General features: G+C 31.7%; 1 protein-coding gene across 1 annotated transcript; it reads left to right on the forward strand.

The window, feature by feature from the left end:
* Positions 1–3,601: 3,601 nt before the first annotated feature.
* Positions 3,602–21,851, forward strand: LOC127699907 (uncharacterized). The gene is made up of 10 exons (XM_052203298.1): positions 3,602–3,756; positions 7,382–7,564; positions 9,032–9,129; positions 11,792–11,894; positions 12,223–12,351; positions 12,916–13,092; positions 14,528–14,653; positions 15,011–17,639; positions 18,229–18,304; positions 21,062–21,851. The coding sequence occupies exons 1-8, from the start codon at positions 3,696–3,698 to the stop codon at positions 15,163–15,165; spliced, it is 1,032 nt and encodes a 343-aa protein (XP_052059258.1). The 5' UTR covers positions 3,602–3,695; the 3' UTR covers positions 15,166–17,639; positions 18,229–18,304; positions 21,062–21,851.
* Positions 21,852–72,089: the final 50,238 nt, after the last annotated feature.

Raw genomic sequence — 72,089 nt, forward strand, 5'->3', positions numbered from 1 at the left:
GTCTCTTGTTTAAATTAATTAAGTCACGGACATTTGGTTTAAAAGTTGTTAATCAAATATTCCTATGTTATCTTCCGGCATGTACATTTGTGGTTTGTATAAACGACTGTTAACGTCATAATCGAACTACGTTTCTTACGTCTATACTTTCGCGGACCATCGGACTTTAGCGTATGGAGGCATCGCACTTTAGCGCAGACCATCGCACTTAAGCGTGACTATCGTACTTTAGCGTTCCTATCGCACTTTGGAGTCCCACGTATGTTTTCAGGTGGTGTCGTATATTGAAAGTTTTGTCAAATAATTAATGCATTTCAAGACAAATTTAATGGTTTCATTGACAGTGAGACAACTATCCGCATATGTTTGTCTGTTGAGCTTACGATACTGCAAATGTATATTCTGTGGTGTATGAACTATTTTTACAGAGTCGAATACTCATGATTACGAGAACACTAGCCGTGTAAACTTTTCAACGATAACATACGAGGACCTGGACGGCGCAAAACATAAAAGTGCAACAGCAACATCAACATCAAACCATACTCGTGACATTGATGAATCTATTGCACCAGTTCATGACGATTTACATGAAATTGAGAAACCGGGAAATACAAAATCGAAATAATATCCCTATTGATATCATCAACGGTTACTCATATATGTTTCCGTTGTCTGACTGAATGCAACCGAAATTAGCTCTTTTTTGTTGAAATGATATGTTATTTACTCAAAAAATTAAAATTATATTATATTTTACCAACATGTCGATACATGAAAAAATTAGATACCAGATTTTAAATAAAATCGAAAGTGTTCTATAAGTCAGACAACAGTTGGTCCAGGTTTATATAAAAATGCAATACGACACATGTACACAGCAGTTCACAAGACACCACTCGTATATGTGATTATTCAATGAAAAGCATATATGACATTATTATTTGATATGCTTATCATTATTACATATTTCAATGTTTTAATACCTACGAAACAAATAACCTTCCAACTGTACACATCACCTTGTGAGAATATATATATTTGCAGCGGTTAACTCGTGTTTATTTATCACGAAGAACAAACTCATCTCTATTGATTATAATGCTTATTCTTGCATGTTCCACATTTATCTATACACAACAAGGTGTATACGTAAATACACCGGACGCACGTTGCTTGTTATTTTTCATACGTTTTGCCTGAACCAAACCAGTCGGTCTGCCATCACATGTAATTATTTACTCATGAAAAATACAAGGGTTAACATTAAAATACGTCAGATGCGCATTCCTTCTAAACAAGTCATCAAACGCGCTCGCTTATGAGAGCCCTGCAAACACAAATAATAAAAGACATTCTAATCTGTCCAAAAAAATTATACCAGTTTAATTGTGTATTTTAATGTGTACGTTACCTTTGTTCATATTGTAATTTGTGAAAAAATACTTGTACAGATTTGTACGAAGTTTGACTAAAACATACTTATTATCTGTACAAAGGATAAATGATAACTTAACATGATAAAATCATGGTCTTTTGAATATTTTTAACAATATTACATTATAACTGCCCTTAGGATAACATATTTGTAATAATCATTTTTCAACTGCTTATTATGTTGGGGTCAATTATTTTAATAAGTTGCCAAAGATATATCTAAGGTATTTTGGTCATTTACTCATTGACAGTTGATCTATAGTTTAAACACAGCCAGCATTGCTGATCAACAGGATAATTGATTCCAGAAAGTTCTGTAGAAAGCAGAGAATTATACACATCAAAGCACAATCATATTTTCACATAGGACATGCATTAAGGGGTTATAGTTATAGTAAAGTTTACCAAAACAATTTTGAAGAAGCATGATCAAGATTGATACTAAATATGATGTTGTCGAAGTAGCTGTAATCGAAAAACTGGTATATTCGTATTTTGTGTATATATCAGCTGTTTTGTGAACGAAAGGTTCATCTTTTAAAATGAATGAGCTTTTGTAGACGTCTATTGGACAAGATCCCAGCCCCATTTTAGAACAGTATATGAATATACATTTAGTTTAATTACTTTTAAAAGAAACATAAATAAAATACTATAAAACTTTTGACTGCTATTTCTCTTAGCAAACTCATTATACATGTTGTAAGATACTCATTTGACATAATGTCATATTCCACACTGGCATCGTTTTTTTAACTTCAACAAGGCCAGTGATGAGGCTAGTGTGAATGTTTTTGTATATGTCCTATTTCTAATCTATATTAAAGAAAAGATAGTGGCCAGGGCTTTCTTTCGTAAGTTCTAAATGTTAATGTGAAAAGCAAAAGATGTGAAGTTATATCAAATGACAAGGCAAAACGCAATAACGGATTGCTACTCCTATTTATTTGACATCTATTTTCTAAACCGTCTGTCATTTAAATATTCCTACCATACAACATGTTCGAATGTACAATTTGAATCAAACAAATTCACGCGTTTTTCGTGACAGGGGAACGACAAGACTGTTAATGGTATAAACAACACATATATTGAATAAATTAAAAAGCACAAAGCATAACACTCACAATTAAAGCAATAGCAATACAAACCCCATTTGTTTTAAAAAACAGGGGCGATCCGATGTGCTTTGAAAAGATAAAAAGGTACTGCTCTACATCTGATGCCAGACGTTTTTTTTTCTAAAGGGAGTATAAACGTGGTGATTTGTCTACTAAGGTGATTTTAAATTCTAGGAAAAGATGACTGTATTTTTGGTGACGACATTTACATGTATTAGAACATATCGATTCTCGTTTGTGAAACAGATATCTCACAATGCTCAATACATGTTTGCGTCCGTTTCATATTTTTGATGGGATGATTTTAACTTCATCCTTTTTGTAATTGTAAGCAGCAATAGACATCATGCTAGGAATATTATATCAATTTGGAGATTAAACTCTATGCATGCGCTGCTGAAATATTGATTAATGGATACAATTTGGAAGCTAAAATCATCTCTTCTGATGTAAAGTTTTGTTATCCACTGAACCGACAATCGGAGGGTATTTTATACATGAAAAAAGCATTTGAAACTGACAAAAAGAAAACAGGTAAATCGTCCATACGTTTAAATTAACAAATGCAAATTTGGTACCATCGGTTCACCTTTCTTATGATTCTCACACACAAAATGTTATGCATACATAGTAGTAAAATATCTATTTAGTTCGTCGTTGATAAGATGTGTTTTGTTATTCTGATCTGCATGACCGATTGTTGCTTCTTACTTAAAAGCAAAGACTCTAAAATACGCAAAATCCGGTTTACAGGAAGATCATACTGCTCCGGAATGCATTTATATATATGATATATGAGTAAAGGTGTCTAGCAAGATTATGTAAGGTAGACGAATGATCGAAGTATTTTACAGTATACACTTATTAATATATCCACGTGATTGAAAAGGTAACTTTGTTTTGAGTAAACTGAAATGATATCATCGTTACCAATTGCAATTTAACAAGTAGATTTAGTTAAGAAAATATGTAGCATACCTGAGAAACCACTGTAAAGTTATTCAACTTCCTTATGTGTAATCCTTTGTAAACACGAAATCATGAACAATCGACTTGACCTGTTTGACTTTTATTTCATTTAACATGTTCAAGATATTCTTCCATGTTTTGTGGCTGTAAGTTATAAAGGAGATTATAATGATTGACAAATTCTGGATAGTTCTAATTGTGATAAATATAAAATGTGTGAATGGTAATGGTAAGTTAATAATATTTATTTATTATGAATTCAATATGATATTGTACAAAAAATGTTACCTTATCAAATATAACATGTATTATACCTTATCTTTCTTCATAATGCTAAGGATATATGTGAAATAATTATAAGAAATAGTTTACGAACATTTTTAAAGTATGTTTCGAAGTATTGCTCACTTTAGTGAAAATATTCAGGTTGATACTTGATTATAATTTTTTGATACTAGGTTTTTTTTTACTTGTTTTCAATAACTTACTGATAAATACATGAATATGTTTCTTTTATATGAAATGATTCTAAAAATGTCTATGTTTGTTTGAATAAGGATAAAGGATAACATAAAGGTTTTAATCACAATAATATCAGGGATAATACAAGGTGTATTCTAAATCAATGACAATATATACGGAAACATTATTTTCTATTATAATTATATGAACAATTGATAATAGATTGTAAGTCATGTTCATGAACTACAAAATGATTATAAATAAACTCATCATAGATACCAGAATTGAAACTTTTTATTTGCGCAAGACGCGCGTTTTGTCTATTAAAAGACGCATCAGTGACGCTCGATTCAAAAAAGTTAAAAAGCCCAAATAAAGTACGAAGTTGAAGAGCATTGAGGATAAAAAATTCCTAAAAGTATTGCCAAATAAAGCCAAGTTAATCAATTCCTGAGGTAGAAATGGTTAAGTATTTCAAAATTCAAAGTTTTGTAAACAGTTAAAGCCTGTACCAAGTCAGGAATATTGCTATTTGATTGGGGATTTTCCGTTTTGAATTTTCCTCGGAGTTCAGTATTTTTATGATTTTACTAAAATTTTTAATTCATAATTATGACCATATCAATGATATTTCATGACTGCTGGGTTGGTGATACACTCGGGGAATAAAAACTCCACCAGCAGTGGCTATCATTACTATCTTTAATCCTCATGACATCACATCATCGTTTGTTGCAATTAAGAATTGCTTTTCCTATAATTGATATGTTTATTACTACTTACTGATGCATGTATGTATTGCTACATCACCTTGATCACATATCATAAGGAATCAACTGCCCTCAATTAACCATGATTTAGGATTACTTATTTGTGTTTGTACTGTTAAAATATAAAAAAAATATCATAATAGTCTCAACAAGATTTGTACTAAGGATGACTCTTGGCGTACGCCACCAGTTTAAATAATTACACATACGTTAAAGATATAAATATGCCTAATTGGTTGTTTGGGTAAAGGATAAATGATAATATAAAGGTTTTTTATCCACAAAAAAAAACCAAAGGATAATACAAGGTGTATTCGAAATGATGATAATTATATACGGAAATGTTTCGTCCTTTTATAAATAACTGAACAATTGATAATTGTCTGTCATATTCTTGAACTACGAAAAAGAATATAAATCACTTATTTGAGTATTCGCTATATTTTGATTACATCATAAAATGATTTGTGGCAACAACGAATGGAATGTTTATTTCTTTTCCCTCATTTTCTGATGCATACCTGTATGGCTACATCATCTTGATCCCAGTTAATAAAAAAATCAACTGTCCTCAGTAACCAGATGTTATGATTACTTAAATGTGTATGCAATGATAAAATAAAGATCTTATATTAATTAACTACTCTGTAATTGGACTTAATATGATGAAAAATGTATATGCAATACAAAAGTGTCAACTTGGCCAATACAGAATAACTTGGCCAATATTGATTTTTTTTTGTATTGGCCGAGTTCTGATCCGGCCAATACAGGATTTCGGAACGTCTCGGATTTTTACATCGAAAGTCATGATAATAAACACAAACGTAGGGTAAACAGTCGTTTGGAGGACGCAGTTTCATTTACTCACCAGAAATATGCCGAAACGTTCAGTGTGTCATACATTTCAGGCTGGAGACGGTCACATTCATTTAACAAAGCATTTTGTAAGCAGACAATTAGCTTATTTCAGGTGTGGGTAAAGAGTAGATTATCACAACCTTGAAAGTTCATTTCTTGTCGACTTCAGGCTCAGGTACAAATCTATTTACAATTTACTTTCGCTTTTCGCGTATTGTTAAAAGTAGTGTGATTTATTTTTTAACCCGAACCAGTCATATGAATTGTTGATGGATGACCTGTAATTGTACAAGTGTTCGTTCTTCTGTCAGTTGGTTTATGGATAGTTGTATGATTTTTAACTCCGACTTTTATTATTTCTAAATAATCTTTTAGTTTCTGCATTGTTGTGCAATGGTAGTAACTTTCCAATTATTATGTATGTGTTACGTCGACATATGAACTCTTACACTTTATAGCAAGTGGAAAGGGTAAAATAATTAATCATAAAAAAATGTATAAGACCCATGGAAGCAGCACCATTCATTTGATATTGCTGCTAATAAAAGGGAACTCATATTTGGATAGTTCCACTTCAAGGTAACAAATGTAAATTTATTTTGAAATGAAATTAAAAAAGTTAACACTGTAGTTATTTAATAATATACTCCGTGTATACCTTACAACAAAATTATTCTTATTTACGTGTGTATGTTATTTCATTAGGCGGCATTTGTTCTAAGGTTATGGTTGTCTTTCTGATATTGTTTTACATCTTGCCCCCTTGTTTTATTAATTTTGATTTTAAATTTTGTCATAGATCAAATTATTCGTTCAGTTTATGTTCACTTGTGTTTTGTTAATATGTCTTGATTGATTTAAACCATTTCAGTTTATATTTTACAGTGTGTCTTTCTATGTTGTTATGTTACACTTTTGTTTATGTAAGGGTGAAGGTTGGTGCCTATTAAAATGTTTAAACCCGCTGCATTTGTTTGAACTTTTCCTCAGTCAGGACCCTGATGTTCAGTGGTTGTAATTTGTTGATGTGGTTTAGAGTTGTTTTTCGATTCTCCTTTTTTTATAGGCTCTGTGTTGAAGACCGCACTTTGACCTATAATAACTTACTTTTACAAATTGTGACCTGGATGAAAGAGTTGTCTCATTTGCACTCATACCACATCTTCTGATATCTATAGAACGTTGGTTTACCTGTTTGAATGGTTTAACACTATTCAACTTTGGCGCCCATTTTAGCTTGCTGTTCAGTGTGAATTAATGCTCCGTGTTGAAGGCCATTCTTTGACCTATAATTGTTTACTTTGATGGAGAGTTGTTTCATTGGCACTCAAAACACATCTTCTTCTATCTATTCAAGCTATTAGTTTATCCAGAAAATTTGTTGATCTATTATTTGAGAAGACTCACATCCAGAATTCTGTCTTCTTTCTATACCCCATACCGCAACGTAATCCAGTTCCATAATATTAACATTTCTTCGCGCATTTTAAAACATACTTTGAAAAAAAACATGAATTGGGCCAAATAGTTATTCAATAAAGACAATCATTACAGGATGCATTAAATCATTCACTCCCGATTCTTATGGTAAAGCAATGTGTTTACATGTATGTATTGAAATAGAGAAAACTTGAATACAAAATCTACATGTATTTCTAGTTAATGATAACTTAAAAAGTAAGAATAACAAAATGTATAAATAGTATCTTTTTTCATCATATTAAATGTATAACATTTAGATAAAGTATTTATTTATTCAAGCAAAATATGCTCAAGCTTATCACATAGAGAGAAAAACCTGGACAGCTGCATCTGATGAATGTGACAGTAAAGAAATAGAGTTTGACGAAAACGTGTTGATGAAAACTGACGTGCTGTGGGATAAGGAATTCTGGATTGGCATGGTCATTTACCGTGTTACTTCACCATGGATTGAAGTTCTTGGTACGTGAAAGAGTACATTTGATTGCAGATCTAAATGATAATGCATTATTTTTCAATTTATTAAATGCTACCTCCAAAGTTTAAGATGAAAAAAAAAAATTAGTAGGTTATCCGCCATCCAATGGCATCCGTCATATAAGGTCATGCGTTCAATAATAGAGAAAATAAAATTATGTTAGCAAATGATCTCGTTAAAACTGGTCATAAGGTATATAAATTATCAAAAATCAATTCAATTCTTTATTAGAATTTATTTCAACACTTGAAAAGCGATAGTTCCTTGTCATTTGATTTTTAATCAAACGAAGTATTAGCAGTACGTGATATAGTTCTTAAAAAGTAAAATCACAAAAATGCCGAACTCCGAGAAAAATTCAAGACCCTAAATATTAAGGCTTTTCTAAATCAGGAATAGATTGCCTTAGCTGTATTTTGCAAATCTTTATTGAATTTGTGGGCCTCAATGCTCTTCAACTTCGTACTTTATTTGGCCTTTTTTACTTTTATTATTCGAGCGTCACTGATGAGTATTTTGTAGACGAAACCCGCGTCTGACGCCAATACAAAATTGTAATCCTGGTATCTATGATAAATTTATTATCAAATGGCAAAATTAAAAACTCAAACGCAACAAACAAATGGATAACAAAGGTTTTGTTCCTGACTCGGTACAGACTTTTTATGTAGAAAATTGTGAATCAAACCTGGTTTTATAGCTAGCTAATCTTCTCACATGCATAACAAACGCATAGAATGCCTTTATATTGACAGCGATATGTGAAAAACACAAACCGACATAGTAGGAAAACATGTCAAATAGGGGTACAACAGTCAACATTGTGTTATACTCTTAAATAAACAAATATGTAGCAAAGAAACACAAAAGGGCATATAGACAAATCACATAAGCAAAACTGAAAGACAAATTACAAAATTTGACCATAGCACGATAACACAATGAAGGGATGTACAAGTACCGAGCCACGACAAACGGATATCACAAATAGTACACTAAACAGTAAAATTAATATTCAAAAAGACAAATAAAAGAATACTGCAACACGTTATTAAGATGTTATACAATGTCAGTACCCAGAATCTATACTGTAAGACCATCGTGTATTATTTGTGAAGTCAATACGGAATATTTATCAACAAGGTCTTGGTATCTTCCGATGACCTTTTTTCAGAAGAAGGACGAGTTATTCTTTGACATACCCCTGGTTCTTCAACTTTCTGCTCACACATTGGTGACGTTCTACACAGTCTTATTAGCAGCTGCAAGCTCTTGCATACCGAATAAGTTAAATAAATTAAAAGAGGTCGACAAGGAGAGGCGCTCAATTAAGACATGTCATAATAAAAATGCAATATCATATCATTAAATGCTTTGTTACAAGCATACACTTCTCGTGGTGTTCATGTTTTTTTAACGGAATTATCTTTGTTACGTTTTTTTGTAAACAGGTTGCTCTGCGGTGCCAGACGGAGAGGAAGTTAAAAAGAGCCCTTCAATTGTGTTATGCCAAAACCAATGTCAATCGTATCAGTTCTTTGGTTACAGTGTAAGTTTTTCTATAAATGTAATTTCTAGTTACTTATTTCATATTTGATTCCAATACTATCATACTATGTAACCGACCAAAAGAAATAAGACGAAGAATTGCAAAACAAACAAAAACGTATAAATACCTTTATGAAAAAATAAATAAAAAATTAAACAATTGCTTATTCATAATACCCTTTTGAACCTTGGTATTTGTGAGCTTTAAAGACATTTTACAAAAGGCAAGAAATTATTTCATCAGATTATTAGTCCCCAATCGACGAAGTCGAAGGGGACTTTAGGTTTGCACTCCGTCTGTCTGTTTGTCTGTCTGTCAGTTTTCAACACTTTTTCTCATCATGGTTGAAGATATCGATTTAATATTTGGTGTATTGTTTTATCATGACAAGTTACAGATCAAGTTCGAATGTTGTTCCGGTCTGATGATTTTGTGCAGAGTTATGATCCTTTCACTAAGAAAATTCACTAAAATAATTAGTTTTCCGCACTTTTTTTTTGTCATTCTTGAATATATCATGACAAGTTACAGTTCAAGTTTGAATTTAGTTTTGGTCTGATGATTTTGGTCCTTGGACTTACGAAATTCTCTTAAATAATCAGTTTTATTACTTTTTTTCGTCATATTTGAAGGTATTGACCTGTTATATAATTTACCATGTGTTTACACTATGACAAGTAATTTGATCCAATACAATTAATTTTTAACCGGTTGGGGACTAGTTTTTTTCATGCAATACTCACAGAATGCTTGTTCTATTTGAATCTCAGCCACTGCAAGTATTGGAAATTAAAGTAGTTTTATCTGTGATAATTACCGAATATTAACGCCTGCATTTTAAGTATCATATTTATCAAAAATAAATTTGTCTGCATTATTCAAAACTCCAAGTAATGAACTTTGCTATTTCATTTAATGTTTGGATGGCAGGATCTATTACACATCTGTTATGATTTATTTGAAAATCAATTGGTTGCCATTACAACCATGTTTGGTGGAATCCGGGTCATGACACATTCAGCTCTGACAATACTTTTTCTGATAAAAAAAACTCAATGTTCGAAGGATGGTTGTTTTGCAAAGAGCAAACATATGATTACTTTCGTTCTCGTGTGTTTCGGAAAGATTCAAAGATATTTGCCATGAGTAGGCTGACTTGTTCTTCAGATCATTTCAAAGACTGGAGCAAATCATCGAATGGTCGTGATGCATGCATAACAGAGAAACTCATACAACTGATGCATCCGGTCATCTTTCGGAGGTCGTTAAATTCCCTCAGATATTATTTGTTACCTTGATTTATCTCTTCTTGGTCCATTTACGCGACTTTAACATCGCCTTAATTCATCAGCTTGTAAAGATCCAAGAATTAGCTTTAGACAGTGATATTAAAGATAATCATACAATTTAATCACAACTAAATATGCCTTTTATGGTGCAACCCACGCCATAAAGTTGAATTCCTTCGGTTGTGCAGAAAGTGAAAATTTGCATTCTTCTTCTAAATCGGGATATTTAATCTGATGTCTCATGTGATATCCTTTTCTTCTAACTGCTGTATATTACACACGATTTTGAATCTAGATTTTCAAAAATTGTGTGTAAATTTTTGTCTTATGAAAACAGTTTGTCCTTTCGTCAACATGACCAGAAAATCATAATAGGAGTAGCTGATATACGGAGAGAGTATACACTAAACATAGTTTCACAAAAATCTAATCATAGACATAGACAACCTTCCAAGCCGGTATCGGAAGATTTAACTGAATCTCACTGCACTATAAGTTATTTTCTTTACGAAATTGTGTTTTGGTCATGTGCATCTCAAGTATATCCTTTTTCTAAAAGTAACCTTAATCTTAACAGGTAATTTTCAGTCATTTTACAAAATTACATGATTAGTTTAGCCATTTCATCTAACATGTATAAAGCCTATGAAGCTTAGAAATTCTACAAATATCCGGAAAAATTAGGTTATTTAATAAAATGAGAAAAAATGGAAAATGCATGTAGCAGATATATATGTCTTTGTATAAATAATACTACAATGAATGCAGTAAAAAAATAATAAACTCATGCAATACTGTCACATTCTGCATTTGCCTGTCTCAATATAAATGTCTGTAATCCAGAGTTTATTTTGTGAATGGGGACAGCTATATATTCTTTCTTTTATTTATCAGAAAACAGGCCGTTACTTTTCTATCTGAATTTTTGGACATTTTGTATACCCAGGCCTGTTTTTATCTTTCTATATACAATATGTTTTTCTCATTCTTGAGTGTTGTATATGACGTTTTGTAGTTGTTCAAATCTTTGTCTTTTAATATATGATGGATAGTGGTCTAATTGACAATAGCATTTGATCAAATCTCCTTATCCTTATCTTTTAATTCATAATCGTAACATTACTATGTTCTCACTTCCGTTGTAAGAAGAAACTTATGTCTTAGCAATTAAATATCTTTCAAAACTTAAAATGCTTTTTAATGACTAATAATATCGTAAAGATTTAGTAATTTATTTTTTTAAATTTCAAAATTTAATTTTAAAAACTTTAATCTGGAATTTCAATTTTAAATATTTAAGCTCAAGTATTTAGGCTCGAATGATTTTTCTGGGCCATCCAGCATTTTCAGTACGATATTTCATTTACTTACAGGAGTCAACAGGAAACTGTTTTTGTCAACATTATGAAAGTAGCTGGTTCAATATAAGTGGTTGCATAGACAATAATGAATCGAAATATTCCTTTATTTATAAAGGTAAGTACTTTTAATTGTCAGATACACATCTTAACATGTTCACATACACTATTTCAGGACAATACAATAATCGCATTACCTGTAAATAATGAGTGGATTACAAAATATATCTATGATTAACATTTTATTCCAAGGCAAATGCATCCAAGTACAGCCATGTTTTCACAATTTACTTTATTTGTTGGACTGTGTATCCTTTGTTCACGTTTATTCTTACTCATTTGATTCATATATATTTTACTTTTATCTTCTCAGTAGATACACTGTTTTAATATTGATTCTGCCCAAGAATGTGTACTTTAATTTTTAACATTTATTCCACATTTAGCATACACTGGGCATGTTTCTGATAATGGCGATGGGAAATGTACGACTTTATTCTGTAGTACAGGTGCCAATGGATTGAAATCAGCTAATTGTAATGATTCTACAGATTTTGCAAGGACTAGCAGATGTAGTAAATATTCTTTAATATGTGAATAATTTGATTTTGCCATCACTATATATAATTTGCACAATTGGAATTTTCAATATGTCGTGAAAGACACCTTCCCCATAACAACCTGTGAGTTACAAATTTGACATGGGCTTATTTTTAACATTGTACTGCAACTTTCTATATATGTCTATGATCTGTTATCACTGACTAATAAGGATATAAGCATCTAAGTAGAATTCATAATTTGGAATTACTATTTTGAGAGTTTCAAATTCCAAACCTTTTTTATTAACGTAGTGATTCCAAAAAAAATGTTTCAAAGGACGTTTGTATTTTCTTTCATTGTGATGAGGATCTGCATAACTTTAAAAAGTACAATTAGGCAATTAAAAAGATACTTATAATAAAAACAAAAATAAGACAAACGAAATACGAAATAACGAACATGAACGGCACAACCCTTAAGTAGCGAACAGATGTCCATAGAAACATTCTACTTCAAATTAAATCTGCAATAAAAACGGAAGTGACAGTTAACACTTGGCGGTAATTTTTTGATCATTTTGATTTAATCACTTCAAGATGATGGATCTGAAGGCCAGTGGGCTGACTCGTATTCAACCAGCAGAAAAAAGTGCCTTGCAAGATTTCAGCTTTTACTTTCACCTGGAATGTATTGCCAGACGAACAATGCAGTCGAAGGGATACGTTTCTGGACAAACGTTTTTCGAGCGGAAACCGAAGCTAAGTTCACAAAAGGTAAAACAATAAATAATGTTATATTTTAGTTCGTGGTTTTTTTTCCTGGACTATAACCTTAATTAAATATAAATACATTAAAAGTTACATAACAAGAAACTTGAAATGTTTACATATATTGGTTTTATAAGTTGACGAAAAAGCCGGAGGTGTTTTGCACATTGTTTAAGGTAAGGTCTGCATAACCGAGCTCTAATAAGTATTTCCTTTCTCAATTCAGGAAAGAACTTTATGATAAAAATTAAAACAATCACCTAAAGACAACTGTATGGCATCATCATGAAATAAACTTATAATACATACCAGGACATTTTGTGCGCCAGACGCGTGTTTAGTATAAAAAAGAATCATCAGTTGCTCTAAACAAAAGTTGAAATGGCTTAAAAAAGCACGAAATTGAGGACATTGTGAACTCAAAATTCACTAATGCATTCTATCCTTGGAAATTCCCTTTTTTTGGAAAAAATAAAAGTTTTGTGAAATGTAATTCATAATTATGACCCTGTCAATGGTAATTATCAACAATAAAATGAAATATGTTTCATACATTTTATACCAAATAAATGTTCAAATGTTTCATGAGAAAAAGCAGAATGGTTTAAAAAAAAAATAGGTCGCTGCATCGATCATGCATAATAACCATTAAAACTATAGTAAAGATGTGCCTGTGCATTTTAACGGAAGGCATCACACAGCAAAAATCACTCAAGTTTGTATTTAGAATAAAAATTATGGAATGTTGCAGGTTTTCTTAACCATGCTTAACAAAAACGTGTTTTTCAAGTGAAAAAAACACCACATTTTCATTGTCTTATTTAAGACATTTTAAATATTAGGATAAGATAGAAAATGGCAAGGGGAAATGTATAAATTAACTCTCCAAATGAGCAAATGGATCTTCAACGTAGCGGAAAAAAATCCACACCCAGATTCGGGCTTCAACTGACCCCTTAACAATAATGTATATTAGTCCAGCGAAAGGGAAGCCACACTGCACTCCGAATCATCCGAAAGAATCAAAATTAAAAAAGCACAAAATATCTGTATCCCTTATATGTATCACGAAACGAACGTTTGTTTACAATTAGAAAAACAGATATTTTGAAAGAAAAATAAATTGATTTAATTAAAACCGAATTTTTATGATTCATCAAATTTAACGTCTGATACCCATTCAAATGTACACGGCATGGGATATTGTAGTTTAATATATAATGTACACTTTCAATTTAATATAAATATTGACTGAGTATATATTTTTTGCTGACACATGTTTACCAGTATATGTGTATTGTTGGAGAGGATCCTATTTAGTTGTGTCCAATTCCCTTGTTACACTTTAAAAGGACAGGATACTTAATCTATATGTTGGTAATGTTACTACATTAATCCATACTAAATAGATAAAGCTGGAAAACCATTTAATTATTTCCAGCCGAAGCAGGTACCAAACAACCACTATACTGTCTAGCAGGCTCATTTACGGAACAGAATACAAAAAGAGTGCTTAATTTGACCAGAAGAGATTGTTCTGACAAGTTACATTTTGCGTGCAGAATTGGTATATATGAATAACGTATTAGCTAATTCAATTGTTGTTAATTAAAACAGATCTTTGAACACTGGTATGGGTAACAGGTGCATTTCAATTCAAGTAGGAAGTATTAGTTATATTTTCTTCATTCTTCTGTCTATATCGTAAACGTGGATACGTGCATGCATTATAGCTGTTGTCATATCTAAGACGTGTCTATATTATTTGAAGTACCATATGAAATTATTATTACAACAATTCAATGCACCATAAACATGATAAAGATCGCTTTATTATTAGGCTAAACAGTTACATTTAATAGTAATACAAACGAAAATATGGTAATTGTTCTACAAAAACCTATTAGATGCCACTGTATTCCAGATACCTCTTCAACAACAACCGCAAAGCACAGTTTAGTTTCTGTAGAGATACCAGAGAAAGTTGAAAGCACGAAACTCATGTCTGCGGTACAAGGTGTCAAGCCTGGTATCAATGATGAGTTTATTTTTCATTTAAGTACCACGTTTTGTTTTTGACTTGGTCTTGCTGTTGAAAACTTTTATTTATATGCAATATTCATTTCTATTCGTATATCGAGTAAACTATGTGTACCAGAAGAAATATTTAATACTCATTATCTAGCCAGTACCTTAACGATAGAAAAAGTAAAAAATTTCCTGGGTAACAATGCACACAGACAAAGTGTTGTTTTCAGTCGTTTTCCCTAAAACCCTCCCAGAGCAATACTTCATCTATATATCTGAGTGTCACATTAAAAAACTCGGAAAATTAGTTTCATTTTTGAATTATAAATATCAGAAGTCCTTTAATATATCTAAAACATGTTCATATTATATGTAGTTCTGAGTACCATATGAAATTATTATTTCCATGATATTATTTTCTTCATTATATATATTGTTAAGATCAAAAGTTCAGAGTTTACTGTAAAGTCTTCGGTGTATTTCTTGCTTGAATCAGAATGATTAATTCCTAAATACGTATTTCGGGATTACAAGCAAGACATTTGTTTCCATTATTATCATTATTTACGAGAAAAAAAACAATGTAAGCAGAAGATTATGTCGATCTGTCAATTTAGCAGTTGTAATATTCTTGTAGAGTGTATAAAATAAAATGTTTTGATATTATTGTATATTATTACATTGGTTGCAATGAATTACATTGATTTCCCAGTTAGATAAAAACCGAAAATTCCACATGTGAAATAAACGTGGTTATTTCACTCTCTGACGTCATACAACAATAGGCGTTGACAAGACGTCGATAACGTCGGATCGAAATAAATTGTGAATGCGTAGAAAAAATATAGTTCCTTACATTTTCTACACTAAATTCATAAAAAAGCCACTTGTCAATGTTATAAAAAGAATAACTAATCAAAGAATTAAAATATCGAAAAATATTCAACTCGTGACCGAACAACACTGATAATTAACTCATGCGCTACGCGCATTCGTGAATTAATGTGTTGTTTGGTCACTTGTTGAATATTTTTCTCTATTTTAATTCTTCGATTAGTTCTTCTATAATTATTGAATTATGATTTTGTGTAACGATTTTATAGAAGATCTTTCGACATGATAACAAACTACATCTTATCAAATCCACCGATTGTGTATACCTCATCACAATATTTTTTATACTATATCTGCAGCTGTAAAAAAAATTGTTCAACGAAATTATGGAAGAGGTTAAGATAAACTGATATATTAGTAGTCTGCGTATGTACTGTACTCTTAAACGATTTTTTTGCATTATGGTAACAAAAATAGATTCAGCACATGGTAATCATCCTTCTGGGTGTTAATACATAAGAAGAGACAGACGAATTTGTGATTTCATAAAAACAAAACAAAAACACCTTGTGATTCAGGTCAATGATGAAGAAAATATATACAGAGGCTAATTGATATTTTTACTGTGAATTCAAAGTTCTTTTGTAAAAATTTCGAAATACTAGTAATGATTTTGTATATCAAAACAATGATTGTAAATATATCAACATTAAACCATCAAAAGCTAAGAAATGGCATAACTCATACCTAATTATTTCAATATGGAATTAACTTATGCAACTGACTTAAGATAAGAACAAGGAACTTTCCCAATGGAATTTGAATTTTCTAAACATCCGGAATAAATTCATATTGGCTGCAGATCAGCGTTTGATATTTTTGTTTTAAACAGAATTTGGCGATTAAGGTTCCTGAGATAATCTATTTAATAAGATTTTTTCCCATTTTGAACATCTTGCAACCCCAAAAATATAGATCTGCAATACAACCGTCTTTCTTAAAATGTTGAGTGAATGCCATATGACACAAAACCAAGAAATTGCAGAATAAGGAAGACCCAAACAATCGTGTAATCCGTTTTTCATTTTGCGTTTTACTATTTCTTTTATGTATTTCCAATTTGAAGAAGATAATAGATGAGCACTAGATTCAAGGCAATTATCTGTCGATATAAAACATTCATTTAAGGAATGACTTTAATATTTTTTCTGTCTATGAAAAAATAACATCAAAAATGTGGTGCACACTGAATAACCCGTTTAATTACATTTTAAACCGGCGTAAATCATGAAAAAAACGTTGATGACGTCACGGTCATATGACAAAATTATGTCTATGAGATGATAAACAAAACACTGTCAGCCATTCAGAAGACACGTTACAACCAAAATTAAATTATTAACATATCAACACAGTACAATCAAGTTAGAAAATAAAACTGCAGCAATAACTGATAGAACACACCACTATGTAAACCAAAAGTAAAAACCCCTAATTTTATGAACACATTATTTTAAACAGAATAAAGCATGCGGTGTACATATTATAGTTGCATATGAAATGTTTTAAAAAATTATTGAATTGTATAACAATGTTTTTGATATTTTCTAAAGGTACAGACTCTTGTACAACTCAAATCATAATTGCCACACAGAAAATAAAGAAAGATTCCAGCGGTAGTTTTGATATAGGTACATGTTGTGTTTTTAAATCTGATTTTTTTCAGCTATTTAGCATGATTGTGTCCTTCATTTATCTCAGCTTTTTGTCTAAAATTAGATGTTATAACAGAAAGACGAAAAACTAAAGGAATAATCAAACTCAGAAGTCGAAAACGAAATGACAATGTCATGCAAAATCTAAAATCAAGCAAAACGACAAGCAGATGTGCACAAAACACAGCATAAAACATTGAATGCTGAGTAATACCCACCAAAACAGGTTGCTGTATACAAAAAGGACGATTGGTATATTATATTTAAGTGCTTATTACAGTTTATCACTAGCTATAGTACTCCGGTTTTATTTTCAACTCAACGAATAAAATCCATAACTACCAAATATCGTCCAGCATGACTTATTATTTTAGAAATACAAAATTTATCAATCCCTCTCTGAAGTGAGAATTACAGAGTTTATACTCCATAAGACGTTATACTATGATTGCCGATGACACAAAGTTTATAAGAACACTTTTTCGTCTAAATGTTGTATTTGTATCGGGTATAAGTAAAACATATTGTTCACATCTGTATCATATGTGTTGTCTGTATTCGTTAGGCCCAGTTATTGGTGGCATTGTAGCTGCAGTAATACTTGTAGCTGTTTTGCTTGTGGTGATTTCATGCAAAATAAGGTAAGAATAAATTTGTGCTCTGTGTTTGAAAGTTATTTAATTTTCGTGTGCATTTTGTATCACACCATAAATCGAAATTTTATATTGAGAAATGTATCCATTGCTTTTTCATTTGACGCTATGATAATTATAAGGAAATTAGCTTGATGGTCTTACACACATTTTAACTATCGACCTGCATACATTTTTTTTACCGCTGTAGACTTGCAGTACTGGTCCGGAATTCATTTACAAAAAGACTCCTGAAATAACCGGAGTTGACTTTCTACAAAACATTTTTAGATTTAATGAACAGTGTAGCAGTTCAATTTAATACTTTCCTTGAAGAAATTGACAAACTTTCTCGATCTTTTGTATAAATACTTTTGTGGCATTCTTCAATACTAGAGGCATAGATCATTTTTTTTTAGTAGCCAGTTAATGTATAAGTTAGTTATGATGCATACTCTTTTTAATGCTAATCATCCTTATTTTCAATGTATGTTACCATTTACTAAAAGGTGCAAACAAAGAGCTAGGATACATCATGTACCCTTGTATTCACGTATCAATATCCTAAAAATGTGCATCGTAGCAAAATCAATTATTCAGTTGATTTAACACTGCATGTTTACGTATTTCATAAATATATCTCTTGTTAATTCATCTCAAAACTAAACGTTAGACCTTAACAATTTAAAAAACAAATGTGCAGGCAAAAACCTCACAATACCAGAGGACGATAACACCAGCTGCCACACACCTTTATTTTGTGGGGACAATTGTTAAGCTGCACAGGCTTTAGTTTTCTTCGTAGTGTTTTTTGAACTTGTTTGCCTTTTCATTGTAGTATGTTTTTCTCATATTGCTTGCAGTTTTTTCTCGACTTATGAGTTTTGATTGTCCTCTTGGTATATGTTGCCTCCTTTTTAGAATGAAATAATGCTGTCAATTATAAGTTTTAGAATAATTGCTGTACAACCAGTATCCAATGTTGTGAATTATCAGAACATAACTAAATAATATAATACGGATTTTTATATAGCGTCGTAAATACTAACACACAGTTTAAAATGTGAATGATTCAAATACCACTTTACAGAAATTCTATACTCACTATTACATTTTGTTTGTATCTTATAGTAATTTAGTCTCTAATATCTAAGTAAAGAAACTATTTATTGTGCTTGTTTTACATTTATACTTATATTTTTATGGATCATTTTGCAGTAAGAGTTTTGCTCAGTCGATGGTCGTACGGTGATCTTTAGTGCTTACATTCTGTTTTTTCGTACATCCGCATTGTTTGGGCTCTTGTGGATCGAGATCTCATTTTTAATCATACCAAATCTCCTCATTTTATATTTCTTAGATTTTGTTGTTTGTTTACCATTGCCTACTACATGTAATAATTTTGGTAGTATCTAGTCCGCGCGTTGATTTCAAATAAAGAATAGTTACTGGCAAAACAGTAGTATCTGCCTGATTTTAAGCAAACTCTCTAGACTTTATAAATATCTAAATAAGTGCTTGAATCATAGACGGAATGTAGCTTATTGCCTCTAGGTCAAATTTTTTAAATGTCTAGGTAATTTTTGCATAAGATAGCTGTTCTTGGCTTCCTAATTGTGAGCTTTTCATTTCTAAACCAAGAGTTCCAAATGGTGAAGTTGAAATCATCACTTCGTAAATTTTACGGACGGCATTGGTTGAAGTTTTGGAATATCCGTTTCACAGATCATATCGGATATGTTCCTTATGTCGTAACTACAATCCCGTTCCCTTTTAACGAATGTGACCTACCGAGTTATACTATATACCAGCTTTGTAATAACATGAGCAACACAACGGGTGCCATATGTGGAGCAGGATCTGCCAACACTTCTGGAGCACCTGAGATCACCCCAAGTTTTTTTGGGGTTCGTGTTACTGTTGATCACCTATTTGTGACATTTTTGCCTATTGTGTCTGTTTGTTTTGTTCACACATCATTGTCAATATAAAGAAATTTGATGCGACTGTCATACAAGTGAGATGTTTAGCTAGCTTTAAAACCATGTTAAAACAACCATTTTCTACATAAGAAAATGCCTGTACCAAATAAGGAATATGACAGTTGTTATCCATTCGTTTGATGTGTTTGAGATTTTGATTTTGCCGTTTGATTAGGGACTTTCCGTTTTGAATTTTCCTCGGAGTCCAATATTTTTGTGACTTTACTTTTTTGATGGTATGTAGTTATAGAAAAAAACGTTTCTTTCTGAAATTACTTGAATATATCTTACAGATTATCTTGAGTATGCCAACTGGGCATATATTTTATATGTATCCAAATCGTGTGGTTTATATAGATCAGGGGTCAAGCCCGACTTGTTTTAAGTGTTTGCCCCAATTTTTTGTAGTTCATTAATGGAGTTTGAAGGGGTTAAAATGGTTACAATATGGTTTTTAATTGTTCCTGTCCTTTTATACTGCCTTGAAAGTATAGTTTTTGATTAGTTATATTGTTTTGAATGATAAATCCAGTATTTCATTATCATTTGTAACATATTGATAAAAGAAAGGATTCAGTACTAATGATTCAAGTTACTATGGTTTTTATATCTAAAAAAGAAAATGTATTTTGTCAAACAATAATGCAGCTCGGGGAGTATAAGTGGGCTTTTTACAAGTTATTTCTGGTATATTATGTTTCTCTAAGATATAGAAATTAGATTGCCCATTTGGTAACTTCTCACTGTTTGCACAGATATAAACAGATTTAGATGATGTTTTCAGGTCATGTGGATTTTTCAAAACGACCAGTATGGATAAACAAGAAGTTCCATTTTCAACAGCAGTATGTGAGCATTCACAAAATTTAGAAGTGAGAACAAGTGTGTCATCGACATCTAACGAATCATATGGCTTAGCTTCAATCAATTCTACCCACACATATGCAGTCGTCAACAAAATAAAAAAAGACGGACTCCAAACAACTGAGCACACTTATACTGAAACATCATACGGTGAATATGATCGATTAAACGGGGTATCGAAACGGCGAACAGATTCAAAGGAAAATTTATATGACAGCAATGCAGGGATTCGTAACGAAAATGATCCAACTTACGACAGTTCCAACCATGGAGGAAGAAAGCTTCAATTTGATAACGATGTTTATGATCATACAGACACAGTATCAACAGACTTAAGTGACTACGGTTATTCGTCAACTCTCAAATCAGAAAATAGATATGCACTTGGTGTATACGATAAAGCAGTCTAGCGGCAACAGTTTATTTCCTGAGAAGGGTTACTGGTAATGCAATACTGTGGAATGTGAGCACAATAATATATTTGATATTATAGATTTGTTTGTAACCCCAATTTCATGAAGTGTCTGATGTAGGAATTTTATATCTAATCCAGGTTAATTGCGCTCTTTTCATTAAATAGTCATCAACCTTACAGTCACCTTAAATATTTCATCATCATCATAACTATTTTAAAGAAATTCAGATAAAAAATAGAAAAGTGAATATTTTCATTTTTTTAAGTTATTTGTAGATAAATGATATAAATCATGCTTGGAGTTTTATTTATCTTATGAAGAGATAACATTGTCTTAATTTACATTCCAGCAAAAAAACACTACACATATCACTAAAATTAAAGTCACTCCAGTTGGAAGAAAATACATACGAAAAATATTATAAATTGTATCCAATAGACTGACCTGTTTAAGTATTGTATACTAGTATGTAAATAGTATTAACATAATTTACTTTTTAATCGTATTCGCAATATATGAATGTCTTCAATTTCAATTTTATCAACATAATCTTGTTAAACAATAGCTGCTGCGGAAAATATGGGATTTTTATCGTTTCATACAAGTGAAACCACAAAATACAAACGAAAATTAATTTTTGAAACACAATTTGTGGCGTATTTAGCTTTTTCACATTGGTCTCTGATTGCGGTTTATCTCTTTCTGCATCTAATCGTCCATACTAAGTGGACTGTGGCCATACGCAGACAATTGTATAAGCATCTTGTTCCTTATGTCGTAACTACAATCTACTTCCCTTTTCACGAATGCGACCTACCGAATTAGACTATTTACCGGGTTTGTAATAACATAAGCAACACGACGGGTGCCACATGTGGAGCAGGATCTGCTTACCATTCCGGAGCACCTGAGATCACCCCAGTTTTTGGTGGGGTTCGTGTTGCTTAGTCTTTAGTTTTCTATATTGTGTCTTGTGTACTATTATTTGTCTGTTTGTCTTTTTCTTTTTTTAACAATGGCGTTGTCAGTTTATTTTTTATCTATGAGTTTGACTGTCCCTGTGGTATCTAACGGCCCCTTTGTGTGTTCTACAAGAAATTAAGAAAATATGTGAGCGTCAATAGTGGTCATATCAATAACAGTACTTATCAGTATGACTATCAAAAAAAATAATCCACGGAATACTTATTGCAAAAAGACGCATAGCGACTGTTTGCGTCTATAAATGATTTTCGAATGATCGCAATAAATCTGTCATCGTGTTATTTTGTCTCATAATGGCCGCCAAAATCATAATGACGCGCATAATATCTTAGAATAGTGAATTCAACGTTATTTCGAATAACTCGGAGATATATATTCAAAGTAAAATCACAAAAATACTGAACTCCGAGGTAAATTCAATCGGAAAGTCCCTAATCACATGGCAAAATCAAATGACAAAACACATCAAACGAATGGACAACAACTGTCATATTCCTGACTTGGTACAGGCATTTTCAAATGTAGAAAATGGTGGATTGAACCTGGTTTTATAGCGCTAAACCTCTCACTTGTACGACAGTCTTATCAAATTCCGTTATATTTACAACGATGCGTGAACAAAACAGACATTATAAATAAAATAGTCAAAATATGGGTACAGCAGTCATCACTGTGTTACAATATCAAAACAAACAATTATTTACAAAAAAGCACAAAAGCATCTATCAAATTAAAAACCACATTCATTGCTTCGCGTGTCTGACGTCAGAAAATGTAAACGTCACATAAGAAAAAAGTTTGTCATTCAATGTTTATTCAAAACAATTTTATAATTTCACATGGGGAATGTTGGTATACAGGGTTAAAAAATCAAAAGTTATGTTAGAATTAATTTCAGAAATAGACCGAGATTTAAAATTGTCCAGAAGTACTTTAGAATTTTTAAGAATCCACATATGGTTAATACCACTACGCGAGTAAAATAAATTTGTCGTTTGTCTTTTAAAGTATTTTCAAATTTATAATAGAACAATAACATAATGACATATAATAGAACAATAACATAATGCCGGGATCTTTTAAAGTACAGAGTCACGTTATAAGAACCACAGAAACACAAAAAGTCGCATATACAAAACACACCAGCAAAAATGAAAGATAATACAAACACATTGACGGGATGTATAAGTACCTAGCCACGTCAAATGGATATCACAGAAAACAAACCAAACAGTAAAAGTACTATTAATAATAGAACACAGACAAATGAAAGAACAATATTACACGTTGTTAAGATGATAAACAACGTCAGTATGCAGAATCTATACTTCAAGACCATCATGTATTATTTGTGAAGTTGATACGGAATATTTATCAACAAGGTCTTGGTACCTTCCGATGAACTTTTTTAGAAAAAGGACGAGACGTTCTTTGACATACCCCTGGCTCATCAACTTTCTGCTCAGACACTGGTGACGTTTTACAAAGTCTGAGTAGGAGCTGCAAGCTCTTGAATATCGAATAAGTTGGGAAATGTATATCCCATATGCAGGTGAAGTTGGTATATTGCTACTAAGGTGGGGGAAATTTATAATTTTAAAATTAAAATCGTCTCGTTTGTCATAGATTCTGGTACTGAGATGACTGTGTATGTCAAATTCGAGATGTAAGTCTAAAAATGAGGTGGAGGAAGCCGTGTCTGTTGTTTCTTTAATTTCTAGTTCTGGGGGATATATTAATGGAACCCAATCAGAAAAGTTCGGATTGTTAATGGAAAGAACATCATCAATATATCTAAAAGTGAAATTAAATAATCTGGCTTCTTTGATCTTCTTGTTTTTGACTAGTGTCTGAAGGAACTCCGATTCATATGAAAATAAGAAGAGGTCGGCAAGGAGAGGCGCACAGTTCGTTCCCATAGGAATGCCGACAATTTGTTGAAAAATTCTACCTCCAAATTCAACAAATATGTTGTCGATATGAAACTCTAGCATACTGATCACTTGTTCTTCTGTGTAGCATGTTTTACCCTTTTGTTCACTATTAACAAAATATGCCTTATGATATCCCAAAGTAATAAATTTATAGCGTATGCTACCATTTTTATGATGAAAGGCATTGTGGATTATTTCTTTCAAGCAGTTTTTCAATTTCACATGGGGAATGGTGGTATACAGGGTTGAAAAATCAAAAGTTTTGATAGAACTAATCTCAGAAAAAGACCGAGATTTAAAATGATCTAGAAGTTCTTTAGAATTATTAAGAATCCACATATGGTTAATACCACTACGCGAGTAAACAGTTTCACAGTATTTCTGAAGACCCTCTTTCACTGCGGACAGAATTTTAGTCAATCTAATGGACAATTCTTTAGTGGAACATGCAGATGAGCCGGCAATGTACCGTTGTTTGTAAGGAATTTTGTGGAGCTTAGGTATCCAATACAAAAAAGGTAAGTCCTCCGATTTGGTGTTCAATGTAATGTTCATTGAAGCCATGAAGGACTTATGATTTGCTAAAATCTCATCCTTGTCAAATGATATGTCTTTGTATGTGGGATTACCCGAGTGCTCATTTATTCCTAATTCTTTTACAAGACATTCGTAGTAATACGATTCACATATAAAGACAATATTATTTGAAGCTTTGTCCGCAGGAACAACAACATACTTATCATGAAGAGATGATAGACAATATTCAGATCTTGTTAGAAGGCTGATACATAAAATTTGAAATTAATGATTTTAATGGAAAATATCAAGTCTCCATTTGTTTGTAAATTGTAGTTTCCAATCGTCACACACTATAAGTTTCTTAATCTACAGCCAGATGTTTGGTTAAAAAGACCAGTAGTATTCTTCATGTTTATTGAAAGATAATAAATGTGATAAACTCTACAGTTTCAATTTAATATGTTAAAAGGCATCATTGATACAGCAAATATTGAAACCAAAGGATAACTCTTTCTTCTTTAAACTTATTGTCCTTGTTTGCAGCATGTTTTACACCAAGTCAAGTAGGCACAATTTAGCTAATATCAACGCTACTTATCTTGTAATTGCGCCTTACATTCGTATCATGTACTTGATAGTAATGTAATGGAAAACGTTGTTTCTGTTGTATTTAGACCCCTCTACCAAGACATTTGTTTTGCATGTACACGTATAAAAATTGCGGTTTTCATTCAACGCAATCATAGGTTTGAACGTTGTTTTCAATTTAGACTTGTTTATACTTTTTCGTCTGGGCTTGTATTATATTTGCCTTCGGGTTTGTATGGTTTGTATGATCCGTTAATCCTATTTTCACTTTTCAAAATTCAAGAGTCTATCCTAAATTGCGGTAAATTATATGGCCTTTCAAATACCGTTTCGATTCCTAACATCACTGAAGAAACATTAATTGTCGAAATCCAGATATGGTGTACTAATTTCTGCACCTTTTGTTTGCGGTTTACCATCTTTTCCGCAAGTTTTCTGTTTTCTGTTTGGTATTAAATTAATAATTAAGATCCATTTTGTTACATCTGGTGATCTGTTTATTTGGCAATCGCCAATGGCAGTCAGCAGGGTCAAGGAACATCCTGTGTTTGACCTGCTAGTTAATTGCATTTTGCTGAAATATACTTTTTCACTTTTTTTGTCTTTTGGAAAATGTTGTTTGTGCTGTATTTACGTGATTTAGACCCCTCTACAAAGAAATTTGTTTTGTATGTACACGTATAAAAATTGCGGTTTTTATCCAACGCAATCATAGGTTTGAACGTTGTTTTCAATTTAGAATTGTTTATACTTTTTCGTTTGGGCTTGTATTATATTTGCCTTCAAGTTTATATGATCCGTTCATCCTATTTTCACTTTTCAAAATTCAAGAATCTATCCTAAAGTGAGGTGAATTATATGGCCTTTCAATACCGTTTCGATTCCTAACATGACTGAAGAGACATTTATCGTCGAAATCCAGATATGGTGTACTAATTTTTGCACCTTTTGGTTGAGGTTTACCATCTTTACCGCAAGTTTTATGTTTTCTGTTTGGTATTAGATTAATAATTAAGATCCATTTTGTTACATCTGGGGATCTGTTTATTTGGCAATCGCCAATGGCAGTCAGCAGGGTTAAGGAACATCCTTAATTGGACCTGCTAGTTAAATGCATTTTGCTGAAATATACTTTTTCACTTTTTTTTTGTCTTTTGGAAAATGTTGTTTGTGCTGTATTTAGACCCCTCTACCAAGACATTTGTTTTGCATGTACACGTATACAAATTGAGGTTTTTATCAAACGCAATCATAGGTTTGAACGTTGTTTTTAATTTAGACTTGCATATATACATGTATGTATATACGTTAATTTCTTATATTCTTTAGATTTTGTTATTATATGACTGTTTGCTCATTGGCTAAAAGCATAGGAAAGCCTTTCTGAGAAAACATTATAATCACCGCGGAAGAAATCACAAGATGTGATTATAAGATTTGGAACAGTGTCCTCGTACTTAAATATAGAATCGGAAAATTCGTTTTAGCTATTTTAGGCATGTATAAATAAAATGGATTTTTAAATGGACGATTGAATTAATATCAACCTATCAGCCCTTTTGTTATAGAATCGTTTGAACTCGCAGACGACATTTACGTATTTCCGTCAACAAAGTATGGCTGGAGCAGTAGAAGTAGCAACTGAAAAACGTTTCATCGTTAAATGAGGAAGAAATTAAGAAGATTTTGGTCTTTTCACGGGAGAAAAATCTACCAGAAGATTTCGAGAACTTGCCTAATAATAAATTCGATAGTATTTTGTTTAAAATTTACCCTGAGGCTTGCACGGAAAGCGGTGAACCATACAAGAAATCAAGTTTGTTTTCCTTTTAAAGACATGTAATCATCAGACACTTAGATAGTGGTAAGGACATTATTCATGATTCTCATGATAGTCCTAATTAATCCAAGTGGACATTACGGAAATTGCTAAATAAACAACTATCGTTACAGTTATGTAATTGACACCTGCCAATCAGTTTTCAAATGATTAATACTCATTGTATCTGCTGCACAGATCAATCGGATTAAAATATCAACTTATAAGAAGTAATTCTGTCAGCATTTAATTCACTCTTAATTAGGTCATTCCTCTTTGGTTATTGTGATTGTGTTTTTACAAGCAAACATGACTAATAGTAATAGTTTTAAATGTGAACCAACAAAAAGGAATTTTGATTGGTTTTATCACTTTATTTAAATACATTTATTAACACTCTACAGTTTCCAAATCATTTATGAAAAAAAAACTTATATAAGAAACAGACCGGGACATCGCGAATTCAAAACGGCTCGAATCTAGATTTTGTTGGTAAATCATTTTCTTTCTGTGAATACTTGATACCAAGCATTGTACAGTAATATTGAAGAATTTCTCATCTATTTTATAGTTTTGTAAAATTAATGCAAGATTTGTTTGAATAGACCAGATGTTTACACAGGTGTTAATGGAGCTTCCTCTATAATGATCTACTTTCCTTATTATAAAAATGCTATAGATTTGATTGACATCTTAATGGATAATGATAATTATTGTCACATAAACTGCTGAGAAGAGCCTACTTAAAAAGCTCCGAGCATCCTCCGAGCATGCTCGGAGCTTGCTCGTTAGAATAAATCTATGATCCCTAAAAGTAACTTAAATTGAAAAATATTTTAATACAGTTTTCATGACACTCTTTAAAATCGCCATACATGTATTTCAAATTCCGTATTTGTAAAGACATTAAAGACGTAGAACCATTTAATTTTGTATTGTATATTACTAATACCAATATAGTATGATAAATCAAAGCATCATTCTTCGTTTTAAGACATGCTAGAAGAAAATACAATTGTTTCTTACTACATTTTTGGTGTTTATATTATCAAAGCTCCTCCACAGCCGACGACTTTAAAAACGTCGTCAGCTTAACAACTTGAAGTAGCCTTTTCATCTAAATTTGGGTTTTTAATGTAAAATTCAAAAAACAGGTAAAAAAGCTTTTGTGAGACCTCGAAACTGAAAGTATTATCCTTTTTCGTTTATTTAACCATTGTTAATCAATAAAAAATCACAAAAAAAAGAATTGTGCTTTGGTACTGGCTGTTATTAAAGAGAGACAATTCAATCTCTATATCAATGTGTTTTAATCACAGGAGAGATAAATCTTGTTACATGAGGAGTTATCTCATCAACAATAGTCTATCTTTTTAAAACATCTTCTAGGTATATAGTTTGCTTACCCATGTTTTATAATTAGTTCCTCACTTTGGAACCGCAAAGTAAACTTTAATAATAACCCTTAATATTTATTTGCTATGTAATCTTTGTGGATATAAAAAAAAGATTCATTATTAAGAATGACAATTTCAGACATTGAAACATTCAAAATTCAATTGAGTGTATGAAAGTCTTATTCTTTTTCAATTTATTCTATGGAAAATTTTAAAAGTGACTATGAATTTATTGAAAGAATATTTATTGAAAGAAAAAATTTTATTATTTTGACAACACATTTGTGAGGAGATATTTTGTATCGTTCTTGTATGCGTTGAGGCCATTTATATAGTTGACAGTAAAAAATACGCACGGGAGTTAAAAACGAGATGTGTTAAAAAAATGGCCATTATTAAAGCCAAAGTCCTGACTCGTAATTTTTGCATACAAAAATTATATGAATCAAATCAGGTAGTATAATATATTTTGTGGCCAAATGATGGGTTGTTAATGGGTGCGAGTCATTGTGACACTGATAAGGGGGTGGACAGAATTATGGGAACTATGGAATGAGAGGGCTGGAAATGGGAATTGGGTTGATGAAAGCTGGAGTCAGGGTGGTGTTAACCGCGAGGAAAGGGTTGTTAAAACAGGGATAATTCATGTTGACGATCAAATAGGAGTGCAGAGGAACAGAATACGGAGTGAAGTATGAGTTTGGGGAGAGTTTTGTCCACAGACACTTCATCGATGTTGATGGAAGTTTAAAACCACCTTGACTGGCTACATAGCCTTCGATTAGTCAGCCTTGCATAGCGCCTTCTAATATATTTTTAAAGAATTTAATTCGATATTATAATTCCAAACAACTTATATAAAATGATTAAGTCTTTCAACGAAGGTTATAAATGATTAGCAAGGATGCAAATACTAAACTTTAGAACCTAAATAAATATCTTTAATAAATGAATTCAAAATAGCAATATGTTTTCAATTTAACAAATATGTACTGAATAAGTGTCATGTAAATCGTTAAATATAGAAACACGCAATTTCTATTTCTAAACAAAGGAAATAACAATTACATGATAATCCTATCTGCCAAATGTATTTAGAAACAATTTGTTTTTATAAACAATTACTAATTAGAAAAAAAACACACACACTGAAGATAACATGTGTTTAATTTGCAACAACTGTATTGTTAATAACCAACTGCCAACCTGTACCAGAAACAAACACTGGTTTGGAACAAACTATACACTACGAACGACAACTCGACCTAGTATGTTACTCTTATTTGTTGATAATATCAACAAAAATTGATTTACAAAAAGCGGTAATATGTAGCAATTAATAAAAAATAAGAATGCCGTAGTAAAAATCATCAGGAAATTGATCTGCTTTGCCGCCCGAAGATGCCGATAAGTGAACTTGTACAAAATCATTTTTTCAGGGGAAGTGATGAATTGTCCTTGCCAAAATAACAATTAATTCAGGAATCTAACATTGCTAACATATATTGATACCACGATTATACATTGATAATAATGTCTTGTTAAATATACCTTATTGTCAAAGAATGCAGTAATAGTGTCGTCATCGACGGCCAAAGACAAAACCGTGATGATAAAGCATGCAATTCCGGAAATTGACCGTCTCCGAAAATATTAAATTCTAAAATTGAGTTATCGTCCTTTTCGCGCCAGACGACTATTGAAAAGGCTAAAACAACATAATTCTACTGCTAAGTGAACATATACCGGAAGATTGTATTAAATGCAAACAAACGTATCATCATGTTGGAGTTGTTTGTTAATATTGAATGTTCTATGAAGAAAAGTTTGATATACTTTCTCACGATTGTATTGCTAGTAGTGCATCTTATCTGCATCATGCGAAACCATATAATTATAAGTATGGATATGCAACTTACTCAATATATTTGCCGTTTACAATCTAATGAACAAAATATGAAATATAATGTGATGAATACGGAACCCAACAAAACAATACAAAATAATGAACGAATAATTGAATACCAATTCATTAGTCAGTGGCAAGTAACTTAAACCAAAATCTCTCACTAACACCAACTATAATAAACCAACCGTATAAGTATATACAAAGACAAGCATCCATGAAGTTCCCGATTTTAACTCCAATATAGCGGTAAATCAGTGCTTCCTGCTTAATAAATAAATGACGTGTCGATAGTATATTCTCAAATGTCTAGTACTATAATGCACTGATCATGTGCTGTTTTGTTTATATAGGTTTATCCACCGTTGGTTTTACCTAAAGACATTCCATTACACGATTGTCATTAGAAGGTGTTAACTGTGCTGAATAGACTCACTTGACTAGCAAACCAATTTTTATTCAATGCAATAACTTAAATTTTAATAGCACTTAAATATGTAACAAAAAACATCACACTTTGTTTACCTGATTATATTATTTATTTTGGAAATTTGGTTAAATATAAAAAAGAAGATGTGGTATGATTGCCAATGAGACAACTCTCCACACAAGAGACCAAATGACACAGAAATTAACAAATATAGGTCACCGTACGCCCATCAACAATGAGCAAAGCCCATACCGTAAAGTCAGCGGCCCCGAAATGACAATGTAAAACAATTGAAACGAGAAAACTAACGGCATAATTTATGTACAAAAAGTTGGTTTTTCTTTACCATGTTTACAGTTCCGTAACTATTTCTCCCTAGACTGGCCATGTAGATATTCGGGTCGGGCTACTTCCTGTTTCTGTCACGTGCACATTTTTTCTGCACAGGTTCATTGTCTCTATACATATGAAGTCACTCACCAGGTTTAGATCTGTCTACCGCTTCGGATTTGAAATGAGCGGACGCCCATACTTTACTCCTCACTTCAGGACCTTTGACAATGATATTTAGACTAGCCATCACTGTATATTTATTGTATTTTAAGTTGTTTGCAACAACATACATGTCTTTGAATAAACATCTTGCATTGTTTGTGCATCTACGTACTTTGAAAACACTCTCCCATTACAAGTCATTTAGCCATTTCCAGTCTTTCAGTCAATATTCAACCTGATTCACTGTGGTTAGTTCAGTAATGTTCAGATAATTCGCTTGCGCTCTAATAAGATCTGCCGTAGACACTCGAGAAGTGATTGTTTAAAAAAGGGATCAACAGTTCCTAAAACGAAGATTTCTGCAACATTTCTGACCAACAACAAAACATAATTAGGATTTCTACTGTGGCTACCATATCTATTTTTAATCGTCTAACATAGACATTGGCTAAAAATAACTTAAATTGCAAAATATTTTTTATACAGTTTTCATGACACTCTTTAAAATCGCCATACATATTTTTCAAATTCCGTATTTGTAAAGACATTAAAGACGTGGAACCATTTAATTTTGTATTGTATATTACTAATACCAATATAGTATGATAAATCAAAGCATCATTCTTCGTTTGAAGACATGCTAGAAGAAAATACAATTGTTTCTTACTACATTTTTGGTGTTTATATTATCAAAGCTCCTTCACAGACGACGAATTCTAAAACGTCTTCAACTTAACAACATAATTCTACTGGTAAGTGTAATAGACTTGAAACAAATACCAGTATGTTAAAACGGACACAATAAAGATTTTTCGAAAGTTTTATTCTGTCATTTTAAAAACCAGTGTAAGTAATACATATAATCTTGATATAATATTTGAAACTAAAACAGATAGTATGTATTGATTTAGACTGCAAAATTTGTGTACGACTTTATAGAATATTTAAGTAAAGAAACATCGCTTATGTTGCTGTTCTTCATATTGAAACCAATTAGGCCTTACGCACGGAACAGCTAGCCTATAATAAACTGTTGGTCTGAACTGTTTTATCAGATGTGTGCCCTTGAAAAAGAAAAGGCTTGCAAACCCGTATATATCTATATTTAAACCTGAAGAGGATAACAAGGTGAATATTCTTAGTTATATTACCAGTAAAGGCCCAAGCCCGAAATCGTTTAGAGATTATACTTTTTAATATATACCTATTAAAAGATTTGAACAGGAGTTACTTAATTTCTGTATTCTTATTAATCCTTAGTGCCGTTTTCTTATCTTTAAAAGTAGCGATTATTCTGTAACATTATCATGGAAATGGCTTTAATTTTATGTATTTTATGGGATAAACTGTCATTAAGATGCATTTATTATTTTTTTATTCAGAAACATTATAAGATATATTTCATTTGCTTTATTTTTTTACATACACTGACAATCTGAAAATAGCAACTTGTATTGGAATCCCGTACAATCTCATACATCTTCATTTATATATATATTTGCTTATTTCGTTATAGTATGAATTATTGCAGTATTACCTTTCACTGACACATCATCTTTTAATGATTATACTTTTTTTCTCAATATTCTTTACAATTACAGATTCCCCATATCCAACGTTGATACCATTTATTAGAAAAAAGCACAACTCGATGAGTGAGTGTATTTTTAAATATAGAAAAAGAACACTGTGTAGCATATTTACCTGACAATATCTGGATATTGGTATTTAGTCAAATCTGAACCCAAATTTGTGATAATTTTAAATTAATGTAAACAAAGTCGAAATGATAAGGCTTTTAATAAATATATATTTGGGTAAGTTGATGCAAGTATACGAGGTCATATTGTGTCTTATACTGTTAGAGGTTTATAATGTTTAACAACCAAATTATATCAATGTGTAAACACGTTAATTATGAGATATGAAAATCAAGTAGTTAGTGCATTTTTCCGAGTAGGTTTAAAAAAAATCATACAAATATATTTCACTGTGGCTTTAATATTGATTCACTTATAGGGTCTTTGCATCGGAATTAAACATATTTATTCTAAAACCAGTTGTTGGCATGACACGGGTTATGTTCTTCTCATATATTTTATGATCGTATAATACTAAACCCCTAACAGGAGGAATTGTGCCTGATATTCATATAATGAAGACATAAACTTTCAATCAGTTTAATTGAGGTCTGCAGCTGGCATGTCAGTAACTGCTAGTAGTCTGTTGTTATTTATGTATTATTGTCATTTTGTTTATTTTCTTTTGTTTCCTATTCTGACATCGGACTCGGACTTCTTTTAAACTGAGTTTTACTCTTCGTACTGTTGTACGTTTGTTTTTTTCTACATTGGCTAGAGGTATAAGGGGAGGGTTGATATCTCAAAAAACATGTTTAACCCTGCCGCATTTTTGCGCATGTCCCAAGTCAGGAGCCTATGGCCTTTGTTAGTCTTGTATCATTTTTAATTTTAGTTTCTTGTGTATAATTTGGAGTTTAGTATGACGTCAATTATCACTGAACTAGTATACATATTTGTTTAGGGGCCAGCTGAAGGACGCCTCCGGGTGCGGGAGTTTCTCGCTGCATTGAAGACCCATTGGTGGCCTTCGGCTATTGTCTACTCTATGGTCGGGTTGTTGTCTCTTTGACACATTCCCCATTTCCATTTTCAATTTTATTAGCTGTCATTATCCTATAGATTTACAACTAATGGTTATAATGATAATTTAGAATCGTCATTAAAGGTGGAGCACAAATTCGTGTTAATTAATTCTTTTGATGTGTCATTTGTATGCAAGAGTTACATTCATTTGTACTATGTTCAATTCCAAAAAAAAGTCAATGTGTTGATTGTCTACCTTGAACAGGGTCATGATTTCATTTTTACGTCTATTTATTTTATTGAGTTTTTAATCGTTACAAAATTTATAAATGTACTAGATCTTAGTATTTGTTATTGTTTTATTAAAGACATTTATGTATATCTATAATTTCATTTATTTGTTTTGTACTGTTTAAAATTAATATATACCAACATAAAGAATTACTTTATTATCCTATAAATATTATTTTGTTACATATAGATATATCAACTGTGCAAGATCGTCACCGGTGTGCTAGGTCGTTTAAATCTAACCTCGTCATCATTACGTTTCTTAATGTGATGAGACAAATAACTGTAGAATTACAGATAGAGAATCATCTTCCAAGTAATTATGAAATTATTCTCTTTTAAAGCCGTATTTTGGTAATAATTTTGAAAAAAAAGTTGTTTGTCTACTTTTAATTATTATGAGGTACAATATGCAGGTGGATAACACATGTTTAATTCTGCTGTCAAGAATACAATGTTTTAAGTTGTTGTATGCATCATATAATCTCCAACAGCATTGATCTTGCTACTTGTAAAATCATGTGTTGCTTTAATATGGTGTATACAATTATGTCAGAACTCAAATGAAGCAGACATGCTGTCTTAATTTATCTGGATTACTCGACCCCTAAAGACAAATACATGAAAGAAGTGTAACACCCCCTAACAAAATCGCACATACGCACAAACACAAAAACAGAACACCATAGCCACCACTTTATTCCAGTAACTTTAAACTTATGCCAAATGCTTTAGTGACAAATTATAATTGGAACCTACATAAAACATTTTAAACTTTTTTTTAAAAAGACTATAAATGAAAACTGAAATTATATTATCTCCCCATAATGATAGAATGTTGGGAAAATAAACCAGAGTTATCTTACATTAATCACAGAGAGGGGTTAGCAAACAACTTTTGGTTATAGCTTAATTAACGTTAAAACAATTTTCCACTACAAATGAATGTTACTTATTCAAATATAAGGACTTTGTTAGCTAAATCTACTAATTTTATTAGATATTATGCATTTTTATGACATTAAATAAACAAGCTACATACTGTCTCTTCTGCTTCTTTTTTATCGCCTATCAATCGTGTTTTTGTGCAACTGATACCTATTACAAATTTTAAATTAAAAAATTACTGACCATTTTGAAATATTTTAAAGTTAATAACGTTAAAACAAAAGGCCCAACCGAATAGAATGTTCGACATTTGTTTATATTTCAATTCAATTCAAACAATCTAAAACGATAATCTTGGTGTGAACATTTAAAAAAGTTATTAATTCATTTTTAGTCTTTCAGTCAAATATTCACTCCGGAAAATACAGTAGTATTGGTATATTTTGAAAGTTTGTACACAGTGTATGCTGAATTCCGATTATTTATCTCTTTTTTTTCGGACATAGAGCTTATTGATAAATGAATAAACATAATGAAATAAGCAGCTCAGCTTATATAATACCAAAATATATGAGAATAAGGAGATATCATAGTATTGTCTATGAGACAACTATCCACCCGAGTTCCAATCAGAAAAAAAAATTAACGGTATCCATACGACCTTCAAAAATGAGAAAAACCCAAATCATATAGTCATCTTTAAAAGTCCTCAAAAAGAAAAGAAATGTGAAGCAATTCCAACTAGAAAACTAACGGCGTTACTTGTACAATAAAGTTTACGAAAAACAAGTTTGACAGACAAACAAAAACCACTGAATAACAGGCTCATGACTTGCGACAACCAATAAAAAATGTGGAGGGATTAAACATAATCGTGAGAGTCAAACCCTCTTTTAACCTTTGCGTCACATCACAAAACCAAGAAAAAAATATAAAAAAATTCAGTGGCAAATGGCTTGTGCAATGCAAATATATAACAAAAAACAGAATCGACAGGATCATGATGACTCTTAACTGTACAATAAACCATTATATATGTATATATGTTTTCAATTATAAAAACACAACATCAACTTAGCACCAGTGAAATCAATAAATAAAGATTTTTTTAACTGTTAAATTGATAACCTTGATTGATAGGTTTATTTAAAGGATCAATGAGTATATGGGTCGTACTTATCTGGGATTTATTAACAATATCATCAAAATTTAACATATAAAATCCCGTTTTTATTAAGACAACTTTAGTAAAACTGTTAATTGATTTGTGGTAACGAAATCCCTGATGGAGTTGTATCAACTAAAACAGGGAAAAGCTTAAGTGTCCTCATTAATACAAAATATAGTAATATTGGACGATATTTCCTAGGTTCGCTTTACTAACATTGGAGAAAATGAAATTGAAAGAAGACACTTTATAGAGAGAACCCACAGAGAAAAGAAACATTTGTTTGTTTTTTTTTGTGTATACGCCAATAAGGAATCTCCCAGACGACCCAAGCAAACCCTGATCCCTTTTGTTTATTATATAATAGAGATAAACTAAGTAGTAATGAGGTAAACGTTTCGGCTAAAATCAACACAAGCTAACGACGCAATCCATACAGAATAAACAATACCACATAGACAAACAGGTCAGTGTTCAAAATTAATTCAAATTCCATTCTACCTTTCATAATGAACCACTACCTTCAATAGTGAACTAATGCCCAAACTTTATGATAAAAATCAAAACAACATCAACAATTGACAACTAGTGACAAAACTGTATGATAAGTCATGTTACTATCCCCATGTCTAGGGGTATCAAATTTTTTGAATTTCGTGTGTTAAGGTCAACTACGAAACTAAATGATTAATGGAATACACATTTTGTAAAGACTTGAATATAGACAATACATAAATAAGTCCACAATATAAGTGATTTTAAGTAAATTCGAAAGAACAATATTATTTAAAACAGGTGAGGACAATTGTCCAAAAACATTTTATACAGACTTGAATATAGACAATACATAAACAAGTTTACAATATAAGTGATTTTAAGTAAATTCGTAAGAACAATATTAATTTAAAACAGTTGAAGACAATTGTCCAATAACATGTTTTATAGTTAGACTTTGACCTCGGTCGCGCATAGTATTTTTGTATGTATCTTTGTAAATTTTTACTTTTACTGTTTGGTCTATTTTTGGTAATATCTATTTGACGTGGTTCAGTGCTTATACATCCCGTTATTGTGTTTTTGTGCTAAGGTAGAATTTTGTATAAATGTCTTTCGTTTTTGCTAATTTAAATGTGCTTTGTCAAAATGCCTTTTTGTTTTTCTTTGGTGACATATTTGTTTGTTTTATAGTGATTAAGTGCCAGTCTGTCTAAGAATCAGGCAAATTCTAAAAATTTCAAAACATGACATATTTCAAATATTCATCTCATCCACAACATATGTTACCTTTAGTCAATCCAAATAGAACTGTATAATCAAATTTTAGAAAATCAATTGCAGTATTATGTATTAGCACTTCGAAGTTCTATATATTTTACTATTATCCTATGTAAATTCAGGCAATTTCAATTCAAAATAATTTCTATTACCAGAACCGCACAATCACAATGATTGCAAATATAAATACTAAGCAAATAGAAATTTCAGGTTTAAGCCTTCGTCTCGTGGGTTTTTTCGTCTGCTAGTCAAAATTCCATTCCAAAGATTGTGTTGCTTTGTTCATGAAAGAACACAATTTACAGAGTTACTTCCCCTAGCAGAACTCTTTTGATGCAAACAATACTGATGTCATGCATGTGGCAGACAATGTTGAACTGTAGTTTTTCAATCTTATCTGACGATGAATGTGGGAATTCACAGTATTCTAAGGACGAAAAGACAACACGCTTATTGGACAATGTAATAGAATTGTTGAACCACTTCCATAGGATTAAAATATGCAAAAACCAGGTCGGAGGGAAAATTGATTTGAATATGAATCCAATATTGGGATCTTTTCCCAACTACATGTACATTCATACTTTGTTTGTCCAAAACACCAACAAACCCTAGTAATATGCATGAGATTGAGAGAAGGAATGTTGGTTGTGCACAACCGTCTCACAAAGGGGGGGGGGGGGGGGGGGGGGGGGGGCTCATTATCAGACTCATATTTTGTTTTTTGGCAGATTTTTTTCTGTTAGTTTGTAAAGTGAAACTTTTTTTCTCATATTTTATAAAGGATTTTAGAAAAAAAATGGTGATTAATGCCAAATATATGAGTGTGTACTAAACTGAAGGAGACCCCTGGCCCTTAAAAATGGACTATTGCCCTTCCAAAGGAAGGTTCACATGAATTTCTTTAGCAAACGTTAAAGTTTCATACATTATGATGCATTTAGGCTTAAAAAGATAGCACCAGTGTTTCGACTTACAGATGAAAATAATTAGGTTAGATAGGTATTTTTTTAAAGTTTTTGACTGGTTTAAAAAGGAGAAATCATTTGACACAATATAAATAGGGCTCGTTCAAAACTTACAGAAATGTTGATGCATCGGTAAGGTTATCCAAGGAACAACTAAATTTTTTTTCAAATAGGCGTTCAACAAATTACGGAAATATTTTTTATTTGATGATTTAACCGTACCTTATTGGCTTAATTGGAGGAATATGTTGTTTTTATCAGTGCTATTAAAAAATGACAAGAAAACTTTCCGGTGTACTGTAGGCGTGTTTAATCAAAAAATATAGGGTCAGTATTTTAGTACTTTAAACACACACACATTTTTGGTTTGCCTTAGGCCAATTATCTTATTTATATTTTTTGATTCTACCAAAAATGTTTTAACCCAAAGTCGTTGAAACTCTAGCTCTCAGGGGTTAAAACATATTCTGCATAACTTGTACTCAGAGAAATTATTTTTCTTAGTTAATGTTATTTGCAACTTATTACATTGGTCTGAAGTAAAAGCTACAAAGAAATTTGTATTGTATAAATAAATTCATTCTTTCATTCATATACACTGTACATGTCCTTTGTTGTCATTTGTTGATGTGGTTCATAAGTGTAATCGTTTTACACTAGTAATTTTAGGGCCCTTTATATAGAATGCTGTTCAGTGTGAGCCAAGGCTCCGTGTTGAAGACATTTTGTTCTTTGACCTACATGTAAAATGGTTTACTTTTATAAATTGTGACTTGGATGGAGAGTTGTCTCATTGGCACTCATACCACATCTTCTTATATCTACATGTATCTATATTTTTATCAGACTAAAGAAATTTGAACTTTTTCTTCAGGGATTTGCTGAACTGCAGAGGTGATTTGTAAAGACACATACCTTTGATATTTGAAAGAACTGTTTACAGAAGACTATTTCATTACAGAGGTACAAATTATTTGAATTTAGATATTTTATATGTATACCAGTAAATTCCAGTAATTGAATGTTTACTTCAACCCACTCCCACTAGTGGGTCCATATTTTTAGTTGAAATATCTTTTTATACATTATTATGGATTTTAGAAATAGATAAGAATTACTTCAGCTACAAGATGTACTCATCCAAAACGGGACAGCTCTTAGATTTCTCATCGGAATGCAAATGGTAATTTACAAAATGATATGTGTATATATATTGGTTCAGTTTTGAGCAATTGGTGAACTCATATTATGATATAGGATATACATGTATGTACAAAATGTATATACATGTATGATACATGTATATATATACATGCATGTTACAACAAGAACTAGGTCAATATGACCTACATTTCCTGCTGGAGCTACTTGGGTAAAATTTTGACTGCTAAACACGAGTTATGCAGAGATCACCTACACATGTATTGTCAACAACATCTAGAGTCTTTTTGCTTGTACAAAAATCATGCATTTTCTTTCCCTACTCAAACACATATTGGTGTTTAAAAAAATTTGATTAGATTAGTTTAAGTGAGACTACTAATGGTAAATAAATAGTATTTGATATAAAGTTGTATAAGCATTCAATTTGATGCATATTATATCCATGGAGATTATTTGGCCCTGTCCCCTTACTGCGGCCCTTAGTCATGGTCTATTGATCTTGTCATTTTAGCAACTAGTTTACATTTTGAAGTTTGTGATTTCATGTAGATCAGTTAACAAAGAACCACTTATGATAAGCTAGTTTTATTTGAGGATAGGAATGCCGTTTACCGTCAAGCGTCAAACGGTCATTTGAGGCTACCGTTAACATGGTTAGTGTCAAATTGGTTAACATTTTACCGTGCACTGATTCGTCAAAATATCTTTATTGTGATTCGCAAGAGGCCTAAAAAAAATATCGTTACTGTTAATTTTGGAGAAGAAATTAACGTGATTCGTCAAAATCAGTCGATTTTTTTATCGTCTAAAGGAAAGTGTACATTTTATCGTAATAGACCAAACATTACCGTTAACGTCATTTGGCAAGAATTTTTACCCTTATTCGTCATGATGGTACCCCCATTAGCACCTTCTTATTTGGTATGCAGTTGTATTTAGCATTAATGGCATTTCTTATTTCTACTGACATTTTTAGTAATGGTTCATTCACTTTGAATATTTGGCATATTTGAATTTTTCTACCAAATTAACTTACAGACTGTGTCAAGTTTAGTTTTTAACTTTTACATATTTTAGCGAAAAAAAATGAAGAAATACTTTTGATTTTTCTAAAGAGAAAAATTACGAGTGATTGCTAAATTACTGGAAGGCCAAAAAATAAAACAATCTTCCACCTGGGACTTGCACATAAATTTACATATTGGTCCCATTGCCCACATACATGTACTAAAATTAATGGTTGTTTCCTTAGCGTTCATTTTTTAAACTTCAATCGTTTACATTTCATTCAACCAAGATGATTCATTGAACTTGAAATTATCAACATGAACTGTAAATAAATTGCTATTATCATGATTATATTTATTCTAATTTTTACTGAAATTTCATATAATTGCAGGATTGACGATTAAAAGATTCGACTACAGCAAAGTTCAATGAGGCTCATCATATTGTGATGCCAATATTGCGCATTTGAGTAGGAAGATCAAAATGTTTGTAGTGAATGGACATAAGGAAATAGCTTGCCTTCAAATTGACCAACATTTCTGAAGTCAAGGATGACAACTTAGTCTCTATTCATGGAGAAATTGCATAGCCATGTTTAAACCAAAAGAACAGATATACCAAATCTTAATGACAGATAAAATAATAAGACATGATAACTATAAGAAGACTCTGAACAATCTGAAAACTATCAATTCAGGAATTCCATGTACATGATGTATGTGACAGAAGCTTTTAAAATAATAAAATGAATGTTGAGATTGGTTGAGCATCTCAATCATAAGAACTTTCATTCTGAAATCAGAATTTGGATGATCTTTTCTTTTATGAGCGTAAATTAATCTCTAATTTGGTCAGTTATTTTTAAAAATATTATAATAAATGAATGAAATAGTTTGTGCAATTTATTATTTTCTTTTTGAAAAATGTTGCATGTTTATTATGACATAGATATAGGAAGATGTGGTATGAGTGCCAATGAGACAGCTCTCCATCCAATAAATTTTTGTCTTGCAGTGTCGCAGTATGCCAAACAAAGGTATTACTATCCGAAGGTGACAGGGTCAACTATTATATTTTAGAAGGTAGAAGACCTGGCCATGGCTTCTTAATATAAACAAGAAGAGCTTACAAAGTTTCCATCTGTCATATGTCCAATGTCCTGGTCCTCATTTTCATGGTTCAGTGACTGCTTGAATTTTTTTTTCGTTTTTTGGTCATGTGAATTTCTCACTTATTATGAATAATATTAGGATAACTATATTTGGTATATGGGTTACTTGCTATGTCTCCATTTCGGTCAGACAGGGTTCACCTGACCTCAACCTCATTTCTTGGATCAGTGATCAAGGTTAAAGTTGCATGCATGAATAGGTTCATTTCTCTTATACTATAAGCAGTAAGTCAACTATGTGTGGTGTATAGAATGATTGTAAGGAATAGATGTCAGTCCAGATCTGACAGGTTCCATCGGACCTTGACCCCATTTTCATGGTTCATTAGTCAATGATAAGTTTTTATGTTTTGGTCCTTCTAACAAGTACTTTAAGCAGTAGGTTAACTTTATTTGGTTTATTGAATAATTATAAGTACATGTCAGTCTGGCAGGTTTCATATGACATTGACCTCATTTTCAGGGTTCATTATAATTTTTTTGTGTGTGTTTTGGTCTGATGTTTGAGTACTGCAAGCGATAGGTTAAACTATATTTGGTGTATAGAACGATTGCAAGGTGTATATGTCTATGAAGTTGGTATTAACTGACCTTGACCTCATGTTCATGATTCAAAGGTCAACGTTAAGGTTTTGTAGTTCAGGTCAGTTTTCAATTATCAATAGCAATTCAATATTGAAGCATTTAACATAAAAAATGTATAATTTTGATAATAGCCTATAATTTTGATAGAAAGAAGGTGGAATATGCATACTTTACTGTTGCTAAGGAGTATTTATGGTTGTTATGCAGATCCCTTATTTAAAAAAAAACCCACCAGGTTGTAATACAAATTTTTAAGCATGACAGTGTCAGTGACTATAATGATAGGTCTCAAACCAATATGAATCTGGTATAAGAAGTAAGCTCACACCAAAAATGGGAAACTTTTGAAAGTATCCTCCTTTATATGTATACATGTATGCATACAACTGTTAATCAGTTATTAGTTAGGGGGTAATGAGAACCCATCACAATATTTATAATGGCTTTTTCCTAGATTTTTATTAAGAAACAGCTCTTTAAATAAAAATAATACATGTTGATAGTATTTTATTATTATCTTTTTAGATTTTAATTATTGGCAGGAAAGAATCTATTTTGTTGGTAGAAGGTTTAAGTTGTTGCTAATGAAATGTAGATATTGTTCAATTTACTTGTTTTATATAGAAATGATTGATATCTGACCACTTAATTGTCACTTTTTGCACTGGAGAATATTTTTGTTTTAAAAAAACCCAAAATTGTAAGTTTGTTCATTAACAACTGTTAATCAGTTATTAGTTAGGGGGTAATGAGAACCCATCACAATATTTATAATGGCTTTTTCCTAGATTTTTATTAAGAAACAGCTCTTTAAATAAAAAAAATACATGTTGATAGTATTTCATTATTATCTTTTTAGATTTTAATCATTGGCAGGAAAGAATCTATTTTGTTACTAGAAGGTTTAAGTTGTTGCTAATGAAATGTAGATATTGTTCAATTACTTGTTTTATATAGAAATGATTGATATCTGACCACTTAATTGTCACTTTTTGCACTGGAGAATATTTTTGTTTTAAAAAAACCCAAAATTTTAAGTTTGTTCATTTTGGTTGCTAAGGACATTTTTCGGTTGCTATGTAATACTTTCTGGGAAAAAATGGGAAAAATTGACAACACTCGAATGTGACTAGCTTAAATAAATCATATTGAGTCCATTTATATGCATTTAGACTTTAATATTGAATATATTTGTTACAATTTGTTTTTTAGCTTTGCTGCTATAGGGTTAACTTTGTTGCTATGGTTACTCAATATTTGGAAAAAACCCACCGAGCTTTTATGAAATAATGAAAGTATGACCCCTACTTGTTCCATATTAAGTAGCACCATGTATGTGCTGTTCTGGTAATAGAAAATATTTGAACTTGATCTCTGGCCTTTTTTGGCTTTTTTGGACATTATGGTCCATGGAGACCATCCGTACCCCAAAATTTCTAGAATGAAATTGAATTTCATCAAAACAGTTGTTTTTCAAGAATATTTGATAGTTGAAAAAGTTGCAGTACAATGATTGAATACTACATTTTATATGAACAGTAGTTTTCATGAGACTGAAATAGTGAAAAACTGTGAGTTTTATGCTTATCTCAATAACACGTTCTTTGGAAAAATCAAATGGCTCTGTTTCCATAGCAACCATATGTAATTGGTAAGAAAAGTATTTTTTTCTTTATAACTTGATATTCAGATGATTTGTGCAAGTTTTCGTCAAAATCTGAGACTATCATGTGTTGGTCACTGCCTGATCCTTAGGCAGACTGGCACTTAAGATTATAACACACTGTTGACTGATGTACCCCTGTTGTTGACAGTATTATCTTTTATGTCTGTTTGTTTTGTTCACACATCGTTGTCAATATAATGGAAATATATGCGACAGTAAAACAAGTGAGAGGTTTGACTTGCTATAAAACCAGCCTTAAAATAATAAAATGCTTGTACCAAGTCAAGAATATGACTGTTGTTATCCAATAATTTGAGGTGTTTGTGCTATTGACTTTGCCATTTGCTTAGAGACTTCCGTCTAGAGTTTGCCGGAGTCCGTTTTTTGTTGTTTTTTTTTTTTTTTTTTTACTGTTTGCATTCAGGTCATTAGAAATACTCAATTAAACGGATTTCTTGCACCAATGTTACATTGACAGTTGCAAGGCCTTGTTGGTCATAGAAAAAAAAGGTACTACTCAAATACATCGATAAGGGTTTATCTTGTGCAACAACAGCCGCGACGAACGTTTATGTGTTGATTTTGCAAAAAAAGAAAAGAAATAAAACGCATGAATCAATTTTCAAGGATACCCATACTACTATTTAATGCAATTATATATGCGTCTTTCTGCATAGCATGATTTGGTGAGATTGACAAATAGTCAAAGGGTTGTACAAGATTATATCGACGCAATACTATGCAATTAGATTTATGTATTCTTCAGTAGTTTTAGTGAATGAAATATGTAACATACAAGGGAAACCTCTGATAAGTTATTCAACTTCCTCTATATGTTATCATTTGTAAACACGACATCTCAAACAACCGACTTTAAAAAGATTTTATTCACCTTTATGTATCAGATTGACTTCCTTGTTGTATTGCTATAAGTTTTAAAAGATAATTGCAACGGATAAAGACATGAGGTGGATTATCCTTTTTGCGTTTGTTATAGATATACAGTCTGTGAACAGTAAGTAAAGAACAAATTTTTATTATCAATTAAATATGATTTGGTCAAAAATATGTCTTTATATAAAAAAAGAATAAGGCGATGGCTTTAATTTTTGCTGTTACGGGTATAGGTGAAACAGCGAAACTAATTCGTTTACGTGTAATATAAAAATTGATTTCATGTTTAATTTCCTTGTTTACAAAAACCAAACGAAATTGTTTAAATCGTATGCTTTATAACTGTACAAGGCATAATTAATGTTATTGTTACACTTTTTTCATCCAAACAATCACCAAGTAAACTAAAGGTACATTCAAAATTCATGAGATTATATACTTGGTTATATTTCTTCCCATTATAAAAAATAGAAGAATTGATAATCATGAAAATAAGATGTGGTATAATTGTCAACACTACACGTGTCTTCCGTTACACCTAATTTTTTTGTTTTGGCAATTAAAAAATCAAAGGTTTGTTGCTTTCCTGTAATTCTTAGCTTTACCCCCAGATGATGATATACTTCTTGATTGCCACATCACAGTTAATAGGAACAAATAACGTTAACAATTAAACATGTCTTTGATTAAATGTATGGGTATTAAGTGATAGAATATAAATCTAGTAATGTACATGTGTTGCAACCCTATGTGTACAAAACATTGAATGAAATTTTGGGCATATTTTTCACACATAGTAATTATGTTGCCATTTGTCGATGTTGTTATTATGGAACACCAATGCAGCAACACAGCCCATATTGACTGATATGACCCGACATCATTTTAGTTTTTCGGAATTTAAAGCTTAGGATGATCATCATAAGATTTGTTACCTTAATATAATCAAATATGAATATAATTCTTCATCAAAAGATCTAGACGTTATGAGAGATCTGTCATCATCCGGTGTTCAAATGTTAAAGACTTTTAATTTGTCTGGTATGCATGTCTCTCATACTTTAATGTCTGCTATATGCAACTATTCGTGCAAAATTTAATACTTGTACACATTATTCGTCAAATTGCAATAAATGCCAGTGTTTCATGATACGTTTTTGTTTTAATTTTATGTTTATATGGGTAACATTTAGTTACTTAAACTAACGGAATGTTTCTTTTTCCTTTAATTTGTTTTGCTGAAAATAATTTAATACGTTCAATTGATAAAGCATTAGTAATACTATTATCTATTGCAACGTTTTCATTACTCCTATCTTATAGTTCCACGTTGATATTAGTTAGATTGTTTATTAATTTGGTCACTTGAATTGCTTCAACTTTAATTGATCATCGTAATACATGCTGTCAGTGACAGTTATTTTGGTGCAGATAGAGATAACAATTTGTTTCTTTCAAATGTTTTTTTTTAAGGTCAAGAATGACAAGTGATGTTAATCTTTGACATCAACATCTGAACGTTTTGTCGTTTTAGATTTCATATAGGTGTACTTCAATAAGGGGTTTTAATACTTAGCTGGACAAAAAACAATCTATAATTTCATCTGATATATATCATCATATATTATGAATTCATACATTGGTTTTTAAATGATTTTCCACAGATGTATGAATACATTGACCAGCGGAAGTAATTTGGTATTCCAACGGCACTCAATAAGGCAGATTCAGAAAAATTAAGGTTATATCATCAGGCTATTCTTTCGCCTATAGTAAGATTATTAAAAAAAAAAATATAATTCAAGCTTTGTTAATGGAATTTTCCAACGTATGGCACTTAGAGGCAGTTGTATATCTAGTTTTGCTACGAAATCGTTGAAGGTCAGTGTTTTTCTTTACTGAACATATATTGAAATCACAGTTTTCTAGCAAACTTATAGTAGTCGTTTGGTATAAACATTTTCTTTAATTTTTATTGATAGCGTTAGTATAAATTTAAAACTTTCTCCAACAGCATATATTCCTGATTATTTGCGTTTTGATAGATTGACGACATACTTTTTTGCATGTGCAGCTCTTTGGTGCATGTTATATTTGTTCCATTTTTATTATTGTAGAATTGATTTTTTCTTTTTATTTAAGCAAAACGTTTTTCATATGATCAATCATATCGCGCAGAGCAAAAGACCTGGAAAGCTGCTTCTGGTATATGTGGCAGGAATGGATTAGAGTTTGAAGAAAACGTGTTGAAGAATATTGACTTGATATTGGATAAGAAATTCTGGATAGGCATGGCCATTTTCCGTGTAACTACACCATGGATTGAAGTTTTGGGTACGTTATACGGTAAATTTAATTGCAGTCTAATTTAAGAATATTAAATTGCTAAATGGTAAATTTCTACAGTCACATGCAAAATCTTAAACAAATTCAAAGCTTTTTCAGTTTATCTTCTGTGTTGGTTAAGTATATCGAACAAGTTTTAAAAAAAACTTTGGTAAGCTAAGTTCAAATTTCTAATTTTTGAAAAATAAAAATAATGTTTTAAAATGATTTTATTGAAACTGAACGTGCATGAACGTGCATGATATCTCTAAAATGTAATGTTTCCATATATCTTTGTATGAGCCCATTGCTATTTATTTTTTGAAGACAAAATAGACAAAGGGAACTATAATTCCTTGCATAAAAATAGAAATAAGTGTAATACTATTTCACCCTTTGTTTTTACCTTAATTTTACACTTTCAAAGTTAGAAAACGTTGATTATACTGTACTTTTTTCAATGAAACCAAACAATGTGCGGTATTTAGTTGTAGACATTATGTTGACATTATGTTGACGTCAGTGCGGTGAATATAACTTGTCCATACGTGAGACCTAGTATGTTTTTATTCAAAATCATGATGAGCAAATGCACTGAAATAATATAAATATGGAATAAACTTAGTTATAAACAATTATTCAAAATTTTGAATTTTTTTTTTTTTTTTTTTTTTATTATTGAAGTTGAGATTAGACAATATACATGATATACTAATGCTATTTTTCTAAATGCGTATCGCGCCATGAACATTATTTTTTCTCCTTGAATAGCAGTTTTTATTATAAACAGAATATTTTATGCAAATGAATACTCCAACTGATAGCATTGGACGTGGTAGACGCAAAAATCGGTTTTCTATTTTTTATTTCCCTATCTTTACCAAATTCATATTCAGTTTAAAAATTGTATTCATACCATAAATGCAACATTTAATTTCATATGTTTTAACAGGTTGCAATGCAGTGCCAGATGGTCAGGAAGTAAAAAAAAGCTCTTCAATCGTATTATGCAAAAAGCAATGCGAATCATATCCATTCTTTGTTTACAGTGTAAGTATTAAATTTCTATAAAAGCTAATTCTTGTTCCCTTATTTTATTTTTTTTATGTTTAATTCAAATCCACTTAACGAAACCAACAAAAAGACGAAACAAATCCAAATAAAATGAAATATTACACATGTTACAATACAAAATATAAAAAAAAACAAAACAATTCTAAATGGCAAAGGCAGGTATCCCATTTGCACCTTTATATAAGTATCCTTTCTGAGGTATTCAAACCATTATTTCATGGTAAACGACATAATTTTTTTTCTCCTGTTTTGTCAATCTTCATTTTTTTCGATTTTTATGTTTTATCGGCTCTTTCTTATGGTATGAAAATATCACGTTTGGTTCAAAAATGATGCGGAGGTACGTTAGTGAAGGGAACCTTAGTGTTTTTATTCATTTGCTGCGTCCAAATTGTGAGTAGTTTGTTTTTGGCATAGCACAAAATCAAGTTTTGTTGTATTGTTTTTGATTTTTCGTATTATCTCTTTCAACACATACGGCTTTCAAAAAATGAGAGTGAATTACGGAAACATCTAGCCGGACTATTTTGTTTAATGATATTTACTTAGCTTTGTGTGTATTGATTCCATTTTGTGAATCATGCCGATCTTTTGAGTTCAGAAAATTTCAACTGTATTTTTACAATTTGTTCTTATGTTGAGATGTTTCGCCACTATCCCAGGTTTGGGGGTTGAGAGCTCAGAAATATTTTTGACCCCGCCACATTTTGTTAACGTGTCTGTCTCGAATCAGGATCCAGCAGTTCAGTGCTTGTCTTTAGTTCGTGTTTGCCATATTTGTTATTCGGAAATTGTTATAACCTAGGCCGTCTGTTTTCTCAGTTGAATGGTATCGGGGACTTTTAAAACCGCCTATACGGTATGGGTTTTGTCCATTGATGAAAGCCGTACGGGTGCCCATAATTACTTACTACCAACTCACTTGAACTCTGAAAGAAAGTTGTCTCCTTATCACTCAAACCACATCTCCGTATTTGTATACTTATTAAGGTGTAACTCCAGTTCCCGATTACATATATATAATAGTTTTTTTTAAAACAGTTGACACACTATATATGGAAACCTAAATTACATATCGAAACTAAATGCATATATATCAACACGCCAATCCAAAGCGTATCTAAAGTCAATCAAGTTTAGAAAAAGGTGGTTTGAATTCAAATGATGCAGTTACAATATATGTGAAACGAATGCATGCACTCAGAGGTACGTGTAAATGTGCGAGAGCTGTGCATTCAGTGTCAGCCACGAAAGAAGTTTGTGTTGTCTCTTTGACACATTCCCCATTTCCATTCTCAATTATATTATATAGAAAAACACCATCTTTTTGTCTGTTTCATAACACTTATAGCAATTAAATGTCTGTATTTTTCAAACAAATGTATAAAAAATGAATGCAGGAAATGAGAGTTGACCAACACATTCAACCTTGCATCACACTGTATATGTCGTTGTCTAAAGCAAATTACCTATAATCCAGTAGCTATCTTGTTTGTTGGTGACAGTCTTGCTGGATTTTTGTTTTTTGTTGTTTTTTTTTGTAACCATGGTAACGGCCAACCCTTTGTCTTATTTCCATTTTTCTAACATTTTGAAATCACATTACTTTTTTTATCATATGTAATGTGATTAAATGTTGAGGCTTGAATATGCTGACTTGTAAATGTTCAAATCGTTGTCGAAACATACCTTATGAATGGCGATCTAATTGACAATTCCAATCATACCATATCTCCTAATGCTGATCTTTGTATTCGTAATCGTCACATAAATATGTTCTCAGTTCCGTTGTTAGACTAATCGTACATGTCATAATTAACTTAACGAATAACAAAACTTAAACTTATTGACTGTACATTTCAGTACGATTTTATCAATTTCTTTATTTATAAGAGTTATTTTTTTTCTTGAATCGCGAATATCTAATTCATATATCTAGGCTATATATTTTTTTTTAAACTCAAATGTTTTTCCGGGCTTTGTTAAATTTAAAGAACGATATATTATATACTTACAGGAGTTCACTAAAAACTGTTTTTGTCAACATAATGAAAGTATCTCATTCAATATAAGTGTTTGCATAAACAATAATGATTCGAAATATTCCTTCGTTTATAAAGGTAGGTATTATTAATTATTTAAAGGACATTTTAATGTGATCACTTATTGCTATTTGACAAATTTGCCTTTGGTCTTACTGACAGATAATTTCCTTACACAGCACAGAAGAGTGATATGAAAAATGGTCGATAGAAACTAAGGGCGCACGTGCCGTTGTCAATGTAAACATTAACGTCGTCATAGGCAAAATATCGATAAACAGAAAATCATTGGTCATTTCATCTCGATTGCTTTTTTCACTTTCGTACCTTCTCAAGCGAGAAAAAGAATCCCGTTGAAATGACCAACGATAATCTACAAATACACCGATTTCTAGACAATACAATAATCGTATTATGTGTAAATAATCAATGAAATATAAGGTCACACAACTTTATTAGTGTAAGAAAATAAGTAAATACTACTGGTTTTTCACTTTGTAAAGAATATTTAACTAATATGAAATTTGAAATTTATAATCAACATTTCATACCAAAGCAAATATTTCTGATCACACACATGTCTTCACATGTTACCTTTTTTTTATTTTACCACATAGTATACACTGGACATGTTTCTGACAATAGCGATGGGAAATGTACGATTTTATACTGTAATCCAGGTGGCAACGGATTGCAATCAGCTAACTGTAATGATACAGCAGATAAAGGAAGGGCCAGTAGATGTAGTAAATATTCTGTTTTATGTTTAAACTCACTTTTTGTGATCACTATTTTTTTTTACCCCAGAAATTGCGATGTGTTATAATTGACAGCAACAACGGATGATTAACAAAGTTGGCTCGAACTTGCACATAAACGACATGTTCCTCAAACGTATCTGCTCTTCTATTTAAACGAAGAACTGCTATTTTAATGCAGTACGGTTTAGTCTGTAATCTTACAATGCAACTTTCTATTTCTATAATCTTCGCATTATCACAGGCCAACACGAATATCTGGCTTTAAGGTAACCGGGGTGTCTAAAAGCACATCTTTGAAAGACTCATTGGTCAATGTACATGAAAAGTCCAAGATAACAATTGGGGTTTGAATGTTTTTAAACGAACACAAACGAGACAATCATAAAGTAATCAAAAGGTCTTCATAGATATATATAATACTTCAACGAGATCAACAGCGACAGTTCAACCTTGACCTCCTAAAATAACTTTAGTCCTATAAAACGTAAAATTCCAACATAATATTCATATATATTCCCCTCTGTACTGTTTGTGTAAAAAAAAATAGGCTACTTACAAATTATCTGATAATTAAGTGCTACGTTATTATCAAATTTCGTCTATTAACAAACATTGGCAACATATGTTTATATAATTGTGAAGGGTTTGATTGCAATTCGCCTAATTAAGGTACATTTGTTTTACACTATTCTGTAAAAAAAACAAAAAACTTTTGTTTATTTTTAAAAAAAGTATCAATTATCACTGTGGCAGCCTGACATAACATCATGTCCATCAATTTCAACTTCATTTATACAAAATTTCAAGCATTTTTCATTATTTTTTAATCTCTTCCAAGATAATGGACACATAGCTGGATGGGGTATCCCGTATTTTACAAGCAAACAAATGTGTCTGGAAAGATTTCAGCTTTTACTTTCACCCAAAACTTATTGCAAAACTAACAGACATACATTAGAAGGGATCCGTTCTTGGACAAACGTTTTTCGAGCTGAAATCGAAGCTAAACTGACTAAAGGTAAAACAATTAATAATATGAAATTTTGGATCGTAATTTGCGATATAAATGTTGGCTTTAGTAGTATTTGGCTATTATTCTAGGTTATTTTATTTTGATTATATAGATCTTTAACTGTTTCGGTTTTCTAAATTCTTGGCTTTTAAATATTCGGCTTTGAAAGTTCCTGATGAAGGTAAACCTGGAAAAGCGCTTTGGACGCATACAATGTATTACGTGTTGTTTTCAATTTTGACGGTACTGTTTCCTTTATAAGATATTAGATAATATACATTGCATAACAAGTATATATTTGAAGTTGAAGGAAAGCTTGGAAGGTGTTTTGCACATTGCTGAATTTCCAGTCTTTCTACATGATCATCATGAATACATGTTCTAAGCCCACTATAAGGATCAATTCAGGAAATTGTCTTTGATTTAAAACAACACATTAAGGACAATCAGTAGGCCCCATCATAAAAAAATAGTGCATGATTTATTCATTCAAACTAATTGGAGAACATTACTTAGCAAAACATTAGAATTTGTGTTTAAAATAAAACGCATTGATTAAATCAGATTTTCTGAAACATGCTTAACAAAAAACATCTAATAAAAATGTTAATTGTCTTTTACCAAATATTTCATAAACAAGGATAAGCGTTGTATGTTTTGAGAAACAAATGTTTGTCAACAATGAACAGCAAATTGATTAAAAATACATCTTTAACATCCAGAAAATTTAATGTCTGATACCAATCTAAATTTGCACGAGATGAGTTACTGTAGTATCTTGAATTATGTACGCTTTATATTTGATGTCATAGAAGCATAATGCAAACATTTGAAAAGCCTTGGAAAAAATGGGAAAAATCGTTCGTGTTATTAAGTAAAATGCTTTATAAAAATTCATTCATAATATTTGAATTGTTTTGTTTCACTTAATTTTCTTACTGAAATAGACTAAATAAAATTAAATATCCAATGACTAAATAAAATTAAGAAAGGAAATGGGGAATGTGTCAAAGAGACAAACAACCTGTTCAAAAAGCAAAAACAGCCGAAGGCCACAAATTGGGTCTTCAACAGAGCGAGAAAATCGCTCACCATGATGTGGGCCTCACCTGGACCCGTAACAAAAATGTGAACTAGTTCAGTGAAATAGGACGTCATACTTAACTCCAAAACATATAAATGAACTAACATTAAAATACATACAAGATTAACAAAGGCCACAGTCTCCTGACTTAGGACAGGCGCAAAAATGCAGCGGAGTTTAACATGTTTTATTTGATCTCAACTCTACACTATACCTCTTGCCAATGTAGATTAAACACACACGCAGAAATATGCACAGTTAAAAAGAAGTACGAGTCCGATGTCAGAAAATGTAATTAAAGAAACAAAGCAAAATGACAATGATACATACATTATCAAAGAACTTCTTGCAGTTATTGACATGACTGCTCAAGACCTCAATTCAACTAATAGACATATTATATCTTCATCATATGAAAATAATGCACAATCCCTCCCGTTAGGGGTTTAGTATCATGCCATCATACAACATGTGAGAAAAACATAACCCGTATCATGGCAACAGCTGGTTTTAGAATAGATGTCTTTATTTCCGATGAAAAGACAATATGAGTGAATCAATATTAATACCAAAATATGCCATCTTTAATGACCGGACAAAAGTATTGTGATTTTATTTCTTCAGAATAAGTCTGTTTAAATGTTATGTTGCAAACAAGCGTTTCGATCATATTTTTTACAAGTGCCGCTAAAACTCGTTTTCTAAAATAATATTAAAATAATACACCGCCACATTCTGTATGCATGTGCCTGTCTCAAGTTAGATTCCTGTAATTCAATGGTTGTCGTTTGTTGCTGTGTTATATATTTGATTTTCGTTCATATTTTTGTGTAATAATCAGGCCGTTATTTTCTCGTTTGAATTGTTTTACATTTTGTGATTTCGAGGCCTTTTATAGCTGACTATGCGGAATGGGCTATGCTCATTGTTGAAGCCGTATGGTAACCTATAGCTATTTATTTCTGTGTATTTTGGTATATTGCCGAGAGTTGTCTCATTGGCAATTATACAACATCTTCTTTTTTATAATTAATAAAAACATCTATGACAAATCATTATTTTATTTTCAGCTGAAGCAGGTACCAAAGAACCGCTATACTGTTTAGCAGGCTCGTTTACGGAAAATAATGGCAAAAGAGAACTAAATATTACGAGAAGATTTTGTAATGACCCGTTACAGTTTGTGTGCAGAATAGGTATATAGGTCACGTATCTTAAAACTAGTTCAATTGTTGTTATGTGGAACACATAAGTGGACACTGTATATGGTTCAATAAGTATTCCTCAATTCACGAATAAGTAATAGCTACATTTTCTTGAATTTCTCTGTTTGTATCGTTAACGTTGATATGTTCGTGTAAGTGAACTTGTTACATAGCTCAAAAATATTCACGTGTAGGTGGTTCAGAGTACGATATATTATTTTCACATTTTAAGGCTCAAGGGAGAGGCCTTTGGCATTAGGTTTCACCGAGTAGGAATTCAATCTAAGATATATATATAAAATGCATATATGACATTTTTTAAAATACACCTGTGACGTAAATCTTTTGTTCAAACTCTCCATTATTTTTCAGGAATGGAGAGTTATTTTCTATTTTCCATCTTCATTCATCCGGACGTTTTGCCCTTTGGGTATTTCCATGGGCACTTTCTTAAAAACTGTTCACCCATGGAAAAAGTTCTAAAGGACGTAACGCGATATTGAATGAAGATGAAAACTTACTAAAACGGCTGATAATCAATGGAGTTTTTTTTTTTCAATCGGGATGACCTCGTAGTAATACAATGAACACCAAATATCTCATTATTAATAAACAGTTTTATTTGCGAGTCGTAATTCCATCGTATAATATTAGTATCGTTTTCACTAAAATTCCACCACATTTTCCACAATTTGTTTTCCGATGCAAATCTTGGCTAAATTTCTGTCACGGATAGTATTCAAGTGGGTAAAAACGAACATTTTCCATTGAGTGCCATTTCTCTTCTGTGCATCTACAAAATAACAAATGTGTTAACTCAGTTAAAGACTTTTGTAATATTGAACACTCTAACATTATACAATAAGGAAAATTAGAGAAATATATTTCATTTACAGATTTGCTTTTACTTTTACCGTTTACGATATCATTTGCTTGAAATTTAAAGTCCAGTATTTTGATTTTGTACAGCAAAAACCGTATGTTCCATTTTATTATGTACATTAAACAAAAAAAGAAATTTTACTCAGATAATTTCTACAATAATATAGAATAAATAGTCAAATAGAATAGTTAAATAGAATAAATAGTCCAAGAAACTGAAATGGTCAAAATAACGTATTCGGTATATTATTTGAATTTTCGTTGTGATAATTTGAATATGGTACTAATGAATAGAATTTGAGGGGTATGGATAACATTTGAATAAGGCTTGTGCTAAATATTGGGCGGGATTTTTATTCAATTTTCAACAGAAACGCGTAACAAAATCGAATTCCTTCAAAGTTGTTATGTGTCCAGTGGAAAATATAACAGTTATATCGCAGTGCAAATGACGGCGTTAACTTGAAATGTTTTAATGAAAGTAGTGTTCCACTTAAGATAAAGACATACAAAACGCAATTTAAAAATATTTTTAATCACGCGGTCTTTTTTTCTAAAATTGTTTGCCTCCTTTCTGATAATAGGGAAGAATGAAAAAAATATTTTCAGTTTGCTTGTATTGCTTTTTAAGACTCCAAACCATGCATTACATTTTTTTTTCGTTGTTATGAGCAAAGGGAGCGAAAAAAAAATGTTGGGTTTAACATTAAATATGAAACAAGGTTTTCTTGTTGTTTTTTATTTGATTTAATAGAATGGTTTGAAATATAGAATCATATATTTTGCTTCAGATATGACTTTAAATCGAGCACACCCTTATTAGTTAAATAACCTATTATACTAGAGTGTTACATACCTTGAAATTTATTCTAGTTGAACAATGTAACTTTTTCTCACACGATTCTACATCCAAGATTTATCAAACGAAAAACACACATAATCCGTTAACATACTAGTATATGCATAAATATTAGTTTCTCTTTCTCCCGAAATTCCACTTAAAGCCAGATATAACACGTGCGTATCGTATGACTTAAAACATAAATCTGGATGAACTTTATTCAAGATCTTTTTATAGTAATTATTCTACTGTTCATAAATACTTCGTTAAGTGAGTAGATGATCAGCTTGATCTTTAATTTTGTCTGTGGATTATTGGGTACACCAAGGGAATAATGAAAAGAAAACCATTACAAAATGAAATAAAATTCTTTAAAATGTTATAATCTAAAGATTCGTTCTTAATATTTAAGGTGTATTTTAAGTTAGCGAAAGTCCAAATAACTGTCCATTCCTGGAAAATAATGGAGCGGAGGCCTCCTCTCCATTATTTCCCAGGAATGGACAGTTATTTGGACTTTCTCTATAACGTCTTTTGATACCATTGTTATTTACTAATTTCAGGTACAGCTTCTTCGACAACCCCAAGAAAAAAATTGATTGCTATTAAGGTTCCAGGGAAAGATTCAAGCACAGATTTTCATAAAGGTATGGCTTTTTTTTTTTTGGCATGGTTAATACTTAGTTAGAACGGGATTATTTCCCTCTGTCCAATACTAAAATATATATGCATACCAAATAATATGAACACGACGAAATGTTGTGCAATCGTTATCTAGCGAGTAAATTCACAAAAGAAAGAGATAAAAGACTCTCATTAGTTGTAATACCAACAGAGACAGGCCGTAACGGGCGTGATATACAGTAAACATTGAAATAAAATTGAGAATGGAAATGGGGAATGTGTCAAAGAGACAACAACCTGACCATAGAGCAGACAACAGCCGAAGGCCACCAATGGGTCTTCAATGCAGCGAGAAACTCCCGCACCCGGAGGCGTCCTCCAGCTGGCCCCTAAACAAATAGGTATACTAGTTCAGTGATAATGGACGTCATACTAAACTCCAAATTATACACAAGAAACTAAAAAATGACACAAGACTAACAAAGGCCAGAGGCTCCTGACTTGGGACAGGCGCAAAAATGCGGCGGGGTTAAATATGTTTTTTGAGATCTCAACCCTCCCCCTATACCTCTAGCCAATGTAGAAAAAACCAAACGTACAACAGTACGCAGAGTAAAACTCAGTTTAAGAGAAGTCCTAGTCCGATGTCAGAATAGGAAACAAAAGAAAATAAACAAAATGACAATAATACATAAATAACAACAGACTACTAGCAGTTACTGACATGCCAGCTCCAGACCTCAATTAAACTGATTGAAGGATTATGTCTTTATCATATGAATATCAGGCACAATGCCTCCTGTTAGGGGTTTATTAATTATACCAAACACTATCCATTGATATCTTTTAAAAATTATACGTGTATAATGAAGGTACTGAAAAAATTAACAATAAATACAAAAGTCAAGTTCAGTAACACAAGCCGTCAGGGTTGAAGGTCGGGAAGACTTTAACTCAAACTCAAACTGAAAAATGAGGGTATACATGTATATAATAGCAAACTGTAATTTTGCCTTGCAACAGGACACCTACGGATCACATCAAAGAGTTTCTGCAAGTATTGTACACGTGTAGATAGCGTGTCACTTTTTCTACACGAGACATCAAGTTTAACGTCCTTATTCTGACCGGACATGGCTACGTACTTTTACATCCCGCATCTCCAAACGGACGCCCCACTTAGGCATGTGGTTTACCGCTGGTAAGAAAAAGACCTTAGTATCTAAGTAGACAAAAGAAAATGTGGTATGACATGCATGAGTGCCAATGATATAAATTCTCCATACAAGTCACAATTTGCTTAAGTTAACCCTTATAGATAAAAGTACGGCATTCAACACGGAGCCTTGGCTCACACCGAACATCAAGCTGTAAAGGGTCCCAACAAATGACTAGTGGAAACAAAACCATTCAAACAGGAAAACCAAAGTTTAATCAATATAAAAAACGAGAAACGAGAAATGCTTATGAACCACATCAACAAAAGACAACATCTGAACATCAGGTTCTTGACTTAGGACAGGTAAACCAAATACAGCGGGTTTAAACGTTTTTATAGGCGACAACCTTCACCTTACCCTGAAACAAAAGCGTGACATCCCAACATAGAAAGACACACTATAAGATATCAATTGAATATGCTAAATTCAATCAAAAGACATATTAACAAACTTCGGTGAGCATACACTGAACGAATAAACTTAATCTATGACACAATGAAAATACACAAACAATAAAACAGTAGCGTTAAATGTAAAACAATATCTGAACGACAACCAAAATACCGACTAATAAAATAACGAACACAGGTAAATAGTGAAAATTTGGTGTAAGGTATACATGGAGTGCAGAAATATATTTAATTACAAAATAAATAATTATGTTGTTTATAGTAAGAGACCAGAATTGAAAAATTATAATGTTAACGAACACTTGGTCATATTTCCTATCTCCAGTTATAATGGCATGAAGAGATTAGAACGATCTTTTAATACAAGTCTGAGGCAATCGGATTAACAAGATGCAAAGCAAGGCAATTAACACCACCAGTGAACACTCTTCTTAGTCAAAAGAAGATTTGATACCCATGATCATCTTCACATAAACAAAATTTCACAAGTGTTTATATCAAACATATGTTCAAAAGTTATTTGTACACAGTGTGTGTTTTAAACAAAATAAGGAATGCGGTATGAATGTGTTGGTACAAACAAAATGTATAGATATTATTGTTTCGTGTTATAACAATGTATTCACTGTTTATTTATAGGTAACGTTTCTGCTACAACCCAAAGTCAAAATACACTTGTTACAAGAACAAAGCAGAAATACTCTAGGACTAGCTTTGCTATAGGTACCGTCATTGTACTTTCAAGAGAATGTTTGTCCTTCAATTACCCATTTTGTATAAGTTGTATAAAAAATGGAAATTGCATGATTGATTAGCGACTTATTACACATGTCACAGTTATTTCTTATAATTAGGTTGTATTTGCAACTATATAAACGGAGATTTACGAACACCAGTTCACGGTCATGATGGTGACCACTCAACATGCGATCGAAGTGGTGATTTCAGCTATTACACATAAACCTGTTATTATTCTTTTTGCGCTAAAGACGACAATGAAAATGTTTTCAGTAAACACTCATCAATGGATATAATTAAGAATCATATTATTAAGCAAACAATTAGTTGCCTAACTAGAATGTTGCTAATGGAGAAGCTGAAATGGTCATGTGTTTAGAAATGCAAGTAACAGATTGTTCACATGCATCAATTTTAAGAAAATAATCATGATATGAAGCCAATATTCTATTTTCGTTTGTTCTTATAATGTTATAGTAAACTATAGTGTACGAGATTCAAGCACGCGCTGAAATGTAGGTCTTTAAATGGTTATTTCACCTTTATATTTGAACAAGATATTAAAGAATTCAGAAAGTATCATTTTTGAATGATAAGTATTAGTTCTATGATAGGAACTGTTATCGATTAAAATGTCCTAGATTTACTTTACATTGTTTTTGGTGTATTTGCTGTTGGAATAAGTATTTTTAATCACAAATATAATATTTCGTTACTCTATCCTAGAAGTGTGTGTCTATGGTTTTTATAAAAATATAGATATCATGAGTGGTTTTAACTGAATCAGATGCATACGCAAGCATACGACAGATCAATAACATTTCGGAAAAGAATATTGATTATTGTGTAACAAAGAAAATAGCATCAAGAAATACTGGTTAATTTTTTATATTATTAACATTTCGTTCTGTGGGTGACATGCATATAAAAATACTATAATTTTATTGGTTTGGCTCTAATTTATCTCTTTGTAACATAATGTGTGCTTATCAATGCTTGTTCATCTTTCTAAAAATTATTCTGTTTCACACTAAACAAGATATTGTTTCAAAATAACATTATGTAAATTGTTCATCGCAATAAGAATAAGAATTGAATTAAGATAACAATATATTTTCAACATTGGTCAATATTCAATTTTTTATTTTCCCGCCATATAGTTTGTTTGAATATTATATAAATCAACAGGTGCAGTAATTGGAGCACTAGGTGCAAGTTCTGTGATTGTTGTGTTAGTCGTGCTTATTGTATGCAAACAGAGGTGAGTACAACTGTTAACAACAAACTAAATTACTTTCAATGATTAAGGTTTTGTTCAGATGCAATCTTACAAATTATTTTAAAAACATTGGGTCACTTTTAATCGCTTATTTATTCAAATCCTCGGTAGAAGTTAATATATACAATCTGTGCTGACTTTAAAGATTATATGTTAGCAATTGCAGTTGTCTATTCAAAGTTTGTTTTTCAAATAGTAAATGCATATGAGAATAAGAACATGAAGAAGATGCGGTATGTTTGACAATGGGATACTCTCCAAACATGTTTTTTTTTTTTTTTGTTGAACACGAGAGACCCTCATGCTTATATTGTATAGTATAGTTCTTTATAATTAGTTAGCTTGCTGTACATGGAACAGGATAAACAGGAGATTCCTCATATCATGACGTTATCGGAATTCCAATGGGGACTTACTTTGAACCACTAATTGAAGACCTGTTTCTGTATTGTTATGAGTTACAATTTATTACTAAAATCATTAAAGACCCATCAAAACAATATCTGATACAAACATTGAATAACACTTTTATATATTTTAATGATATATGGGCTCTCAATAATGACAATTCAATTATGTACACTAAAGAGATCTATCCCTCTGGGCAGACTTTAAATAAAGCTAATACTAACAATGAACACTGCCCTTTCCTGGAACTTGTTATCTATATCTTTAACGGGAAGCTTAATACCAAATTTATGGTAAAATGACAGTCGCATCAAATTTCATTATATTGACACCGATGTGTGAACAAAACAAACAGACATAATAGGTTAAAATATCAAAAATAAGGGTATAAAAATCAACATTGTGTTATAATCTTAATCACTTTAAAAACGAACAAATATGTAACAAATTAGCACAAAATGTCATATATATTAGCATATTAGTTCAAATTAAAGACAAGACTACCCAAATTTACCAGAGTACAATAACACAATGACGGAATGTATAAGTACAGAGCCACGTCATATATGTATCAAATAAACATAAAAAGGCATATAGACAAATTACATTAGCAAAAATGAAAGACAAGCTTACAAAAATGTCAAACAATATCACAATAACGGGATGTATAAATACAGAGCCACGTCATGTGTATCAAAGAAACACCAGAAGACATATAGACAAAGAACATTTAGCAAAAATGAAAGACAAGAATACGAGAATTATCATAGAACAATAACAGAATGACAGGATGTATAAGTACAGAGCCACGTCAAATGGATATCAATTAAAACAGACTAAACAGTAAACGTAGTATTCATAAATACAAATAAAAGAATAGTATTACACGTTATTAAGATGCTAAATAACATCAGTACCTAGAATATATACTTCAAGATAAAAGAGATGATTTTTTATTTCCTATTGTTAATTATTTATTTTAGATGGTGACGCTTCCTTGTCCCCATCTTATAATGTTTATGTATCTCAATTTGTTCGATGCGCTGTTGTATGTTACAAGGTATTTTATTTTAACAAGGTCCAAGAACATAATTCGCTAATATAAATCAACATGCAGATATGAGCTGGAATGTCAGTAACTGCTAGTAGTCCGTTGGCATTTTATATATCATTGTCATTGTGTTTAGTTTCTTTTGTTACCTATTCTGACATCGGACTCGGACTTCTTTTAAACTGAGTTTTACTCTGCGTATTGCTGTGTGTTTGTTAATCTACATTGGCTATAAGTATAGGTTCGAGGGTTGAAATCTCACTGAACATGTTTAGCCCCGCCGCTTTTTTGCGCCTGTCCAAAGTCAGGAGTCTCTGGTCTTTGTCTATTGTATTTTTTGTTTTGTTCATTTATATGTTAAGGATGTTACACATGTTTATTAAGGGCCAGCTGAAGTCCGCCTTCCGGGTGCTGGATTGTTCCGCTGTGTTGAAGATCCATTGGTGGCCTAAGGCTATCTTTTAACTTTGGTCAGGTTGTTGTCTCTTGAACAATACAAATTCCTCATTTAAATTTTACACAAACATGTAGTAAAAGCCAGATCTGGTTTAGATGAAAGTTTTTGATTGGGTAGAAAGTTTGTCTAAATTTGCTATAATAGATGCTCAAGTCATCTGAGTAAAAGTCCCGCAGTCAGAAATTCAACACAATTTCTTTTATAGTTTAACACTGTTTTGGACTGTATATATATATCACAATATCCTTTTATATCTAAAAAAATAAAGACAAAACTTGTCAGATTGTACAGCAAATGTTATCCAGTCATTGAGATACTTTCTAAAGTTATCATTGGTATACATATATTTGCTCATGTTAACCAACTTTGTCTCGAGCTATTTTTATTCTCGACTTTTGCTTGAAGGAAAAAAAATACGCCAAAAATGTCAAAATTGGATCTTTTTTGAATTTAATACATAAAGTAGATTTGAAAATCGCGCAATTAATTCGCCGTGGGGTTGGCATTGAAGGCCTTAACCCAAAATAAAGTATCCGCGAAAATAAATTTGTTTACAGTAAACTGTTGGATAGCATACGATACAGACAAAACAATTTTATAGATTCAACTTGGTCGTGATTTTAACAGGCAATAAGGTTCTATTTTGTACCTTTATCATATTTGTGCTTTTAACATGTTTAACTTACAGATCAACGGGGATATTTACAGAGTCGAATGCTCATAATTATGAAGACACTAGCCGTGTGAACTATTCAACGTCAACATACGAAGACCTTGACAGTACAAAGCATACGAATTTATCAGCAACAACAAACCAGACTTGTGACATTGATGAATCCAGTGCACCAGTATATGAAGAAGTAAATACAAATTGAGAAACCGGGATCTACCATATCCATAAAACATCACACGTATATGGGATTAGTCAATGAATAGCATGTATGACATTATTACGATATGCTTATCATTGATAGTACATATATCTATTTCGTTATACGTACGATACAGATCATTTTCCAAATTTACACCTTGTGGGAATATATATGTTTGCCGCCGATAACGTGTGTTTATTTATCATGGGGAAATGCTTATCTGTATTGAAGATAATTTTTATTCTTTTATATTCCACTTTTATCTATACATAAAAAGTAAGCAATACAAAGTGTGTACTACTTTAATAAACAAGATGCTTTCCGTCTTTGTTATTCACATATGTGTTGCCTTAATCAAACCAGATGGGAAGTCATATTACTAAATCTCATCGCTACCTATCTGTCTGCCATCCAATTATAATTGTTTACTCATAAAACACTTGACATTAAAATACGCCAGATGCTCATTCCTTTTAAACAAGTCATTAGACGCGCTCGATTCAAAACAATAACGCAATTTCAGAACACAAATAATAAAACACGGTTTCCATATATTTGAAATCTCAAGAGAAAATTATTGACGCCACACATCGAAGCATCGATTATTTAATGAAGCCAATAGGTAATATTTCCTAAAACATTAAGTCTAGTGTCACAGCATGTCCAAACAACAAAATGTATAGGTACCGGGACGTCTCTAGTCAAAAGCAGGAAAAATTATAAAGCTGTGGGCAACACCACTGATACCAATACATATCAATGAACAACATGCTATAATAAAGTCTAAATAGACAAGTATTGCGACACAGCAATTGCCATTGTCAGTGTAGGTTTTTTTTCGAAAAAAATTAAGAACGGTAGAGATAACATTTTCTTTTTAAATTTGAACAATGCAATTGAACGAGAGGCAAAGGTAGCAAAGAAATAATCAAACGCATAAGTCAGGGAAAAATCTGACAATGCCATTGCAAAATCAATAAAACAAACAGTCTACAAAATTACTAAAAACAAACCTAGAGACGTAGCAACAATCCCCCCCCCCCCTGAAAATCGGGGTGATCTCGAGTGCTTTGAATGGGAGCGCAGATCCTACTTCACAAGTTGCAACCGTGGTGTTGATCATGTAGGTACAAACCCAGTGATGAGTCTAATTCGATATGTGACATTCTAGGAAAATAATATGTACAAACCCTGTCATAAGTATAATTCCGTTGGTCATATTCGATGACAACTATAAGTAACAATATTTAATTTTATCTTACCTCCTATACATTTCTAGGAATATGATTGGTTAAAAGTGTCCTCGTGGAGACCGTGTATATTCCATATTAGGTTAGTAGGGAGGCGGGGCTTATTTCAATACACGGTTAGTTATGGAGTTACGACTTTGATTATTTAAATGTATTGAAAGTTCTGTTTAATATCATTAAACTATATCAAGGTTGTTGATATTAAATTGTTATTGTTGACTTTAGTTTTTTTGTGCAGACCAATGTAAGTAGGTTCTTTAAATTGAACACTAGAACACTTTAATATAAAAATAAGAAGATGTGGTATGATTGCAAATGAGACAACTCTAGTTTAAATTCAACAAATAAAGATAGTCGGTAACATTAATTCGTTAATAGTGTGCTAGTGACCTAATACGATATATACGGGGTCAGTAAATTCCATATGGGGTTCGAGCTTCGCTCTCTCTTCATATGGAATTTACAGACCCCGTATATATCGTATTATGTCACTAACACACTATGTAACTAATAGTATTGAAAAATACGAGTAATAAAGAGTGGATTATATATTATTTTAAATTGATGATTACCTTGATGATAAAAAGTGTAAATGTATGTTTGCCCTTTTATGAAAGATTTTCGCAGTCAGTTTGTCAAATAAGGTTGCACCAAATATATTGCCGGTTCAGCTTTTTTACTTATCATCAATACATTATTGATGAAATTAATTTTATATGTTAAAAATGCTCTAATTTTTTATGTTTTCTAAACGCTACCCGAAAATATGCAACTTATTAATTCTATATTGTGTTAATGATATTACAGGCGCAAGCAGATATATTATAAGTTTGCTTCATATTTTAGCTTCCTTTTGCCTTTGCTATTTCTGAATAACATATCGTTTGTGCTGCGGTTTCTTGAAATTATAATTGTTATGGGTAGATAGATCCTGCGTTACATATTACATCAGTAGTATTGGTAATGTAATCACATATTTAGTGATGAGTTAAACATGTGATTTTAAGTTCAAAGTAAAGATGACGGTATTTTGGTGACAAAAATTAGAACATATCGGTTGTCATTTGTGAAATATCCCAAAACGGTCAATCAATTCGTGATGGCGTTTGTTTCAAACTCTTTTGAAGGGATGACTTTAACAGCGTCCCAAGTATCAATATAAAATCTATATGCGGGCTGCTGGCTAGAATGATGCTTAATTGATACGGAAAGTTTACAATTGGGAAGCCTAAATCATCTTTATTGTCGGTAAGTTTTGATTTCCAGTCACCCGACATTACTAATAGGGTATGTTATTCTTGTTACACAAGAGCAAGCAGCTGACAAAAGGGAAACATGTATGTCGTCCATCCGTAGGTTTTAGATTATCTAATCAAGATTTGGCACCATCAGTTTAAAATAAATCGCTTCTGCTGTTTCTTACACAGACGATGGTGTGCACACATGTTGTAATAAAATATATATATATATATATATATTATATATACATAGATTGCCTAACAATGTAATTTTAACACACTATTTAGTATGTAAATATTAGAATGTTTGAAATATTTACAAAACAATAGAAATAAACGCAATATTTCGCTAGACAAATTAGCTTTATCAAGCGTGCATCCATCCAGGTGAAATCGGATGTAGATGATAAGAAACTTTTGCAGCTCAATGTACATGTTGCACATGAATTTAGCTGCCTTGTAAATAATACATAATGTGGATGAAGTTCAAGATTACATACAACATTTTTGGTTGAAGTTTGCAACGTCCATTGGCCAATATAACAGGATAAAAAAGACGATTCTGTGTATTAAATTATTCTTTATCTTTCCTGTTTCTCTTCTCGTTTTTTTCGTTAAGACCATCCGGTTCTAAAGTGTGGAGCTGGTGGATCCAAAAGTTTTCTCTTTTCCTTCTCGCCGTGGTGTCCCACTCGGTGTTGACTTCTATGATTTGGAAAGTAACCTTATCAAAAGGATGTTTCTTTGAGCGAAGATGTCTTGTGAGAGGACAGTTGTTGTTGGTTTTGTACCATGAACGATGGTTATTGAGCCGAATATTGAATTTATCCCTTGTTTCTCCCACATACTGAATGCCAAAAGTGTAACATGTTAATATATAAATTGAGTTCTCCGTTTTACAGTTGGAATTTGAGTAGATGCTATAATTTTGTTTAGTAACGGAGCTGATGAAAGAACTGCTTGTATTGGCAGCTTTACAACATAAGCAATTCCTTCGACCACATTGTTTGTAGCAACCGGGAGGTGTAGTAGGCTGCTTTGCTAATACTAATTTGTCACGGATATTTTTAGGTCTTCTGAAGGCCATGACTGGTGGTGAGAAAATATTGCGTTTATTTTTATTGTTTTGTAAATGTTTTAAACATTCTAGTATTTATATACTAAATAATGTGTTAAAATTACAGTGGTAGCCAATCTATAATTTTATTTGTGTAATTGTATTAATCTCTGTAGTGATTAATCCACACTCCCATAGATTTGTATGTCATGTCTTGCTATTTAGGCACTTGTATATATATATATATTTAGTTTAAAAATAAAAAACACAAAATATCACATTATATAGCGACAATGTTTCTGTTAGCGCTTTCACCGCATCTACTACGGTTCATCAGACAGAATTGTCATCGTCAATAGTAACAACTTATGACGTTACCCAATAGTAACGACTTGTGACGTTACCTAATATTAACGTCTTGCGATAGTTTGTATATATTACGGAAGCATATTCACGGACCGAATTTCACTTCCTATTTAAAGTCGGCTTGTACAGTTCAATAAAATAGTGTTCCTTGGCTTTACGCTGTAGAAGATGCGGTGAAAGTTATAACAGAAACAATGTTCAATTTATAATTTGACATTTTGTGTTTTTTATTTTTAAATTATATTTCCTGTACCAAGGACTTTTTTTTTTAATCAAAATTTATATATATATTTATATATATATTTCGTCTAAACATCAGCCCAACAATGTTAGATCTGTAAATTTGCTTTCGCAAATTTTTTGTTCTTCCCTCGCCGGGATTCGAACTCATGCTACTGAGATATCGTGCCACCAAATTGCCTTGCACTATGCCCGATGCGCTAGACCACGCGACCACCTAGGCTTCACAATAATAAAGCTTTCGGTGGCCGATGTTACCTTTCTTCGTCAGTGTTAATTTAGCGTCGTAACACAGTACATGATATATAAGGCATGAAGATGGAATTGTTACAGATCAGCTGAATTATCCTATGGTAAAGGATCCTTCAAATTAATGTAAGATGCAGTCACAGAAATATTTATATTATACGTACTTCTGAACAAGTGACGACTGTACAACAGATTTTATCCATCGGATCACCAGCAGTGATGGTGATACAAGGCTGAAAATACAACTGTTTATATAATTCGTCTGAACATCAGCCTAACAATGTTAGATCTGTAAATTTGCTTTCGCAAATTTTGTTGTTCTTCCATTGCCGGGATTCAAACTCATGCTACTGAGATATCGTGGCACCAAATCGCCTTGCACTATGCCCGACGCGCTAGACCACTCGAACACCTAGGCTTCACAATAATAAAAATTCGGTGGCCGGGTGTTACCTTTCCTCGTTAGTTTTTATCTAGTGTCGTAACACAATACATGATATATAAGGCATGAAGATGGAATTGTTACAGATCAGCTGAATTATCTATTGTATAGGATTCTACAAATTAATGTAAGATGCAGTCGCATGAATAATTATATTATAAGTACGTCTGAACAAGTGACGACTCTACAACAGATTGTATCTATCGGATCACCAGCAGTGATGGTGATACAAGGCTGAAAATACTATATATATAAATCGTCTAAACATCAGCCCAACGATGTTAGATCTGTAAATTTTATTTCGCAAATTTTTTGTTCTTCCCTCGCCGGGATTCGAACTCACGCTACTGAGATATCGTGGCTCCAAATCGCCTTGCACTATGCCCGACGCGCTAGACCACTTGACCACCTAGGCTTCACAATAATAAAGCTTTCGGTGGCCGGATGTTACCTTTTCTCGTCAGTTTTAAGCTAGCGTCGTAACACAGTACATGATATATAAGGCATGAAGATGGAATGTTACAGATCTATTGTAAAGGGTCCGTGTAATACTTATCAATTCAAAATTTCAAAAAGATTTCAAATTTTAGTTTTTTTATTTAAAATATCAAAATTTCAAATTTATTTATTTTTTTCAAATTTTGAAAATTTCACCAAATAATTAAAATTTTAAAATTATAAACTTCGTTTCAAAATTTAATTGTTTAGATATTTAGGCAAACTTTAAAAGTACTTAACTGAACGTACAGTTTTGATTATTTCGCTTTTTGAAAGTTTTATTTTTTTTATTTTTTATTAAAATATAGGAAAAGGGGAAAGGACTAAAAAGTGGATACCTGTAACAAGTGCGTAACGGAATAATAATGGAAGGAAACGAAATGAAATTTACCAAAACAAATCAATACGAAAACAATATTTTCTGAAAAACTAAAAATAATAAAAACTATAAAACAAGAGGCTAACTTGTGGCCTACCAAATTACTTATTACCTGGTTTGTAATAACATGAGCAACACGACGGGTGCCACATGTGGAGCAGTATCTGCTTACCCTCTGAGCACCTGAGATCACCCTCAGTTTTTGGTGGGGTTCGTGTTGCTCAGTCTTTAGTTTCCTATATTGTGTTTTTTGTACTACTGTTTGTCTATTGGTCTTTTTTTTTCTTTTTTAGCCATAGCGTTGTCTGTTTATTTTCGACATATGAGTTTGAAAGTCCCTCTGTTATCTTTCGCCCCTCTTTTGTTTGATCTACCGGATGAAAAACAGAAATATGTTTCTTTAAGTCTAAAAAATAATTAGTAAGACCTGATTTTGACACACTTTGTTACTCTAACTAAATGAACAATATGCAGAAATTACTTGTCGACTTTGTGATAACTGCTATTTCTAAAAAGTTAATAAAGGGAAACGGGATATTCGATTTTTTGAAATAAGGGATAGTTCCGTATTTGTTATTTGCACTTTTGTAAGTTATCGTGCGACAATCAACTTTGAGCAAAATACAAGTACGCAGGTACGTCCAGTCAGGAAGGGGCGTGTAGAGAGAGTGCCACGCTCTCTACAAGTTACGAACTGTTACAACAACTCTTTGAGTGGTTAATTGATTCCAAAATTTCTGTCACTATCCAATATACCCTCATTTTCCTGTGACGACCTAAATTTTCAAAAAGCAAAAGGATCAAAAATGTACGTTCAGTTAAGTATTTTTAAAGTTTGCTTAAATATCTATTCAATTAAATTTCAAAACGAAGTTTATAATTTTAAAATTTTTATTATTTGGTGAAATTTTCAAAAATTAAAAAAATATAACAAATTTGGAATTTTGATATTTTAAAAAATCCAAAAACTAAAATTTTAAAACTTTTTGAAAGTTTGAATTTATAAGTGTAACAGAGCCCGTAAAGGTTCCTACAAATTAATGTACGATGCAGTCACAGAAATAATTATATTATAAATACGTCTGAACAAGTGACGACTCTACAACAGATTTAATCCATCGGATAACCAGCAGTGATGGTGATACAAGGCTGAAAATACATCTGTATATATAATTCGTCTAAACATCAGCCCAAGAATGTTAGATCTGAAAATTTGCTTTCGCAAATATATATATATATATTATATTTGCCTTCGGGTTTATATGATCCGTTCATCCTATTTTGACTCTTTCAAAATTCAAGAGTCTATCCTAAATTGAGGTAAATTATATGGCTTTCCAAATACCGTTTCGATTCCTAACATCACTGAAGAGACATTAATTGTCGAAATCCGGATATGGTGTACAAATTTTTTGCACCTCATGTTTGCGGTATACCATCTTTTCCGCAAGTTTATTGTTTTCTGTTTGGTAATAATTTAATAATAAGATCTGTTTTGCTTCATCTTGTGATCCGTTTATTTGGCAATCGCCAATGGCAGTCAGCAGGGTTTAAGAACATCAGTTGTTCGACCTCCTAGTCAAATGCGTTTTGTTAGAATATACTTTTCACTCATTTGGTCTTTTAGAAAATGTTGTTTGTGCTGTTTTTAGACCCCTCTACCAAGAAATTTGTTTTGCATGCACACGTATAAAAATTGCGGTTTTTATCCAACGCAATCATAGGTTTGAACGTTGTTTTCAATTTAGACTTGTTGATATTTTTTCGTTTGGGCTTGTATTATATTTGCCTTCGGGTTTATATGATCCGTTCATCCTATTTTGACTCTTTCAAAATTCAAGAGTCTATCCTAAATTGAGGTAAATTATATGGCCTTCCAAATACCGTTTCGATTCCTAACATCACTGCAGAGACATTGATTGTCGAAATCCGGATATGGTGTACAAATTTTTTGCACCTCATGTTTGCGGTATACCATCTTTTCCGCAAGTTTATTGTTTTCTGTTTGGTATTAATTTAATAATAAGATCTGTTTTGCTACATCTTGTGATCCGTTTATTTGGCAATCGCCAATGGCAGTCAGCAGGGTTTAAGAACATCAGTTGTTCGACCTGCTAGTCAAATGCGTTTTGTTAAAATATACTTTTTCACTCATTTGGTCTTTTAGAAAATGTTGTTTGTGCTGTTTTTAGACCCCTCTACCAAGAAATTTGTTTTGCATACACACGTATAAAAATTGCGGTTTTTATCCAACGCAATCATAGGTTTGAACGTTGTTTTCAATTTAGACTTGTTGATATTTTTTCGTTTGGGCTTGTATTATATTTGCCTTCGGGTTTATATGATCCGTTCATCCTATTTTGACTCTTTCAAAATTCAAGAGTCTATCCTAAATTGAGGTAAATTATATGGCCTTCCAAATACCGTTTCGATTCCTAACATCACTGAAGAGACATTAATTGTCGAAATCCGGATATGGTGTACACATTTTTTGCACCTCATGTTTGCGGTATACCATCTTTTCCGCAAGTTTATTGTTTTCTGTTTGGTATTAATTTAATAATAAGATCTGTTTTGCTACATCTTGTGATCCGTTTATTTGGCAATCGCCAATGGCAGTCAGCAGGGTTTAAGAACATCAGTTGTTCGACCTGCTAGTCAAATGCGTTTTGTTAAAATATACTTTTTCACTCATTTGGTCTTTTAGAAAATGTTGTTTGTGCTGTTTTTAGACCCCTCTACCAAGAAATTTGTTTTGCATGCACACGTATA

Source organism: Mytilus californianus, unplaced genomic scaffold (genome assembly GCF_021869535.1).
Source record: "Mytilus californianus isolate M0D057914Y unplaced genomic scaffold, xbMytCali1.0.p SCAF_44, whole genome shotgun sequence".
Classification (NCBI taxonomy): domain Eukaryota; kingdom Metazoa; phylum Mollusca; class Bivalvia; order Mytilida; family Mytilidae; genus Mytilus; species Mytilus californianus.

What these genes read in the sequence shown, in the direction of transcription:
- LOC127699907 (XM_052203298.1), top strand. Translation starts at nt 3,696, where the DNA reads ATGATTGACAAATTCTGGATAGTTCTAATTGTGATAAATATAAAATGT. An exon ending in ATCAGTTCTTTGGTTACAGT is followed by an intron (nt 9,130 to 11,791) that starts GTAAGTTTTTCT and finishes ATTTACTTACAG; the next exon opens with GAGTCAACAGGAAACTGTTT. An exon ending in CGAAGCTAAGTTCACAAAAG is followed by an intron (nt 13,093 to 14,527) that starts GTAAAACAATAA and finishes AATTATTTCCAG; the next exon opens with CCGAAGCAGGTACCAAACAA.